This window comes from Salmo salar, chromosome ssa12 (genome assembly GCF_905237065.1).
Source record: "Salmo salar chromosome ssa12, Ssal_v3.1, whole genome shotgun sequence".
NCBI lineage: Eukaryota > Metazoa > Chordata > Actinopteri > Salmoniformes > Salmonidae > Salmo > Salmo salar.
The window spans coordinates 25,006,839-25,078,927 of NC_059453.1; the positions used below are offsets into that span (position 1 = coordinate 25,006,839).

Genomic DNA, 72,089 nt, shown 5'->3' on the forward strand with positions numbered 1-72,089 from the left:
AAGAGGGGGTGCAGGAAGAGGAGGAGGAGGAAGAAGAGAATGAGGATTATGAGGAAGAGGAGGAAGCATATGGGGACACTGAGGAGAAGGAGGAGGAGGATGAGGATGATTATGAGGAAGAGGGGGTGCAGGATGAGGAGGAGGAGGAAGAGAATGAGGATTATGAGGAAGGAGACGAAGCGGATGGGGACACTGAGGAGGACGATGAGGAGGAGGAGGTTGTGGATGGGGACACGGATGAGGAAGAGGAGGAAACAGATGAGGACACGGAGGAGGAGGAGGAAGATGGGGACACTGAGGAGGAGGATGAGGAGGGAGAGGAAGAGGAGGAGTAGGGGGACACTGAGGAGGATTATGAAGAAGAGGAGATGGAGGGAGAGGAGGATTATGAGGAAGAGGAGGAGGAGGAGGACTCATGGTGAAGATAAGCAGACTACTCTACGTATGAACTCAGTGGTGTTTTTAATACATCTCCCTCTCTCAGACTGAGGGACAGAAGTCAACATCATTGTAAAGGTTAGCTAATTTGTTGTTTTGGGAAAGTCATTTCTGTAGATGTTTACTTACTTAATGTGATTCATTTACATTTGTCCCACAGGTGTGAGACATGATCATGGTCATGATTAGGGACATGAGTTTTTCCCGAACACAATGGCCTGACCAGGAAAAACTCCCAGCTCTGGTTATGATACACAGATTTTGGGGCCCTACGTTGTTCCTGGTCAGGTACATCATACTTGATATAAGTTGAAAGAAGACTGCAAGTGCTTTACATGTACTGTATAGCCAGAGGATAATAAACATGTTTTTGTACTTGCTGACCTTTGGTGGTAAAGGTATTACCATACTGACATCAGACATCACTATAACAACCATAGAAATATGGCTGAAAACACAGCTAAGCCTGTCGACTATCTATGTATTCAGACATTATACTGTGTGTTACAATCTAGACAGACAGGGTATTATTCATACAATCATAAGACAACAAATACAACACTAAACATTGTTCAACCCTTCTCCATCCTTGCACAGTGGGGGAGCTGTATAACACACACACAAACACACACACACACACACACACACACACACACACACACACACACACACACACACACACACACACACACACACACGTACATACAAGCCCACATAGACTGTCTTGGAAGGAGGCTATTTGAAGTAATGGAGCATGTCAATGGAGGAAAATGTAAGATAAAATATTTATTTAAAGTATTGCAGATCACATTCAAAGCAGAGGTACAAAGGAAGTGGATTTGCAACAGCTGACCGATTTGTCATGACTGTATTTTATTTAGCTTTGTGTTATTACATGAAAATATGTTTACATATTAAATCAACAATTACTACAGTTATTTCATACTTGTTTGTGAAAGCATCACAACCGTGAACAATAACAATCTGTCAATAATCTCTGGTGGACAGACCACGTAAACATACATGGTACCATAGATCTGTCTTTATACTATGGCCACCGATAGCTAACGAGTAGCAGTAGTTCTGTGTTTTTCATCACTGGTTATTTGGACAAATCACGATTTCACAGGTGTTAACTTCTATGGGCTACGTGGGACGCTAGCGTCCCACCTGCGGGACACAGCCAGTAAAATATCAGGGCGGCAAATTCAAAAACAACAAAATGTCATAATTGAACTTTCTCAAACATACAACTATTTTACACCATTTTAAAGATACCCTTCTCCTTGATGTAACCACATTGTCCGATTTCAAAAAGGCTTTACAGCGAAAGCAAAACATTAGATTATGTTAGGAGAGTACATAGACAAAAATAATCACACAGCCATTTTCCAAGCAAGGACATGTGTCAATAAAACCCAAAACACAGCTAAATGAAGCACTAACCTTTGACAATCTTCATCAGATGACACTCCTAGGACATTATGTAACACAATACATGTACGTTTTGTTCGATAAAGTTAATATTTATATCCAAAAACAGCATTTTACATTGGCGCATGATGTTCAGATAATGTATTCCCACCAAAACCGCCGGTGAATGTGCACATCAATTTACAAAAATACTCATCATAAACGTTGACAAAACACATAACAATTATTTAAAGAATTATAGATAGACTACTCCTGGATGCAACCGATTTTAAAATAGCTTTACGGAGAAAGCACATTTTTCAATATTCTGAGTACATAGCTCAGCCATCACAAAAAGCTATACAGACACCCTCCAAGTTCGGGGCAACCTAAACTCAGAATTAGTATTAGAAATATTGTCTTACCTTTGCTGATCTTTGTCAGAATGCACTCCCAGGACTGCTACTTCCACAAGAAATGTTGTTTTTGTTCGAAATACTCCATATTTATGTCCAAATACCTCCGTTTTGTTCATGCGTTCAGGTCACTATCCAAAGGCATACCGCGCTCGCCAGACGAAAAGTCAAAATGTTCCATTACTGTACTTAAAAGCATGTCAAACGCTGTTTAAAATCAATCTTTATGGTGTTTTTAATGTAAAATTGCGATAATATTCCAACCGGACAATAGCATATTCATTCAAGAAGAAAAAGAAGGAACGGCACGCTCGCGTGACTGCACATATCCAATCCCTTTGTCCACAGGCAGTCCACTCAGTAACTGAGCTCCTATTATCTGCCCAGTGACAGGAGAATGCTCAAACCACTTTCTGAAGGCTGTTGACAGCCAATGGAAGCCTTAGGAAGTGCAACGTCACCCCACAGACACTGTTTCGATAGAGAATCAAAAGAAGAACTACAATTCTCAGACTTTCCACTTCCTGCTTGGATTTTTCTCAGGTTTTCACCTGCCATATGAGTTCTGTTATACTCACAGATACCATTCAAACAGTTTTAGAAACTTCAGAGTGTTTTTTATCCAAATCTACAAATAATATGCATATTCTAGTTTCTGGGCCAGAGTAGTAACCTGTTTAAATTGGGTATGTTTTTCATCCGGCCGTGAAAATACTGCCCCCTACACCCCAACAGGTTTTAAGCACTTTTCGAATTTCAGAAGGGTAGGGGACTTGCCTGTAACTTTCAAAGAGAGAGGGTGAAGCTTTTTGTTCAGGTTCTGCTCCTCATTCTAGCATCTCTTAATCTCTTCTTTAACATTTCTGGACCCAGAACCTAATCGAGCAGCTGACCAATTACGCAAGACTTTAGTTTTGGGTGAACCGAGATTAATATTTCAATATCCTCATACAGTCCATCCATCAAGTAGAGTATTACCATTTTTTTTAAACTGGACTATTTTTAGCTATAGTGCCTGCATTGAAATGTACCTCTGTGTACTCACAAACCAATAAATGCAGGTATTGTAAACAGTAAAATGCCCAATCGAAGCAGCAAACAGCAGTTAAGGCAGAATTTCCTCCCTCACAAGGTAATAACAACCGCCTCTGGGTCGTTAAACAAATCAACCAATGAGAAATCAATACCAGACTGGCTTGCAGTCAGGCGAAGCTGAGAGAGCTGCATTCAAGAGAGGGCCGATAAGGGCTCTTCTTCTGAGGGTCAGACGTACACACTTTTACAACCTCTCCTTAATGCATTTCGAATTAGACAATGGTGTAGGAACGATGGGTTGGAGAGAGCTGCGTTCAAGAGAGGGCCGTTAAGTGCTCTTCTAGCAAGGGTCAGTCAATGTTATAAGATGTACAACTTCGTGTTAATGCTTTTGTAATTAGGAAATAGTGTAGGAACTATTATGGTTGGTTGTGCACCTTTCAGAGACACCACATAGACATGGCTCTTGACACGTGAGCCTTTTCTTCTAATGTAGTCTCGAGAATATTCAACAATAACATCCACCATAATGCCTTATTTGAAATACTCCAATATCTTATTTAGCAATATAATCAACTTAAATGTAATACGTTTATTGACGTTTATTTATTGTCTAGCAAGGCTACGGAATGGCAGGGTCTACAAAATGTACCACGGCGCCTTTGAGAAAACTATATGTAAAATCCTGACCAAAGGTTTTTATCCATCCAACCGTGGCATGTTGGGGCAGGGTGTGTATCTAAGCCGGGACCTGGAGAAGGCTAGTAGATACCCCCTGGACCTCACTGAACACCTGAAGGTTGTCAGAGTTAAAGTGAAAAGAATAGACTGCCAAGGCCACCCTTTGCAGAAGACATTTCATGACAATGGTTACGACTCAGCCTGGGTTCCTTCTAACAGTGGCATGGTGAAGAGTGGTTTAGAAGAGACCTGTGTCTGGGACCCAAACCGCATTACTGTTTTAGACATTATCTAATCAAAAATGGAACCCACCTTATAAAGTGAGGAAACTGATGAGGAAGAAAAGGAGGATGAGGATTATGAGGAAACAGGTGTGGAAGGAGAGGAGAAGGAGGAGGAGAAGGAGGGGGAGGAAGAGAATGGAAATGTATTAATTAGATTAGCTCTCATCCTGGGTCCTTTCTCCCACGTCCTCTCTCGCTTCCTTTTGAAAAAGTTCAAAGGTAATTAAGGAGAGGTGGCGAGTAGAGGGAAAGTGGACAAAAATGCACTTCTATGAAATGAGACTCTCCTGAATGGGCGTAACCAAAGAAGACCTTTCTAGCACGCAACAAAATCTTTCAAGGGTATTTTTTTCCTACTGAATCTGAACTTTTATAATCTGTAAAAACAAGCATTTCTGATTTTTCATAAATCCCAGTTGGGATGGGCCGTCACGTTAGCTTGATTATAATTGAAAAATGTCAAAGAATAAATATTTTTTATTTTTGCCATATATGATCCATTTTAATTAAATTGTACTTCCTTTAATTCAAATTCGGTGTGGCCAATTCAGGAGGCGGTGGAACAAAATGTGGATTATGAGAACGGGGGGGGTGAAGGGAGAGGAGGAGGAAGGAGAGCAGGAGGAGGGGGAAGAGGGGGAAGGAAGTGAATTTCAATTTTGAGGAAGACGGAGAGGAGTAGCAGGATTATGTGGAAGATGAGAAAGAAGAGGAATCGGATGGCGAAACTAAGGAGGAGGAGGATTACGAGGAAGAGGAGGATTTATAGTGAAGATAAGCAGACTATTATATGTGTTTAAAACGTCTACTCTCCCTCAGGCTGAGGGACAGAATTCACCATCATTGTAAACCATGGCTAATTTGTTGTTTTGGGAAAGTAACTTCTAAAGATGTATTTATTTATTTAACGGCATTAGCTATTAATTTATTTAAGGTTTAAGGTTTAAGGCAGAGGTGCGAGACATGATAGTAGACATGATTAGGGACATGAGTTTTTCGTGACCGCTTATGACCAGATTTGTTCCTGATCAGATCACATACATGATATAGGTTTAAAGAAGTCTGCATAACAGAATCGTGTAGGAGAATAAAGTTATATTTGCACTTGTTGACCTTTTGATGCTAAGCTTGTCTGGTAAGTGAAAGAGATTAACATCCTGACATCAGACATCAATATAACAGCCTTGGGGCGGGTTCTAGTAAACTATGGAATTGTTTTAAGAAGGTCACACCAAGGATAATTTTGCTATTTGATTTGGAATTTTAAGACCCATTGAAGTATCCCCCAAACAATATAAACCAATTTTTTGATGAAAAATGTTATTTGGCCTTACTGCTATTAGCCCATACAAACGCATTGAATAACAGATTCACTTCATGGAACAACAGATAGTCCCAAAAATACTATCTAAGAGGTATCTGAGAGGTATAAGAAATATATATATTTTCCTGAATATAAAAATATATATATATTTTTTTACCTGTATTTAATCCCTTCTTTTTTCACTGAACAATTTATTCAACTTGTACCGGGGGACTTTCAGACGAGTCTTGTGGGCATCCTAGAACAAAACAACCGACATGTACAGTACATGTTCGCGAGAGTCTCACCTTCGCACAGTGGGGTGTGTGTAGCCCAAACGATTCGGATGCTACAGGCAGAAGTTGTCAGATCGGCTGTACTGACTTCAGACGAGTCTCCTGAAACTTGTGGGGGTCGTAGAGCAAAATGAAGAACACCATCGTGTTCGTGAGAGCATCATCTTTCCATAGAAGGGTAGGCCAAACTGTTCCGAGGCTATAGATTATTTTGTGAGAAGACCGATTTTCGGGATGTCTCATGGTCTGACAAACACTGTTCTAGCTCTGCCACCTTTCACCGCTGATTTGGAAGTGCGACATAGAGACGCATCCAATGCAAAAAACGGATTTCTCTAGCTTAAAGTTGGTCCCTCCTTTGCTGCAATAACAGCCTCCACTCTTCTGGGAAGGCTTTCCACTAGATGTTGGAACATTGCTGCCAGGACTTGCTTCCATTCAGCCACAAAAGCATTAGTGAGGTTGGGCACTGATGTAAGGCAATAAGGCCTGGCTCGCACTCGCGTTCCAATTCATCCCAAAGGTGTTGGAAGGGGTCGAAGTCAGGCTTCTGTGAAGACCAGTCAAGTTCTTCCACACTGATCTCAACAAACCATTTCTGTATGGATCTCGCTTTGTGCACGAGAGCATTGTCATGCTGAAACAGGAAAGGACCTTCCCCAAATTGTTACCACAAAGTTGGAAGCACAGAATCATGTAGAATGTCATTGTATGATGCAGTGTTAAGACTTCCCTTCACTGGAAATAAGGGGCCTAGCCAGAACCATGAAAAACAGCCTCAGACCATTATTCCTTCTCCACCAAACTTTGCACTTGGCACTATGGTAGCATTTTCCTGACATTCGCCAAACACAGATTCGTCCGTTGGACTGCCAGATGGGGAAGGGTGATTCATCCCTCTTTTTACACTGCTCCAGAGTCCAATGGCAGTGAGCTTTACACCACTCCAGCCGACACTTGGCATTGCACATGGTGACCTTAGGCTTGGGTGCGGCTGCTCGGCCATGCAAACCCATTTCATGAAGCTCCTGACAAACAGTTCTTGTGCTGATGTTGCTTCCAGAGGCAGTTTGGAACTCGGTAGTGAGCGTTGCAACCGAGGACAGACGATTTTTATATGTTACGCGCATCAGCACTTGGCGGTCCTGTTCTGTGAGCTTGAGTGGCTGAGCTGTTGTTGCTCCTAGACATTTCCACTTCACAATAACAGCACTTACAGTTGACCGGGGCAGCTCAAGCAGGGCAGAAATTTGACGAACTGACTTCTGGGAAAGGTGGCATCCTATGACGGTCCTACATTGATAGTCACTGAGCTCTTCAGTAAAGCCATTCTACTGCCTATGTTTGTCTGTGGAGAATTGCATGGCTGTGTGCTCAATTGTATACACCTGTCAGCAACAGGTGTGGCTAAAATAACTGAATCCACTAATTTGAAGGGGTGTCCAGATACACTATATATACAAAAGTATGTTCTACTGTAATAAACTGTCCTTTACTGTACGGTGACGTTCAAATACACTCAACTTAAATGTAATACGCTTATTGACGTTTATTTATAGTCTCTCAAGACTACGGAATATTTTGGACATCCGGAAAATATATATTTTTAATGTCTGGACAAGACGTCTTTTCACCTTTCATTCAGCACCTAAAATGCACCTGACGTCAACGTCTGGAAAAGACGTCTAAAAGATGTATTTTCAACGTAGTTTTGCTTACTGGGTTAGAGCTGGTAAATTGACAGTGTCTAGGTGTTGTTCTCCAAATAAAACACCCCTGTCATAACATCCTTCATTACTAAGACGTGACATCCTGTATGATTGGAAACAAAACTTAAGTCTACATATATTCATATTAACAGCACAAAATGCCCATCGTTACATTCTTACCTGTACCTGCATCCTGTTAGACATCAGTTAGACAACTCCATATCTGTAAGTATTTTAACCAAAGAATCTCAATCAAACTTGATCAAGTTTAATGTTTTGGAATTCCAATATTATGATGTTGATAAAAATCTATTGACACCAGTGGCGGTCTGTGCCATGAAGATGAGGGAGGACAATTATTATTTTTTTCATGAGCATGGCCTTATTTCTATTACAGCATATTGGATGACTGTCATTCATATTCCATTCACCCAGTTCAATGTAACATCGAGATGGTTCAGGATACTACATGATACTCAAATTTTCCCTATTTCCACCATGAGGTTGCTACAACCTAGCCTATGAATGAACATTTTCATAGTAGGTGTACACAGGTTGACATACATTTTTTAGGTGACACACATTGACAAATGGACAGAAAGTGACACATTCAATACCGCCTTGCTCACTACTCTTGCTTGCATCTAGCTGATCTAGTGTCACGTTGTATAAATGATTGGAGACAGGCACAGGAATATGTAATAGGGGGTTTTAATACTCCACCCAAAAATACAATAATACATGGGACGAGACCCGTAATAACGAGTACACAATACGCGCAGCACGAAAGCTGAAACAACAAAGCACAGGTACTCACAAGATCAACGGACATGGGAACAATAACTGACCAAGACAATGGTGAACAGAAGGCACATATATACAATTACTAGTCAGGGGAATTGGAATCATGTGTGCGTAATGAGACAGTTCAGTGACGCATAGAGGCCGGTGACGTAGACCTCCAGAACTGGTGCATGGAATGAGCAGCAGTACCAGGGGAATCCGTGACATTTAGGATGTAATGATTAGTCCAACAGTTGCAAACGAGAGTTTCTATTTGACAAATTCAGGTATGATGTCCCCGTTTCATTCTGTTTGCTTCTGTTTAAGAAATGTTTTTCAACAGAATTGGCGTAATGAATTCACATCTGATAACACGTAAACACATTTCAGTTTCATAGCAGCCACATTGTATTCCTTCTCGTATCTACATGCTCTCCTCCTCTCACCTTTTCCCTCCGCATGTGGACTTCAATGCACAACACATCAGCTGTATGTGACCAGATGAAACCATACAGAACCATAACATAATCATATCATAACGCTACCTACATCGTTGTCACCATATTAGCTAAAGTAAACCCGCTACAATCATGCAGTACTGTGTGTACAGACAGTAAGCAATTTAGCAGTTACACCGGCAGGCCCCAGTGGCAAGAAATTAGTTAAACCAAAAATGTACCTTGTCTTGGACGAGTTCCAGTATTGTGTTGGATAGCCATAGCCAGCTAGCTAACATAGCATCCCACTGTTTGAGACAGGTGTTTATTAAGTAGGCTAAACTAGCTAACTGCATTTGCTAGCTAAGTACACTACCGGTCAAAAGTTTTAGAACACCTATTCATTACATTTTTTATTTTTATATATCTTTATTTTTACTATTTTCTACATCATAGAATAATAGTGAAGACATCAAAACAATGAAATGACACATATGGAATCATGTAGTAACCAAAAAAGTGTTAAACAAATCAAAATATATTTTATATTTGAGACTCTTCAAATAGCCACCCTTTGTGTTGATGACAGCTTTGAGCACTCTGGGCATTCTCTCAATCAGCGTCACCTGGAATGCTTTTTCAACGGTCTTGAAGGAGTTCCCACATATACTGAGCACTTGTTGACTACTTTTCCTTCACTCTGCGGTCCGACTCATCCCAAACCATCTCAATTTGGTTGAGGTCGGGGGATTGTGGAGACCAGGTCATATGATGCAGCACTCCATCACTCTAATTCTTGGCCAAATAGCCCTTAAACAGCCTGGAGGTGTGTTGGGGCATTGTCCTGTTGAAAACAAATGATAGTCCCACTAAGCCCAAACCAGAAGGGATGGCGTATTGCTGCAGAATTCTGTGGTAGCCATGCTGGTTAAGTGTGCCTTGAATTACAAAATAAATCACAGACAGTGTCACCAGCAAAGCACCCTCACATCATAAAACCTCATTCTCCATGCTTTATGGTGGGAAATACACATACAGAGATCATCCGTTCACCCACACCACATCTCACAAAGAATCTCCAATTTGGACTCCAAACCAAAGGACAGATTTCCACCGGTCTAATGTCCATTGTTCGTGTTTCTTGGCCCAAGCAAGTCTCTTATTCTTGTTGGTGTCCTTTAGTAGTGGTTTCTTTGCAACAATTTGACCATGAAGGCCTGATGCACACAGTCTCCTCTGAACAGTTGATGTTGAGATGTGTCGGTTACTTGAACTCCGTGAAGCATTTATTTGGGCAACAATTTCTGAGGCTGGTAATTCTTATAAACTTATCCTCTGCAGCAGAGGTAACTCTGTGTATTCCGTTCCAGTGCCGGTCCTCATGAGAGCCAGTTTCATCATAGCGTTAGTTAGTTTTTGCGACTGCACTTGAAGAAACGTTCAAAGTTCTTGAAATGTTCTGTATTGGCTGACCTTCATGTCTTAAAGTAATGATGGACTGTTATTTCTCTTAGCACATTTGAGCTGTTCTTGCCATAATATGGACTTGGTCTTTTACCAAATAGGGCTATCTTCTGTATACCCCCCTACCTTGTCACGACACAACTGATTGGATCAAACACATTAAGAAGGAAAGAAATTCCACAAATGAACTTTTAAGAAGGCACACCTGTTAATTGAAATGCATTCCAGGTGACTCCCTCATGAAGCTGGTTGAGAGAAGGCCAAGAGTGTGCAAAGCTGTCATCAAGGCAAAATGTGGCTATTTGAAGAATCTCAAATATAAAATATAGTTTTATTTGTTTAACACTTTTCTGGTTACTACATGATTCCATGTGTTATATGTCTTCACTATTATTCTACAATGTAGAAAATAGTAAAAATATAGACAAACTCTTGAATGACTAGATGTTCTAAAACTTTTGACCAGTAGTGTAAGTAATAGTGAAAGTGAAGAAAAAAATATATCTCTCTCTCTCTCTCTCTCTTCTCTTTAATTTTTTATGGTACACCATTGTGCCAGCCAACAGAGTGCTGTTGAGTCTACTGTGGACCTCCATTGCAAAACAGTGTGTTTTAATAAATTATTTGGTGACATGTTAATATATTTAGTATAGTTTTATCTAAAATATATAACTTTTTAAATGTTTCACAATTTTCTGAAATTCACTGAGGAGGATGGTCCTCCCCTACCTGCTCTCCACTGATTGTATTATAAAGAGTATCATTTTAAATGACCATTAGAAACCCATTCCTGGCTGGCTGTAGTGTATGAGAAGGTTTTTAGATGAAAACCTTACCTCCAGTTTGAATAATCCTGTAAAAAAAATATATTGCAAAAACTTCTGGATACAAGACAAATTCATTTGATAAGTTTATTGGTTAGCAAAATCCACTCAAAGCAAGTTCATAAAGCCAGCCTTTCCAGTAAGCAGATACAGCCAGTGAAGGGTTAGCCGGGTGCTGAGTGCAAATACAAGGCAACCGTTTGAGAGCGAGGGAGAAGGGGGGAGGTGTAAAAATAACTAAGCCTGCCCCTTCTTAATTTAGGAGACCTGCTCTGATCAACGAAAGGAAGACAGCTTCTATTTATATTCCTTTTACCGGTAACAACTTTCTTTGATGTAAAGTAATCTGTCTGGTGAATCACTTTTACCTGTACCTCCCTTTAGAGATCAACACCGATCAGTCAGGTGAACTAACTAATATATAACCATATAACTTGGACGTTTTTTGGTGAGTATTTTATCCAACTTAAACTTTTCAAATTGCAGCTGTTTTATACTCTGTTTTGATATTCTGTAGGTAAAACGTAGTTTATTTCCTTTCATATATATATATATATATATATATATATTTACCTAGTCGGACTAATTTCCCCCTTTCTTACTCGTCCAGTTCTGCAGTATTGTGCATTGACACACTTATTTGTGGTCAGGGAGGGAATACCTTAAAATTGGGGAGGATATGTCCATGTGGGGAGGAGATTGCTTCACTACTTCTGCTGGGGCACGAAGAATGGGTCTGTCAGGCCCCCGGAATGGCAGAACCTACATCATGTACCACGGCACATCTTGGTGGGCTGCACAGAAAATCATGGCTAAAGGTTTTTGTCCGTCCAACCGTGGCATGTTGGGGCAGGGTGTGTATCTAAGCCGGGACCTGGAGAAGGCTAGTAGATACCCCCCTGGACCTCACTGAACACCTGAAGGTTGTCATCAAAGTTAAAGTCAATGTGGGCAAGGTGAAAAAAATTGACCGCCAAGGCCACCCTTTGCAGAAGACGTGGCATGACGAAGGTTACGACTCAGCCTGGGTTCCTCCTGACTGTGGCATGGTGAAGAGTGGTTTAGAAGAGAACTGTGTCTGGGACCCAAACCGCATTACTGTTTTAGACATTATCAAATCAAAAACAGAACCAACCTTACAAAGTGAGGACACTGATGAGGAAGAAGAGGAGGAAGAGGATGAAGAGGACACTGAGGACGAGGAAGAAGTGGAAAAGGGGGTGGAGGGAGAGGAGGAGGAGGATTATGAGGAAGAAGAGGTGCAGGAAGAGGAGGAGGAGGAAGATAATGAGGATTATGAGGAAGAGGAGGAAGCGGATGGGGACACTGAGGAGGACGATGAGGAGGAGGAGGTTGTGGATGGGGACACGGATGAGGAAGAGGAGGAAACAGATGAGGACACTGAGGAGGAGGAGGAATGGGGACACAGGAGGAGGATGAGGAGGATGAGGAGGGGGACACTGAGGAGGATTATGAGGAAGAGGAGGAGGACTCATAGTGAAGATAAGCAGGACTCCACGTATGAACTCAGTGGTGTTTTTAATACATCTCCCTCTCTCAGGCTGAGGGACAGAAGTCAACATCATTGTAAAGGTTAGCTAATTTGTTGCTTTGGGAAAATCAATTCTAAAGATGTACCACAAGTTTAGGTCAGAAGTGGGAAAATAAACATGCTTTAGTACTTGCTGACATCAGACATCATTGTAACAGCCAACAGCTAAGCCTGTTGTCAATCTACGTATTCAGACATAATACTGTATGTTACTATCTAGATGGACAGGGCAGGGTAATATGCAGACAATCATAACAAAAAACAAATAAACTGTCACACCCTGATCTGTTTCACCTGTCTTTGTGCTTGTCTCCAACCCCCTCATGGTGTCTGCTTATCTTCCCCATTATCCCCAGTGTATTTATACCTGTATTCTCTGTTTGCCTGCATTTCTGTACCTTGTCACACCACACTGGATTATTGACCTCTGCCTGCCCTGACCCTGAGACTGCCTGCTGTTCTGTACCTTTTGGACTCTGATCTGGATTACTGACCTCTGCTTGCCCCTGACCTGTCATTTTGCCTGCCCCCTGTTCTAGTAATAAACTTTTGTTACTTCGACACTCTCTGCATCTGGGTCTTCCATGATATAAACATTATTCAACCCTTCTCCATCCTTGCACAGTGGGTGACATGTATAACACACACACACACACACACACACACACACACACACACACACACACACACACACACACACACACACACACACACACACACACACACACACACACACACACACACACACACACACACACACACACACACACACACACACACACACACACACACACACACACACACACACACACACACACACACACACACACTGCAACAACATGTCCAGCCCTGGTCTGTTAATCTGTGTGGTCATCCTCTAAGGTCAGGGCTGACACACATCTCCAGCACTACTGACAGAGATTCCCTTGGTGTGCTGTTACCCAACGTCTGTGTGTGTGTGTTTGTGACGTTTCCCAACGTGTGTGTGTCTACTCGCTCACCTCCCCCACCACACACAGACGGCCTGTCACCACACGGCCACACCAAAGCCCCTTGTATACCTCCCGCTGCCTCCCTCCTCTCCCTCTGCCTGGCTGGCTAACTGTCTGTCTCCACCCCCAACTCACCCATCTCCACTGCCTGTCTCCTCACAGGAACGACCAGGGGACATGGGGTCCTTGATGAAAATACACACACACACACACACACACACACACACACACACACACACACACACACACACACACACACACACACACACACACACACACACGTCTTGGAAGGAGGCTATTTGAAGTAATGGAGCATGTCAATGGAGGAATATGTTGGATTAAATATTTATTTAAAGTATTGCAGATCAAATTCAAAGCAGAGGTAAAAAGGAAATGGATTTGCTACAGCTGACCGATTTGTCATGACTGTATTTTATTTAGCTTTGTGTTATTACATGAAAATATGTTTACATATTAAATCAACAATTACTACAGTTATTTCATACTTGTTTGTGAAAGCATCACAACCGTGAACAATAACAATCTGTCAATAATCTCTGGTGGACAGACCACGTAAACATACATGGTACCATAGATCTGTCTTTATACTATGGCCACCGATAGCTAACGAGTAGCAGTAGTTCTGTGTTTTTCATCACTGGTTATTTGGACAAATTACGATTTCGCAGGTGTTATGCACCTTTCGAATTTCAGAAGGGTAGGGGACTTGCCTGTAACTTTCAAAGAGAGAGGGTGAAGCTTCTTGTTCAGGTTCTGCTCCTCATTCTAGCATCTCTTAATCTCTTCTCTTAACATTTCTGGACCCAGTCGAGCAGCTGACCAATTACGCAAGACGTTAGTTTTGGGTGAACTGAGATAAATACTTCAATATCCTCATACAGTCACTTTGTTCAAAACTGGACTATTTTTAGCTACAGTGCCTGCATTGAAATGTACCTCTGTACTCACAAACCAATAAATGCAGGTTTTGTAAACAGTAAAATGCCCAATCAAAGCAGCAAGCAGCAGTTAAGGCAGAATTTACTCCCTCACAAGGCAATAACAACTGTCTCTGGGTGGTTAAACAAATCAACCAATAAGAAATCAATACCAGACTGGCTTGCAGTCAGGCGAAGCTGAGAGAGCTGCGTTCAAGAGAGGGCCGATAAGAGCTCGTCTTCTGAGGGTCAGACGTACACACTTTTACAACCTCTCCTTAATGCATTTCGAATTAGACAATGGTGTAGGAACGATGGGTTGGAGAGAGCTGCGTTCAAGAGAGGGCCGATAAGTGCTCTTCTAGCAAGGGTCAGACAATGTTACAAGACGTACAACTTCGTGTTAATGCTTTTGTAATTAGGAAATAGTGTAGGAACTATTATGGTTGGTTGTGCACCTTTCAGAGACACCACATAGACATGGCTCTTGACACGTGAGCCTTTTCTTCTAATGTAGGCTCGAGAATATTCAACAATAACATCCATCACAATGCCTTATTTGAAATACTCCAATATCTTATTTAGCAATATTCTCAACTTAAATGTAATACGTTTATTTGACTGTTATTGTCTTGGGAGAAGGGGTATATTTATCCTGTCTACTTCTGTCTAATAGAACAGATAGAATAACCCTCTGGAGTGAAATATAATATAATAACAGAATCTATGAGCTCTAGCTCTATGTGGCAGGCTTGTGGATTCATTCCTGTTCTACTGTTAGAACCTCTACAAATAGAAAAACCAATCCATGAGGTCGAAGGAATTATCCTTAGAACTCCGAAACGGCACAGATCTGGGGAAGGGTACCAAAACATTTCTGCAGCATTGAAGGTCCCCAAGAACACAGTGGCCTCCATCATTGTTAAATGAAAGAAGTTTGGAACCACAAAGACTCTTCCTAGAGCTGGCCGCTCGGCAAAACTGAGCAATCGTGGGAGAAGGGCCTTGGTCAGGGAGGTGACCAAGAACCCAATGGTCACTCTGACAGAGCTCTACAGTTCCTCTGTGGAGATGGGAAAACCTTCCAGAAGGACAACCATCTCTGAAGCACTCCACCAATCAGGCCTTTATGGTAGAGTGGCCAGACAGAAGCCACTCTTCAATAAAAGGCACATGACAGCCCTCTTGGAGTTTGCCAAAAGGCACCTAATGACTCTCAGACCATGAGAAACAAGATTCTCTGGTCTGATGAAACCAAGATTGAACTCCTTGGCCTGAATGCCAAGCGTCAAGTCTGCAGGAAACCTGGCACAATCCCTACGGTGAAGCATGGTGGTGGCAGCATCGTGCTGTGAGGATTTTTTTCAGCGGCAGGGACTGGGAAACTAGTCAGGATCGAGGCAAAGATGAACTGAGCAAAGTACAGAGAGATCCTTGATGAAACCTGCTCCAGAGCGCTCAGGTCCACAGACTTGGGTCAAGGTTCACCTTCCAACAGGACAACGACCCTAAGCACACAGCCAAAACAATGCAGGAGTGTATTTGGGACAAGTCTCTGAATGTCCTTGAGTGGCCCAGCCAGAGCCCGGACTTGAACCCGATCAAACATCTCTGGAGCGACTTGCAAATAGCTGTGCAGCAACGCTCCCCATCCAACTTGACAGAGCTTGAGAGGATCTGCAGAGAAAAATGGGAGAAACTCCCCAAATACAGGTGTGCCAAGCTTGTAGTGTCATACCCAAGAATAATCAATGCTGTAATCACTGACAAAGATGCTTCAACAAAATACTGAGTAAAGGATCTGAATACTTATGTAAATGAAATATTTAATTTTGTAAATCTTTTTAAATTAGGCAAAAATTCTAAAAACCTGTTTTTTCTTTGTCATTGTGGAGTATTGTGTGTAGATTGATGAGGGGGAAAAACAATTTAATCAATTTTAGAATAAGGATGAACGTAACAAAATATCAAGGGGTCTGAATACTTTCTGAAGGCACCGTACAATCTAGCTGCGTAGCAGATTCCCTTGTCTGCATTCTGTGTGGATCTGTGGCTCTACTGCTAGTTCAGGAGAATCTGTGTGGATCTGAGGCTCTACTGCTAGTTCAGGAGAATCTGTGTGGATCTGAGGCTCTACTGCTAGTTCAGGTTAATCTGTGTGGATCTGTGGCTCTACTGCTAGTTCAGGAGAATCTGTGTGGATCTGAGGCTCTACTGCTAGTTCAGGTTAATCTGTGTGGATCTGTGGCTCTACTGCTAGTTCAGGAGAATCTGTGTGGATCTGTGGCTCTACTGCTAGTTCAGGAGAATCTGTGTGGATCTGAGGCTCTACTGCTAGTTCAGGTTCAGGAGAATCTGTGTTGATCTGAGGCTCTACTGCTAGTTCAGGTTAATCTGTGTGGATCTGAGGCTCTACTGCTAGTTCAGGAGAATCTGTGAGGATCTGAGGCTCTACTGCTAGTTCAGGTTAATCTCGTTTGGCTGCTGCTCTGACATCATCAGTACGCCTCCGCCTCACCTGAGTGACCACTGATCCCTGCTCAGGTGTATGAGCAAATATTGTCAACAAGGGGACTTCTGTTTAATCAAATCAAATCAAATCTATTTATGTAGCCCTTCTTACATCAGCTGATATCTCAAAGTGCTGTACAGAAACCCAGCCTAAAACCCCAAACAGCAAGTAATGCAGGTGTAGAAGCACGGTGGCTAGGAAAAACTCCCTAGAAAGGCCAAAACCTAGGAAGAAACCTAGAGAGGAACCAGGCTATGAGGGGTGGCCAGTCCTCTTCTGGCTGTGCCGGGTGGAGATTATAACAGAACATGGCCAAGATGTTGAAATGTTCATAAATGTAGCACGACCGGTGAACAGGTCAGGGTAACATAGCTGCAGACAGAACAGTTGAAACTGGAGCAGCAGCACGTTTATTGTTGTGAGAAAAAAATGTGAGTCATCCTGGGTTATTACACACACACACACACACACACACACACACACACACACACACACACACACACACACACACACACACACACACACACACACACACACACACACACACACACACACACACACACACACACACACACACACACACACACACACACACCCTGACACACACACACCCTCCCCCTGACACACACACACACCCTCCCCCTGACACACACACACACCCTCCCCCTGACACACACAGTGAGACAGACAGACAGCATGGTAGGACAGCTCCTAGGTAATAATAATCACACACGTGCATGCTGTAACACCCCCCCCATCCCACACGCTGCATGTGAAATCTGTAATCCCACAGGCCCATAGAAGCCCCTGATGAAACACACACTACAATTGTCCACCGTCATCAAAAGCTGTGTGTTCATGTCCAAAACAACAAACCTTTATCCACTGTGACCCCGATCCTCTACTCCTATACTGCTATGTTTACAATCTGTAAGTGCTTCCGTTTGGGCCCATTCAATTTCATTCAATTCAGGTCAAGGTAAATTGAAAATCCAATTCAAGGATGGATAAGGCCATTTAACTGACATATTTCTTACTTTCGTAAAATGTACTGAATTGGAATGGGATTGACCCAAACCCTGTTCACTGAAGTAATTTACAGTGGATCTTGGGATCTTTAACATTGTGACAGCAGCATGTGACCATTCCTCTGTCTTGTGTCAGGCTTAAGCTAACAAGAAGTGTTAAACAACGTGACATTTGTACAGCCGAAGCCTCAGAAGGTTCCAATCCACATGACTTACATAACATCTCCCAACAGGCGCTGTCAATCAATCGGATTTTTAATCAATCAGTTGACTAACGCTCTAATGAGCTGGCCTGAATTGACTGGATTGAATACCATTACTTTAGTTACTAGCAAGATGTCCTTTCATGTCAGGGTATTCCCACAGCCATTTTAGAGGAAAGAGGAAGCAGCAGACTCTAGTAGCTCCGATGCAGTAATCTATTTACCAACGTTTCCACAGCAAGCCGTCTTCATCAGGGTTTCATCAAAATGTATTCCTACAGACATAACATGGAACCTTCCCGGGCAGATCATCTTGTGTAGTCGATACATTCATATCTAGTTAAAAAAAATATATATATATACTGCTCAAAAAAATAAAAGGAACACTTAAACAACACATCCTAGATCTGAATGAAAGAAATAATCTTAATAAATACTTTTTTCTTTACATAGTTGAATGTGCTGACAACAAAATCACACAAAAATAATCAATGGAAATCCAATTTATCAACCCATGGAGGTCTGGATTTGGAGTCACACTCAAAATTAAAGTGGAAAACCACACTACAGGCTGATCCAACTTTGATGTAATGTCCTTAAAACAAGTCAAAATGAGGCTCAGTAGTGTGTGTGGCCTCCACGTGCCTGTATGACCTCCCTACAACGCCTGGGCATGCTCCTGATGAGGTGGCGGATGGTCTCCTGAAGGATCTCCTCCAAGACCTGGACTAAAGCATCCGCCAACTCCTGGACAGTCTGTGGTGCAACGTGGCGTTGGTGGATGGAGCGAGACATGATGTCCCAGATGTGCTCAATTGGATTCAGGTCTGGGGAACGGGCAGGCCAGTCCATAGCATCAATGCCTTCCTCTTGCAGGAACTGCTGACACACTCCAGCCACATGAGGTCTAGCATTGTCTTGCATTAGGAGGAACCCAGGGCCAACCACACCAGCATATGGTCTCACAAGGGGTCTGAGGATCTCATCTCGGTACCTAATGGCAGTCAGGCTACCTCTGGCGAGCACATGGAGGGCTGTGCGGCCCCCCAAAGAAATGTCACCCCACACCATGACTGACCCACCGCCAAACCGGTCATGCTGGAGGATGTTGCAGGCAGCAGAACGTTCTCCACGGCGTCTCCAGACTCTGTCACGTCTGTCACGTGTTCAGTGTGAACCTGCTTTCATCTGTGAAGAGCACAGGGCGCCAGTGGTGAATTTGCCAATCTTGGTGTTCTCTGGCAAATGCCAAACGTCCTGCACGGTGTTGGGCTGTAAGCACGACCCCCACCTGTGGACGTCGGGCCCTCATACCACCCTCATGGAGTCTGTTTCTGACCGTTTGAGCAGACACATGCACATTTGTGGCTTGCTGGAGGTCATTTTGCAGGGCTCTGGCAGTGCTCCTCCTGCTGCTCCTTGCACAAAGGCGGAGGTAGCGGTCCTGCTGCTGGGTTGTTGCCCTCCTACGGCCTCCTCCACGTCCCCACCTGCAGAACCACTCCTTTATTGGGGGTGTCTTGCTAATTGCCTATAATTTCCACCTGTTGTCTATTCCCTTTGCACAACAGTATGTGAAATGTATTGTCAATCAGTGTTGCTTCCTAAGTGGACAGTTTGATTTCACAGAAGTGTGATTGACTTGGAGTTACATTGTGTTGTTTAAGTGTTCCCTTTATTTTTTTGAGCAGTGTATATATTTAACTAGGCAAGTCAGTGAAGAACAAATTCTTATTTGCAATGACGGCTTACCCCAGCCAAACCCAGACAATGCTGGGCCAATTGTGCGCCGCCCTATGGGACTCCCAATCACGGCCGGATGTGATACAGCCTGGATTCAAACCAGGGACTGTAGTGACGCCTCTTGCACTTAGATGCAGTGCCTTAGACTGCTGCGCCACTCAGGAGCTTAGGAGTTGTGTTGTGTCAATACTGTTGGTACATTTACATGACATATACATGTGACTTATTTAGCAGACATGCTCTTATCCAGAGAGACTTACAGGAGCAGTTAGTATCATTGATACAGTTGCTGTGTGGTGTGTGGATGTGTCATGCCTAGCAGAATGTATGCCTTAGTGCAGCGGTTCCCAAACGTTTTCACTCAGGCCCCTCCTTTCAGCACTGGGGAACAACCCCCCCCCCCCCCCCAATGCATGCGTGCACCCCATCTATTTCTATAGGCACAAGCATTGTTCATGACACAAACTGTTCACAACCCCTCTTGTTGGCGGAGAGAAGATTTTGCAGGTTTAAAGCTTATTTCCTGCAATTCTACACATTTTGCCATGTCTAATGTGTATTCGTATGAGTGACTCGAACATAAAAAACCTAGCTAAAACACGATCGCAGACATGGGCTAGTTGATCTGGACATTTCTGACAAGTTAGAAATAGCTCTCTAGGGCCTGCAATGACAAGATGAATACTGATGATGCGCTACCGGATTTTGAAACTTCACCTAGTGCATTCTACTATTACAACTTTCAAGAGTGAGTTGAAAGATGGACTGAGTTCCTTAAAAAAAATGCATTTATTTATTTTATGTTTTTTTTGTAGGGTGTAGTGTACCAGAGCAGAAGTAAAGCTTCCATAGTCAGTTATCTATCTTGCTGTGTTGAGGACAACCCCCCACACAACCCTTCCCTTCCAGATACATCTCCTCAGCCCCACCACACCACCACACACACATTCTAAGAAACGTACACATTTCTACCATACCCCCCTCCACTGCCCTCCTCCACTCCATCCGACACACACACACACACACACACACACACACACACACACACACACACACACACACACACACACACACACACACACACACACACACACACACACACACACACACACACACACACACACACACACACACACACACACACACACACACACACACACACACACACACACGTGTCCTCAGTAGCCTGACAGCAGTAGGGTATAGACCCACAGATCACATCTCACTGTCACCCAGAGAGCTCCAAATCAGTCCTCTCTCACACACACACACACACACAGACCACAATGAGTTACAGGGTATCCAGACATAGAGACATTTTAATGAGCTCAGCCTCCTGACACATCCATCAGAGGACGCCAGGGAGGTGTAGATTTGGCCACCTCTCTTTTGGAAGGTTCCCTTCTCACTTAGATTTACTGAAATGATATGCAGTTGTGTCGCCCGTCATGAATTTTGGAAAATGTATCTAGTCAACTCTCTTGGAAAACTTTGGGAATAGAGTTTATGCTGAGGACGATTCAGGTTAAAGTGCTCTTCAAGGAAGCTGAGGTTCATGTAAAACAATAGCATCAAATGAAATGTGGGGGTCCATTAGGCTAATAGGCCAACTGCTAACCCCTATACCAGTAAGTAATTGTCATCCCTGGAAAATTAAAGTCTCAATTATCGTATTCGAAGACAGTTAACATTGTATCATTTCAGAGATAATTATTTCATTAAATAATAATTAAATAATTCAACAACACAGTCAAATGAAATGTCCCACCCTCCTCTTCAAGACTAATCCTGACCTATTCCTCCCCCATTGGAGTAGGCATTTCCATATCCAGCTTTATGATGTCTGACCTCATCATGGCTGGGTTCATAGTACTGGAGCTGACGGCTCCTTCTGACATCTCTGTTATCACCATGGTAATTAGGAGGATGGTTGGATGTGTTGCAATGTGGAAGTGATGTAGCAAACAATGGTGCCGACAGATATGCAGTATTTTACAGTATATATTTTTTTTTGTGTGTGTTATTTCTTACATTATTAGCCCAGAAAATGTTTTGTGTATTACATACAGCCGGAAATAACTTTGGGATATCAGAGCGGTGGTAACTCACCAGCATTATGACCAGGAATACGACTTTCCCGAATTGGATCCTTTGTTCGTACCCCCCAGGGCAAGTGAACTTATCCCAGAGGCTGCTACAAAACGCTACCGAAGTTCTATCAACACATTGACTGTAGTACTCGCTTAGGGAAAACACTAAGCGAGTACTACAGTACTCTGCTACTCGCCTTTTCGAGATGCCTACGAGGCCCCGCCCTCCCTTCGGCAAATCAGATCACAACTCCATTTTGATCCTCCCTTCTCATAGGTAGAAACTAAAACAGGAAGTACCCATGCTTAGGTCTATTCAACCCTAACCCCTAAGAATTTGTTCTTAACTGGCTTGCCTAGTTAAATAAAGGTTAAATAAAAATGTAATAAAAAAAAACTTACAAGGCTGCCGGCCCAGACTTCATCCCTAGCCATGTCCTCAGAGCATGTGCAGACCAGCTGTCGGTCATATTCAATCTCTCCCTATCCCAGTCTGCTGTCCCCACTTGCTTCAAGATGTCCACCATTGTTCCTGTACCCAAGAAAGCAAAGGTAACTGAACTAAATGACAACGTCCCGTAGCACTCACTTCTGTCATCATGAAGTGCTTTGAGAGACTAGTTAAGGATTATATCAACTCTACCTTACCTGACACCCTAGACCCATTTGAATTTGCTTATCACCTCAATAGATTCACACACACGCCTCCAACTCAACCATCAAGTTTGCAGACGACACAACAGTAGTAGGCCTGATTACCAACAATGACGAGACAGCCTACAGGGAGGAGGTGAGGGCCCTGGCAGAGTGTGGTGCCAGGAAAATAACCTCTCTCTCAACATCAACAAAACAAAGGAACTGATCGTGGACTTCAGGGATCAGCAGAGGGTGCGCGCCCCATCCACATCGACGGGACCGCAGTGGAGAAGTTGGAAAGCTTCAAGTTCCTCGGCGTACACATTGCTGACAATCTGAAATAGTCCACCCACACAGACAGACACACGAGGCTGAAGAAATTCGGCTTGGCCCCTAAAACCCTCAGAAACTTTTACAGATGCACAATTGAGAGCATCCTGACGGGCTGTATCACCGCCTGGTACGGCAAATGCACCACCCACAACCGCAAGGCTCTCCAGAGGGTGGTACGGTCTGCCCAAAGCATCACCGGGGGCACACTGCCTGCGCTCCAGGACACCTACAGCACCCGATGTCACAGGAAGGCCAAAAAGATCATCAAGGACATCAACCACCCGAGCCACGGTGTGTTCACCCCGCTATCATCCAGAAAGCGAGGTCAGTGCAGGTGCATCAAAGCTAGGACAGAGAGACTGAAAAACAGCTTTTATCTCAAGTCTATCAGACTGTTAAATAGCCATCATTAGCTGGCTACCACCCGGCTACTCAACGTTGCACCTTAGAGGCTGCTGCCCTATATACATAAACATGGAATCACTGGTCACTTTAATAATGTAACACTAGTCACTTTAATAATATTTACATACTGCTTTACTCATCTCATATGTAGAAACTGTATTCTATTCTACTGTATTTAGTCAATGCCACTCCGACATTGCTCGTCTTAATATTTATATATTTCTATTTATATATTTATATATATTCCATTATTTTACTTTTAGATGTGTGTGTATGGTTGTGAATTGTTAGATACTACTGCACTGTTGGAGCTAGAAACACAAGCATTTCGCTACACCCGCAATAACATCTGCTAAATCAATTACATGTGATTTCACTTGATTTGAATGGACGTATGTTGAAAAAGTGTGTGTGTGTGTGTGGGGGGGGGGGTTAGTGTGTGTGTGGGTGTGGGGGGGGGGGTCATGATGCCGATGCATGTCTAGCGTTTGTCTTTGTGACTCTACGCATCCATATTTCCTACTGGGCAGATAAACTGTCATGAGAGAGTGGGGCCTGTCTGATAAAAGGCATAGTGACTAATGCACACCATTTTGCAGCAGCCCACCACCAATGTAATGTTATCCATTACATTGTACAGCCCAATAACAAATGCCCCATTCCAACCTATTATTTTTGCCAGCATAACAATAACCTGCCATAAACAGGTGAACAGCCTACCAAACGACCCCGACACCAAATATTACAGCACTCCCAATCCCTCACAACACCCCTCTCCTTTATCACAGCCCAACTGCGGTGGTGTTAATAACAGCGTCCTTTTGTATTCTGCTCACCAGACCACCATCACAGTAGACAGTGGCCTACAGGGGATCTAAGGACTCTTGACTGCTCAACTGACCTCAACCTTTTCCACACTTCTCTTCTCTTCTGCCTTTCTTGCACATTTCAATACTTCTGGGAACTACTGTTGTTGTGCTTAGGAAACAAAATGGCCACCGTAGCTGGCCCAGAGGGTAATGTGATGCGGGTGGATTGGTTCGCAGCAGGTGCTGCAGTCAGTCAGAGGGAGAGAGGGAGGAAGTCAAGGTTGCCTGAGTCAAATGTCAGTGGCCCTTGATGGCAGGAGACAGGGGCACCCTATCCCTAGATAGTGCACTACTTTTGACTAGAGCCCTATGGGCACTGATCAAAGGTAGTGAACTATATACTGTAGGGAATAGGGTGCCATTAGGGACACAGGCAGGTCATTGGACGTGGCCTCAACCTAACCTGATCCCTGACTGTCTGCCTGGCTGTCTGCATGACTGGTGGCCGAGGTGTGGGTGTTTGTGTGTGGGTGTGTGTGTGTGTGTGTGTGTGGCCCCTGGCAGAGCCTCCTCTACTGTCTCTGGGAGGACAACAACATTCCCACTATACTGTAGTAGACAGAGACAATGCCCCAGAGAGAAGAAGGGATGGAGAAGGGGAAGGGAGAGACAGGAAGAGAGGAATGGAGAACAATAGAAAGGGGATGATGCAGAGACAGGAAGACATGAAGATAAAGAAACAAGGGGAATAGAGAAAGAAAAAATTAGTGAGATCGGGACAGAAAGGAAAGGGAGTAAGAGAGATAGAGAGAGAGGTCAAGAGGTGAATAAACATGACTTTTTCCACATAACTGAAGTGTTAACACAATAGTTTGCTGCAACTATCTTGTTCTAGTTGGTGTGTTGCATCTGGCTGGGGCTTGACAACCTCCCCCCCACCACCACTACAGCCTTACATGCCAGTTTTGTCTCCTCTGACTCAGGTTACTGCCCTTCATTCCTGACACACAGATCATCTCTTTCATCCCCTCAACCTCCAGCCATACCTCACCGCTCATATTGACACACACTGGGCTAACATGGAGGAGTTCCATTTAATTAATTTATTTTTATTTTACTAGGCAAGTCAGTTAAGAACAAATTCTTATTTTCAATGACAGCCTAGGATCAGTGGGTTAACTGCCTTGTTCAGGGGCAGAATGACAGATTTGTACCTTGTCAGCTCAGGGATTTGATCTTGCAACCTTTTGGTTACTAGTCCAATGCTCTAAACACTAGGCTACGCTGCCGCCCCTAATGAGAAGAGAAGCATAGATACGCATTTATAGAGGCTTTAAAATAGAGTTATGAAGCCTTCATGAGTTGTGATTAGTTTAAAGTGGGGTTATCGCATTAATAACACTGTAGCGCATATCTCATATTCACACACCGGGGTAGCATGGAAGAATCACATGCAGTTTAATGAGAAGTGTAGCCTTTAACACAATATCCTGGTCCCAGATCTGTTTGTGCTATCTTGGCAACTCCTATGGTTATGGGTCCTCAAGATAGCATAAACAGATCTGGGACCAGGCTGTATAACAAGGCATTGGTTGGCAGTTACTAAACAGCGCTGGGAGCAGGGATTATCATGACTTTCCCATTGGAACATTAAGTGAAACATTTGGTCTTCTATCTTTGTATTTACTGGAAATACAACATGACAATAATTGGTCGTTGTAATGATAATAATATATGCCAATTATGCAGATGCTTTAATCCAAAGCGAGTTACAGTGTTACAGTACGCGTGCATATTTTTTTTACCACACATTGTAGCTCCCACACTGGGGAGAATATTAGTCCACTCTGTCCAATCTGTTTGTGTTGACATGTTTCTCTCCCAGGTAGAATGATTAGAAAGTGTTTGTGACTCTATCAGTGTTGTTTTCAATTAGACAGACTAGAGACAAGGGGTGTTTCTCAAAATGCATACTACCGTGCTTCGAGCATGCAAATTGGAGCACAGGAGTATGAGTCCAAATCAAAAGTACGTGACACAGAGCACAGAGGCCACTTCTCGAATGCGTACTCCATTTGTACATATTTTCAACCATGCATCGATACAAGATTCAACTGAGCGTGTGCAGCGGAATATGACGCAACCACATAAAAAATAACGCAAATGTTCTTGAAATCAATGGCGGCCATTATTTGAGGTGAAGCAAGAGAAAATACATTCCGACTTCGGAATGAAATATTGCCCTTTCACATCTCATATATTGGCTGACTACAATATTTTAAATTGATACAAGAATAAATACATGCTGTGTACATTTTGTCATGGTTACCTGCCTACAATACCCACTGTAGTGTGCGTAGGTTGCAAGCCCATAGTAAGTCAATAGAGCTAACTAGCTAGCTACTGCTGTTAGCTAGCCAGATAGCCATGAAGAATTGTTAGCTAGCTACCCCACGAAGAATTGACATCTGCCCTGGATAACATTGGTTTTAGGTCATTTTTACCTGTTATAATATCTGGTTAGCTACATTATTACGATTCACATATACACTACCGGTCAAAAGTTTTAGAACACCTACTCATTCAAGGGTTTTTCTTAATTTTTTTACTATTTTCTACATTGTAGAATAATAGTGAAGACATTAAACCTATGAAATAACACATGGAATCATGTAGTGGCTATTTGAAGAATCTCAAATGTAAACTATATTTGTATTTGTTTAACACTTTTTTGGTTACTACATGTGTTATTTCATAGTTTTGATGTCTTCACTATTATTCTACAATGTAGAAAATAGTAAAAATAAAGAAAAATCCTTGAATGAGTAGGTTTACTAAAACTTTTGACCGCTATTGTAGTTAGCTAATAGTTATGAAGTCAATTCTTGTTTTGTCTCTATTGCCATTGCCCTGGCTAGAAGAAGGAAGGTTCAGTGAAGAAGGAAGGTTCAGTCCATAGTAAGTCCATAGTAAGTCAATAGGGCTAACTGGCTAGCTAGCTACCCACAAATAATTGACATCTACTGTACCTTGCAAAACACTAGTTTTAGGTCATTTTTGCCTGGTTAACGATTCACATATATATCTAAATGATAATTATGAAGTAAAATGTTTGCTTTGTGTATATCTTGTTTCGTCTATATTGTTGCCATTGTCCTAGCTGGAGGTAGGTTAAGTAAATGGGAGTGCAAGTGCCTCTCAAATGTCTTATGCATTCTCCACCCTCTTGTCCTAACAACAACGTACTCAAGAGAACGTCCTCATAGCAATGCACTTGGAGCATGAGAGTGTGGAGCACGGTAGTATGCATATTGAGATACACCTGAGGTCGAGAGATTGAGACACTGTTTTTCAGAACTCATAATACTGGGGCTATGGACTGTTACTGTCTTATCAGACAATAATGATGGTGGATGTTGAAATGAAGTGTTTGTGAGAGAAGTGTGTGTGTGTGTGTGTGTGTGTGTGGCTGGTTTGCAGCATTTATCTGTCATGCTTAGAAACCCATGTGAGGGACATGTGTCTAATGAGGATCCAATGGAGAACAGATTGTCGTTATGTATAACTGTAAGCTGGAGATGCTTCCTGGAGGCATTGGACAAAACTGCCACTTAGTTTATGCTTCAAATGCTGATTTTAACAGTTTAACACTCCATTGATGTATTTCCATGTGTGAGGACGTTGGGAGAGGATCTGCCTCTGGTGCAAAAAGTTGCATGTTCAAACTCAACGATAGGAAGTTGTTTTTGAGATTTTTGTTTTAAGCCTATCCCAAACCTTAACTGTTACCTTAAAAACACTTTGAAATGTGAAGTTTCGAACAACTTCGAAATTTGATGTTTAAGAAACATGGATGAACGTCTAATTCTGACGTGAGACTGTGAGAGCTAGTTGGAAATTGATTGGAGGAAAATTAAATTAATACACACTTTAAAGGTCCAATGCAGATGTTTTCTTACATTTTGTTTTTATCTCAATATCAAATTATTTCTAGGTACCTTACTGTGATTTAAAAAAATAAAAAATGGTCAAAAATAACCATTCTTAGTTAACTAAATGCAATTTCTCAAGCAAGAATTTTAGGAGTGGTTTGAGAGAGGGTTCTAGTTAGAGGAGCCTAATGGGAGGGATGTGTAACCTGGAAACGAGCTGTTATTGGCAAAGAGGAGGGCAAACTCTTTGTTATGGATCTATTCACTTATAACCTCTTGGTGATGTCACCAGGAGGTCCAAAAACCCCACCCAGCCAAACAAGATGACATTTCTGGCAGTCGCACAACTATTACACGAAAAGTGCATTAACATTATCCCATTTCACAGTATTATTCCAACATCATAATGTGGGAATATATATATATATACTGCTCAAAAAAATAAAGGGAACACTTAAACAACACAATGTAACTCCAAGTCAATCACACTTCTGTGAAATCAAACTGTCCACTTAGGAAGCAACACTGATTGACAATAAATTTCACATGCTGTTGTGCAAATGGAATAGACAACAGGTGGAAATGATAGGCAATAAGCAAGACACCCCCAATAAAGGAGTGGTTGTGCAGGTGGAGACCACAGACCACTTCTCAGTTCCTATGCTTCCTGGCTGATGTTTTGGTCACTTTTGAATGCTGGCGGTGCTTTCACTCTAGTGGTAGCATGAGACGGAGTCTACAACCCACACAAGTGGCTCAGGTAGTGCAGCTCATCCAGGATGACACATCAATGCGAGCTGTGGCAAGAAGGTTTGCTGTGTCTGTCAGCGTAGTGTCCAGAGCATGGCCAGTATATCAGGAGATGTGGAGGAGGCCGTAGGAGGGCAACAACCCAGCAGCAGGACCGCTACCTCCGCCTTTGTGCAAGGAGGAGCAGGAGGAGCCCTGCAAAATGACCTCCAGCAGGCCACAAATGTGCATGTGTCTGCTCAAATGGTCAGAAACAGACTCCATGAGGGTGGTATGAGGGCCCGACGTCCACAGGTGGGGGTTGTGCTTACAGCCCAACACCGTGCAGGACATTTGGCATTTGCCAGAGAACACCAAGATTGGCAAATTCGCCACTGGCACCCTGTGCTCTTCACAGATGAAAGCAGGTTCACACTGAGCACGTGACAGAGTCTGGAGATGCCGTGGAGAACGTTCTGCTGCCTGCAACATCCTCCAGCATGACCGGTTTGGCGGTGGGTCAGTCATGGTGTGGGTGGCATTTCTTTGGGGGGCCGCACAGCCCTCCATGTGCTCGCCAGAGGTAGCCTGACTGCCATTAGGTACCGAGATGAGATCCTCAGACCCCTTGTGAGACCATATGCTGGTGCGGTTGGCCCTGGGTTCCTCCTAATGCAAGACAATGCTAGACCTCATGTGGCTGGAGTGTGTCAGCAGTTCCTACAAGAGGAAGGCATTGATGCTATGGACTGGCCCGCCCGTTCCCCAGACCTGAATCCAATTGAGCACATCTGGGACATCATGTCTCGCTCCATCCACCAACACCACGTTGCACCACAGAATGTCCAGGAGTTGGCGGATGCTTTAGTCCAGGTCTGGGAGGAGATCCCTCAGGAGATCATCCGCCACCTCATCAGGAGCATGCCCAGGCGTTGTAGGGAGGTCATACAGGCATGTGGAGGCCACACACACTACTGAGCCTTATTTTGACTTGTTTTAAGGACATTACATCAAAGTTGGATCAGCCTGTAGTGTGGTTTTCCACTTTAATTTTGAGTGTGACTCCAAATCCAGACCTCCATGGGTTGATAAATTGGATTTCCATTGATTATTTTTGTGTGATTTTGTTGTCAGCACATTCAACTATGTAAAGAAAAAAGTATTTAATACGATTATTTCTTTCATTCAGATCTAGGATGTGTTGTTTAAGTGTTCCCTTTACTTTTTTGAGCAGTGTATATATATATATATATACACGGTGCATTTGGAAAATATTCATACCTCTTGACTTTTTCCACATTTTGTTATGTTACAGCCTAATTCTAAAATCGATTAAATCCGTTTTTTCGTCATCAATCTAGTTTGACACACCTGTATTTGGGGAGTTTCTCCCGTTCTTCTCTGCAGATCCTCTCAAGCACTGTCAGGTTGGATAGGGAGCGTCGCTGCACATCTATTATCAGGTGTTCGATCAGAGATGTTCGATCAGGTTGAAGTCTGGGCTCTTGCTGGGCCACTCAAGGACATTCAGAGACTTGTCCCGAAGCCACTCTGTTGGAAGGTGAACCTTCACCCCAGTCAGGTCCTGAGTGCTCTGGAGCAGGTTGTCATCAAGGCTCTCTCTGTACTTTGCTCCGTTCATCTTGCTCTCGATCCTGACTAGTCTCCCAGTCCCTGCCACTGAAAAACATCCCCACAGCATGATGCTGCCACCACCATGCTTCACCGTAGGTATAGTGCCAGGTTTTCTCCAGAGGTGATGCTTGCGTTTCAGGCCAAAGAGTTCAATCTTGGTTCCATCAGACCAGAGAATCTTGTTTCTTACGGTCTAAGAATCCTTTAGGTGCCTTTTGGCAAACTCCAAGTGGGCTGTCATGTGACTTTTTCTGAGGAGAGGCTTCTGCCTGGACACTCTATTGTAAAGGCCTGATTGGTGGAGTGCTGCAGAGACGGTTGTCCTTCTGGAAGATTCTCCCATCTCCACAGAGGAACTCCATCGGGTTCTTGGTCACCTCCCTGACCAAGGACCTTCTTCCCCAATTGCTCAGTTTGGATTAACGGCCAGCACTAGGAAGAGTCTTGGTGGTTCCAAACTTCTTCCATTTAAGAATGATAGAGGCCACTGTGTTCTTGGGAAACTTCAATGCTGCAGACATTTTTTGGTACCCTTCCGCAGATCTGTGACTCGACACAATCCTATCTCGGAGCTTTATGGACAATTCCTTCAACCTCATAGCTTGGTTTTTGCTCTGGCATGCATTGTCAACTGTGGAACCTTATATAGACAGGTGTGTGCCTTTCCAAATCATGTCCAATCAATTGAATTTAACACAGGTGGACTCCAATCAAGTTGTAGAAACATCTCAAGGATGATCAATGGAAACAGGATGCACCTGAGCTAAACTTCGAGTCTCATAGCAAAGGGTCTGAATACTTATGTGAATAAGTGTCACGGGTGTTGTATGGATTTGACCAAAATGCAGCGGGAATGTGTATACTCATCTTCTTTTTATCTGGCAGAAAGAAGGAAAAACAAAACAAACGTATACAAAAACAACGACGATGATAAACAGTCCTGTAAGGCTTACAGCTATACAAGGAACAACAATCCACAAAATCCCATAGAAAAACATCCCTCTTTAATAGGACCTTCAATTAGAAGCAACGAGGAGCAGCTGCTTCCAATTGAAGGTCAACCCAAAAAACACCACATGGAAATAGACATACTAGAACTAACATAGAAATAGACTAACAAAGAACATAGCCCAACAAACCCCGAAACACTCTAAACAAACACCCCTCTTAAAATATGAACATAGCCTAAGAAACCCCGAAACACTCTCAACAAACACCCCCTGCCACGTCCTGACCAAACTACAATAACAAATAACCCCTTATACTGGTCAGGACGTGACAATAAGATATTTCTGTTTTTGTTTTTAATGAATTTGCACAAATTTATAAAAACCTGTTTTCGCTTTGCCATTATGGGTTATTGTTTGTAGATTGATGAGGAATTTGTTTTATTTAATCCATTTTAGAATACAGCTGTAATTTAATAAAATGTGGAAAAGGGGAGGGGGTCTGAATTCTTTCGGAATGCACTATATATTTATAAAACACAGGTAAATCTATTTTTTGACTACACAACTCCGTTTAAAAAATATATGAAAAAAATTGACATTTTTAAATTCATAAAAATTCACATTACTTCACATACATTTACATTTTCTCAAATTGACTGAATTGAAACAGAACTGACCCCAATCCTGACTCTCCCACTCTGGTCAGTAGAAAGAGAAATGGGTCAGAAACAGCCTCCAGTGTCCAGTCTGTTCATCCAACCCACAGAACAGAGAGGTCTACTGAGTCTACTGAGGCCATATTGATTTTCTCCCCTGTGGGCACGAGAGAGAGAGAGAGAGAGAGAGAGAGAGAGAGAGTGGACTGACTCGTACAAAATGGATGACCACAAAACAAATGGTGTTTTGAAGTAGCAGGGTCGTATAGCGGAGGCAGAAATACTGGCCTGGGCTCTGGTAGCCAGGCAGGAGTGGACAACGCCGGCCAATGAAAGAAACGGAGTCGTGGTCAATTAGAAATGAATCCAACAAAACCCCAACAACTGCTTTCCCTTCCATGTTTCTTCTGACAGAGAAAGGCGCAGTCAGCACCTCCCTCAACGATTTAGCAATATTTTTCCTAATTTTGACAAACTAGGTGAGCGTAACTGGTAGCATCGACTGAAATGGCAGCTATTTACTGCTGTTGAAATGAACGTTTCAGTTGCAGCTAGTATGGATCCCTGCAGTTGGTTATTGTACCATAGAGTAACATACAATATCAAGCCAGAAAATATATCGGATTCAAATTCCTGCATTGGAACCCATGTTCAAAGCACAAAGCTCCGATAAGAATATTCCCTCACACATTTCTCATATATTTCTGATCATACGCTCATACATTTCCAATGGCATGGATGAGCAGCCCATATATTTTATATGTCGACCAGTGGACATGAGACACACACATAAACCAGCATGACCGCTACATTTACAAACTGTCCTGAGTTTGATGAAAATGTAAATGTCAGCTACTGAGAACATGTGAGTAACACGTCTATAGGATGAAGGTCAAATGTACCCACAACCTCTCTCTCTCCTTCCCTCTCCCTTTCTCCCTCTCACCCTCTCTCTCGCTCCCTCCCCTCCCCTCCTTAAACAAGGGGAAACGTTGTGCATTTGTCAAGTGGCAGGGTCCACCAATGAGTCCTGACACATCTCCCTTCCTCTGAGAAGTGTAGATGTATCCTGCACTTTACCCACCACTTCCTTCTGCCCAGATGGAAATAAAAATGTCAGCTTCCTTTTCCGTCAAAGCCCCAGTGTCAGGGTCAGTGAATGGATGGGGATCTTAGGGATCAAGTGATTGGTTTTGGCAGATCTTGTGTTTACTTCACACACACAGACACACACACACATGGACACACACACACACACACACACATGCCAAAAGCTCAAACACACACGCGAGCAAACATACACACACACATACACACACAAATGCACACACGCTCATGTGGATACATACATACACACGCACGCACGCACATACACACACACGCAAACACACACACCCTTATATGGATAGATACAGTACACATGTACGAAGGTACGCACACACATACAAACACACATGCGTGCACACACACGTGCACACACAATCAATAACTCACTCACTGAAGTTATGAAGCTAAGTCTTAACGTTATTTTAGGACTCACGGTGAGACCGAATCATGATGAGTTGTGATATAGTAAAAACACCATCATCATGCTTAACATGGTCATGTTCAACTACTAGTGACGGATTGCTTTGTGGAATGAAAAGTGCCACTCCACTGAAATAAGTAGGAACAATGGATACCCACAAAGCCTCCCCAACCCACACACACTGTCACACTCATGGCTTCATCAATTTATGTCCCCCGGACCGGCGCTGCAGGTAACAGCCAATGAGATTTGGAGCGTCTCGTAATCGCATTATCGCTGCACCTCCCCCCGGTCTGGATCAAGGCCAAGACACATATTATAGAAATAAAACAAGAGACAGACAGAGTGGGGATAGCACAGTGACTGGTACACAACCTTCTGTCCTCTCCTCATCACATGTACTGGAACTAAGCCTAGCTAGCTTACAATGCTACCTGAATAGGGAGTAAACAACACGTACACGACCTTCTGCACTACGCTGTTCTTTACTGTATAATCGTAGAGGCCGAGTGTTTCCCCCTTCACAAATAAGAACAAAATGTATTGTGTTGTCTTTTACAACCTCCTGTCCTCTGGATAGGGGATCTGGTTAGTGGATATATAGGAAGGTTAGCATTAGCAGTGGGTGGCTAATTATAGCCAACCTTTTGCAGGTACAAACACTGTGGCGCTGTGCTGTATGAGTGATGACGATGGAGAGGAGAAGAGGAGAGGACACCTGGCTCAGGCTATCAGTCGAATGTCACATTTTAACGGCAGGAAGAGAAGAAGGAGGAGGATGAGCAGGAGGAGGGGAATTAGATAGAGTGATGAAGACCTTCGGTTTTAGTGCCACAGAGAGAGAGAGAGAGAGAGAGAGAGAGAGAGAGAGAGAGAGAGAGAATGACAGGTCGATAGAAAGAAAGAGAGAGAGAGAGAGAGAGAGAGAGATTGAGTTATCGAGGGACACACTCAGAGAATAGGTGGTAACTTCCTGCTTCTAAATCCAAAATGTACGACTATGGCTGTCGTCTTGTCTGTCCAGGTTGGTGTCGTTAGGCAGCTGGAGACAGTCTATAGGCAGGGTGATCACAGCTCAATCAGCCAGCCAGGCAGAGCAGAGCAGACTAGCAGACTGGTGTCTTATAGCCAGGGACCATCCATTCCTTATGACCCTCTAATGTACATCTGGGGCATAGTCTCCATAAATTATCTCCGTCTCTTTCTCGCTCTGTTTCTCTCCCTCATTCTTTTTCTCTCTTCCTCGCTCATTGGTTTTCTTTCTCTTTCTCTGTTAATCAATCAGTCTCTAATTCTCTCCTGTGTGTATCTCTCTCTCTCTCATCAGTTTTTCTCTCTCTGTCAATCAGTTTCTGTCTCTCATCCCTCTCTATTTCTATCCTCGGATCCTCCCCTCTATCTGTCTATCATTCTCTCTCCCCCCCTGCCTACCACCGACACACCTTCTCTCTCTCTCTCTCTCTCTCTCTCTCTCTCTCGGTCCCTTCCTCCCACTGCCCCACCTTCTCTCTCTCGCTCTCCCTCTCTCTCCCCTTCTCTCTCTCTCCCTGCTTTCGACTGCCCCAAACTTTCTCTCTCTCTCTCTTCTCCTTCTCACCTACACTCTCCCTCCCTCTCGCCCACTCTCCTCTCCCAGACAGCAGAAGATCAGAATTAGATTCATGGATCAGAATTTTTTTTTAAATCAAAGCACTCAAATAGGGCCCTCACCGTCTCTCCCTGTGTCTCCAGAGATCTCCTCTGTCTGTCTAAGCAGTTCATCCATTACAATAGTCCAGACTACGTCCGGAAAGGCACCCTATCCCCCATGCAGTGCACTACTTTTGACCAGAACCCTATGGGCCCCGGTCAAAATTAGTGCACTAAATAAGGAATAGGGTGCCATTTGGGACAGCCTTAAAATGGGCTGGGAATCTCAGCGGATGAGGGCTCTTCTTAGAGCTTGTCTGATAGTAGAGAGATATGAACAGGTTAATCACATGTTATCTCACCAATGGGTTCATAACGTAAGAATAAAGAATAAAGCACTGTCTTTAATGTGATTCACTATAGGGATTTAGGTCTGTGCGTGAGGTAAAGGATGTGTATTGTGTGTCTTTGAGAGAGACAGAGGAGAGAAGAGAGCGATATATATATATGTATATGTACAGAACCACTGTATATACATAGATAGAGAGATTGAGAGAGAGAGAGAGAGAGAGAGAGAAAGAGAGAGAGAGAGAGAGAGAGAGAGAGAGAGAGAGAGAGTTTGAGTGTAAATGTGTGGCTGACATACAGTAGGAGAGTCACCCACATGTAAACACACATTCACATGGAATTCATACGAGTGGCACGCATGCATACTCAAACAGAGACACACCCATTGTACAGTACTCTGAGGGTTTGAGGACACATCACGTCCTGGTAGCAGCCTTGTTCTGATCTGTTGTGTGTAGATCCTTTAACCCAGTAGAGTGTGAATCAGCGTCAAAGAGTCAGCTCAGATAGCCCTCCAGTAACACAATCAGTCAGTGAAGCACTGAAACATGCTGTACTGTATCGTCTACTGTACTGTGTACTGCAATGGAGTGTTGACCACATTGTGCACAGTGTTAAAGGGGCAATATGCAGTTAAACAACAACTTTTTCAAGAATCAATAGTATATAATTAATGAATTTAAAAGTAAAAAAATTGATGCACCAATACCATTTTCCCCTTCAAAATAATGTGGAAAAGCTATTTTAAGATTGATTTGATGAAGGTCATAAAATCCTATCTGAGCTCGTTATATATCTGTAAAAATGGGGCTACAGAAAAGACATAGTCTATAGCAAAAGGAATAGAGAGCTACTGTATATAAATGCAGACAGGGTAGCCTTCATACTCATAGTTGAGTCACGACTTCACATGGCCCTGGAAGTGCTGTTGTTGGCTCTCTTTTCGCTCACTCTCACTCTTACTCATCCCCTCTCCCTCTCCCTCTCTGTCTCTCTCTTTCTCTTTCTCTCTATTTCTCTCATTCTCACCCTCTCTCTCTCACCCTCTCTCTCTCACCCTCTCTCACCCTCTCTCTCTCACCCTCTCTCCCTTTCTTTCTCTCTCTCTCACTCTTTCTCTCACCCTCTTTCTTTCTCTCTCCCTTTCTTTCTCTCTCTTACCCTCTTTCCCTCTCTCACCCTCTCTTTCTCTCTCTCTCTCACCCTCTTTCTCTCTCTCTCTCACCCTCTCTCTCTCTCTCTCTCTCTCTCTCTCTCTATTCAGAAACATCTCCTCGGGCATTTGACATCACCCTCCGCCAGAGGCTCTAACCTTTACATCACTACCCCTGTTAACGCATCACATCCCGTGGAAGCCGTAGCAACACAAAGTGAATACATAACACAACCAGGAAGTTACAACACACATGATCGACAGACCTGTAATGCATGCCTAATCGTTCTTGATTGAATGAGCACAAAATTCACCTCATGTCTAGCTGACAGCATCACAATTACACAGGCCTATGTGTGTGGAATAGATTAACATAAACAACAATGGCTGCTCACTCCCATCAGCTTCAGTTTAAGACACTGTAGCTGTTAAGCTATCTAGCGTAGCCATGCTAATGTAAAGCTCACTAGTATATATGCTAGCTAACGCAGCCATGCCAATGAGGCATTAGCGTATCCGCTAGCTGTCTCACAATTTTAGCTGAAACGACCTTCAATGGACAGAGAAACGTGAAAGAAGCCCAAAGACATAAATGATGTGAATCAGGAAATATTCATGACTATATAGGGGATCGGAATCTCTAATCGCAGCCGACTGGCGGGTCATGAACCACCCCCAACCGCGCCGCCACATATCACCATGGGGACGGGGCTGCTGGGAGCTGGGGTTGACGTGGCAGAAGAAGTAGACGGAGGGGCGTGGGCAGGTCCCGAGTGGGCCATGATTGATCGCCACTTGGCGGAGCTCTACTACATGGCCTGTAAAAGCTTCCCCCCACTGCTGGATGAACGTATTCACGGTTCCTCTCCGTCTTGACTCCACGGTGTGGTCATTTGGCTACAAGGCTTGGTGGAAAATGCTGAGTGTTGGAACTGTTTGAAGAGGCTGGACTGCACCTCAATGTGGCGGATGGAGGTTTCTACACGGCAGCAAGCCCAGAAAAGATCAAATTACCGGGTTTGAGTAGTCTAGAGCGGATATGAGTTGTAATAGCACAACCACTAGTGTCTAGGCTGGACAGTTTATAGATTAATAGTGTTTAGGTGTACTTTTATAGGCTGGTGTTTCACATAGTGATCGTTTTTCACAGTTGGAGTTTGGGTCTTTTATTGTATCCTTGACAAGTGTATCGACTTTTCTAGGTCATTTTTTGTCTTTGTCTTGAAGAGGAGGAGCATGAATGTGTCACTCACCTTTAGCAACCATATGTTCATCCAACCAACACTTAAAAACATGAGTACGTATGCATTGAGTACGTCATCAACACATTACTTACACTGCGTACATAAAAGTCCATGAATAAAACAGCTCACATATAGAAATCCCTATAGGCTCTTTCCCCACATAGACCCAAGTAATAATAGTTATGTCATTAAGGCCAAATTGAAACTGAAATTGAAGTTAAATTGCCGTTCTTTTGCGTAACTTAAGGACAGGCTAAACACTGCGAAGATCATTCATTCCAAAGAAGAAAATGAACGATGAACGTTCCCTACTTTTCATAATTCCTCAATTTGTTGAAATCTACGTCACATTAAGTCCCATTAGGGATATGACTCTGTATGGTAAATATGGTATCGTCTGTCTGAAAGCGTAGCTATAGAGATGAGTAATGGATTAATGTGAGGCTCTCATTTTGCTCACTCAGACATAATGCTGACTAAATAATGTGATTTAGAAGAGAAAAAGAGGATGGAGGGGGAGAGAGAGAGAGGGGAGAGAGCTGGTAGAGGGAGGGAGGGGGAGAGAAAGACAGTATAAAAGGGAGAGGAAGAGAGAGAGGGGAATATAGTGAGGGGAAGAGAGAGAGAGGGGGGGAAGAGAGAGAGAGAGGGGGAGAGAGAGGAGAGAGATAAAGAGAAAGAGAGAGCGAGTGAGCGAAAGAGGGAGAGAGAAAGAGAGAGAGATGAGACGTCATTCCCTGCGGCCGGTACTGACAGCTGCGACCCCTACAGTTTTACATGTTAAACCATCTCTCTCTCTCTCTCTCTCTCTCTCTCTGTTCTTTCTCTATTCTCTCTCTTTCTCTCTCCATCCCTTTTCCCCTTTCTCTATAGCCTTTTGTATCTGTCTCTGAACAACCAGAAAGTCCAATGTCTTTTGAAAACAGATGATTCTTTGAATCTGTTCAGTTTGTCTGGATCCACCATTCTCACAATAAACACGTGTTTTAACACAACAGTGTAATCACTCATCATCATGCATGTCACAGCTAACAACATCTTGGCCTTATTACCTAATCACGCATCTATCTTGACATGATCACATGTTCTACAATATACTGTCACCTAAACCCCAACCTACAATCATATCAAGGACTGCCTGTCACAGGTCAGAGGTCACCGTTGAGTGTACTACCTGAGGGTGCCACTGGAGGGCACCCTTATGTCCAGGTGAGCCTGATTGGGCTTATTGGGTTCACCTGGTGTATGACTATTTAGGTCCTCTGTGGACTGGGCTGGTTGCTGAGGTTTCTTGTTTTGTTTAGTGATTAGTGTGTGGTGTTGTTTAAGCCTCAGTAAATGGTCTGGATTTATCCTCACTGCTGCCTACTGTGTTTCTCTGCGCCTTGGTCCAAGTTTGTACAGGACTTACTGTCACAATGGCATCAAGGACTGCCATTAAGGACTGCACCAGTGCGACTTAAAAACAGCAGTCTATTTCTATACCATATTAGCTGCAACATGGCAGGCTGACCTTTGTGCCTGGGGGGCAGTGAGAGAGAGCAGCAGTCAGTCATGTTGCTGAAAAATGCCCTCCTCTGCCCCTCAGTGCCCCAGGCTGATGTATGGGCATCAGGGAGGATAACAGGTTGCTGTGGATGAGCATTAGGCAATGAGGGAATGTTAATGACTATTGGTTTACTTCATAGCATGATTACAAAATGTGTTTTAACCCGTAGGATGTTTTCATAGAGTAGGCCTAGACAGAATTGTGGTAATTTATGGACTTGGAGGTGACACAATTAACATTTTAAGGTTTCAGAATCAATCAGAATGCGTTTTTTTTCTTTTCAACTTTTTATAAAAGGTAGGATAAAATGACATGTTAGGCCTACAAGGCTGGTTGTATTACACATACCTTACTATTTTATCATGTTTGAGTGTAGCTAGAATCCAATCAAAGTGAGTAAATGCTGATTTCTTTATTTTCTGTGTGTTTTCTAAATTCAAACATGTAACCACCAGCATCCTCTCCTCTCTCTACCAGTGTTGCACAACTAGCCGCTGCTGTAGCCTACAAGTGTAAAGACAAGCGGCTCTATTTTTAGCTCAGCTGACACTGAGAAAGTCAATTACAATTTTCTCATCTGCGGCTTTAAATAGCATCCCAGCAGTTCATTTAATCCCCCATCCTCAGGTCTGTTCCTCCGTATGGCTACTTGTTATTATAATTGGAGTAGGCTAAACTAACAACCTGTGCTACTGCTAGGTTAGATTACCACCTGTTTAAGTGGACTAAATTAGGCTAAACTACCCTACTCTGTTAACTGCTACCGCTAGGTTAGATTAGCACCTGTTTAAGTGGACTAAATTAGGCTAGGCTACCCCCCTCCGCTAACCGCTACCGCTAGTTTCTGATTAGCAATCACACTGTACACATCCATTACTCTGCTTGCTTGCTAACCTGTCTCCCAAGTGCCCAGGGATTATGTTATAGTTGTTTATTACCCAGACACCCCAGTCAAAATTTTACAGTCAACACACTAGCACAAACCAATTGTCCTAGTCAAATATGGCATTTCAGGAAATGGAATCCCCCGACCAATGTTGCCAATGGCTATTTTGGAGAGGATGTTTTCTTTCTGTGTGTGTGGGTATGCATGTGTGTATATATGATTGTTTGTGTGTGTGTGGCCTGTTTGTGCATGTTGGAATGGGTGGGTGTTGGGTGGGAAGACTGTAGAATGTGATAGCAAACCAGGGTGGACAGCTATGACCTCTGGCTACAGATCTCTTTCCTCCTGCATTGACTTTCATTTCCATGGATGCCTAGCTGGGTTATTTGGGTTCCTCTCTGCCCCTGGGTTGCAAGACTACTCTGCTCTGACTGTCAAAGTCGAGGGGATGGATCTTTGTTTGTCTTGATCAATTCTGGTTCAGAGTGAAAGAGAGTATCAATGAATTGGCGAGTGCACTACAAAAGTCCGCAGCACCCGGCCTCACCCTACTAGAATCTGAAGTCAAATGTTTACTGTTTGCTGATGATCGGGTGCAAAAATAAGGGTGTTCCAAAAAAGGTGCAGTTGCCAGGACCACGAATACAAATTCCATCTGAACACTGTTGCCCTAGAGCACACAAAAAAACGATACATACCTCGGTCTAAATATCAGCGCCACAGGTAATTTCCACAGAGCTGTGAATGATCTGAGAGACAAGGCAAGAAGGGCCTTCTACACCATCAAAAGGAACATAAAATTCGACATACCAATTAGGGTCTGGCTAAAAAATACTTGAATCAGTTATAGAACCCATTGCCCTTTATGGTTGTGAGTTCTGGGGTCCGCTCACCAACCAAGAATTCACAAAATGGGACAAACACCAAATTGAGACTCTGCATGCAAAATTCTGCAAAATTATCCTCAGTGTAAAACACCAATTAATGCATGCAGAGCAGAATTAGACCGAATCCCGCTAAATATAACAATCCAGAAAGAGCCTTTAAATTCTACAACCACCTAAAAGGAAGCTATTCCCAAACCTTCCACAACAAAGCTATCACCTACAGAGAGATGAACCTGGAGAAGAGTCCCCTAAGCAAGCTGGTCCTGGGGCTCTAATCACAAACACAAACAGACCCCACAGAGCCCCAGGATAGCAACACAATTATACCCAACCAAATCATGAGAAAACAAAAAGATAATTACTTGACACATTGGAAAGAATTAACCAAAAAACAGTGCAAACTAGAATGCTATTTGGCCCTAAACAGAGAGTACACAGAGGCAGAATATCTGACCACTGTGACTGACCCAAAATTAAGGAAAGCTTTGACTATGTACAGACTCAGTGAGCATAGCCTTGCTATTGAGAAAGTCTGCCGTAGGCAGACCTGGCTCTCAGGAGAAGACAGGCTATGTGCACACTGCCCAGAAAATGAGGTGGAATCTGAGCTGCACTATCTTTATGAGGTTTTAATATTGTTAATATTGTTTTTCGCATTAATTCTGCATGGTTACAGGGTTAAATCCATGTGGTTACAGGGTTAATTCCGTGTGGTTACAAGGTTAATTCTGCATGGTTACAAGGTCAATTCCGCGTGGTTGCAGGGTTAAAACAGAAACAACTCAAAGGTTAACAGTTTTGGAGTTCGTTCCGAGTGGTTAAGGTTAGGGCTGTGATTTGGGCCTTAAAACAAAATAATAAAAAACAATGTGGTCAGATATCATCAGTATTCACAGTATTCTCACGGCTTGCTAGAACATTGTGAACTGCCGCAGCACAGTGCTTTAAGCAGTGCGCTGCGACTCCAAGCATCATGAGTACACGCCCAGTGCTGGGCAATCATTTTTCATCTTTAATATGAATGCCGAGGAAGGCATATATATCGACATTCTCAGCAACTTTTCAAAAGTCTGAAAAGGATTTCTAGTGATCAGGCTGATGTGTGTGTGTGTGTGTGTGTGTGTGTGTGTGTGTGTGTGTGTGTGTGTGTGTGTGTGTGTGTGTGTGTGTGTGTGTGTGGACAATATGATGCTCACAGCTTTAGTTCCTATTGAGTACAGAAAACATTACAGCTAACATGAGAGTGGAGAGGAGGACAGAGAGAATGGATTTGATATGGACGACACACATAAGGTGCATAAAGGCCCTTTGTATGCAAGTGTGTGTGTGTGCGTGTGTGTGTGATGACTTGGTACATACAACACCAGTCAAACGTTTGAACACACCTACTCATTCAAGGGTTTTTCTTTATTTTTACTATTGTCTACATTGTATAATAATAGTGAAGACATCAAAACTATGAAATAACACATATGGAATCAGGTAGTAACCAAAAAAGTGTTAAACAAACAGATTCTTCAAAGTAGCCACCCTTTGCGTTGATGACAGCTTTGCACACTCTTGGCTTTCTCTCAACCAGCTTCATGAGGTAGTCCCCTGGAATGCATTTCAATTAACAGGGGTGCCTTGTTTAAAGTTAATTTGTGGAATTTCTTTCCTTCTTAATCCGTTTGAGCCAATCAGTTGTGTTTTGACAAGGTAGGGATGGTATACAGAGGATAGCCCTATTTGGCAAAAGACCAAGTTCATATTATGGCAAGAACAGCTCAAATATGCAAAGAGAAACAACAGTCCATCATTACTTTAGGACATAAAGGTCAGTCAATATGGAAAAATGCAAGAACTTTGAAAGCTTCTTCAAGTGCAGTCACAAAAACCATTAAGCACTGTGATGAAACTGTCTATCATGAGGACCGCCACTGGAAAGGTTGACCCATAGTTACCTCTGCTGCGGAGGATAGGTTAATTAGAGTTACCAGCCTCAGATTGCTGCCCAAATAAATGCTTCACAAAGTTCAAGTAACAGACAGAGACACACCTGTGAATCAGGCCTTCATGGTCGAATTGTTGCAAAGAAACCACTACTAAAGGATGCCAAAAAGAAGAAGAGACTTGCTTGGGCCAAGAAACACGAGCAATGGACATTAGACCAGTGGAAATCTGTCCTTTGGTGTGATTTTTGGTTCCAACCGCCGTGTCGAGTAGGTTAACCGATGATCTCCGGATGTGTGGTTCCCACCGTGAAGCATGGAGGAGGAGGTGTGATGTGTGGGGGTGCTTTGCTGGTGACATTGTCTGGGATTTATTTAGAATTCAAGGCACACTTAACTGGCATGGCTACCACAGCATTCTGCTGCGATACACCATCCCATCTGGTTTAGGCGTAGTGGGACTATCATTTGTTTTTCAACAGGACAATGACCCAACACACCTCTAGGCTGTGTAAGGACTATTTTACCAAGAATTAGAGTGATGGAGTGCTGCATCAGATGACCTGGCCCCCACAATCACCCAACCTCAACCCAATTGAGATGGTTTGGGATGAGTTGGACCGCAGAGTGAAGGAAAAGCAGCCAACAAGTGCTAAGCATATGTGGGAACTCCTTCAAGACTGTTGGAAAAGCCTTCCAGGTAACGCTTGTTGAGAGAATGCCAAAAGTGTGTAAAGCTGTCATCAAGTCAAAGGGTGGCTCGTTTGAAGAATCTAAAATCTGAAATAGATTTTGATTTGTTTAACACTTGTTTTGGTTGCTACATGATACATGTGTTATTTCAGTGTTGATGTCTTCACTATTATTCTACAATGTATAAAATAGTAAAAATAAAGAGAAGCCCTTGAATGAGTAGGTGTGTCTAAACTTTTGACTGGTACTGTACGTGTATATACAACTCCAGTTCAACGACTAAAGAGTGATTGACAGTGAAACAGAGAAAAGCAAAACAGAGATATTGTACATTCCACAATGAAGGGTTGATAACACAATCATGTCTGAAATAGTACGCTTTTTCTAATGCCATTTCCAGCTACAGGCTACAATATAGATGATATTTCAATCCATTTGTTTACCTCTGATGCTTTTCAGAAAAAGGCTGTGTGGGCGATTTGCGCAAACAATACACACGTGAATAGATGTATTTCCTGAGCTGGTTAGAAACAAGACTGGTGGATATTGAGAATGTAAACAACTGTATTTGATTTCCAAGGCTTAGACAAATTTATGCTTTCTCTCGGTGGATTTGGCCAAAGTTATCCCTGTTTTCTTGATTATTGCGTTGGCGAGAGACCAAGAGAGAGAGAGAAAAAAGAGAGAGGGGAAAGAGAGAGAAGGGAGAGCGAGAGAGGGAGAGAGCGAGAGAGGTGAATTACAGCTTGTACAGAAATAGTAGACATTATAAAGCAGTAGAGAGTGCAGACAGTAAGGTTACTGCTTGGTATTGTGATCTCTATACAGTACTTCAGCCTTCTTCAGAGAACAAAGAAATGAACGGGGTATGGTAGAAGGTGCCAGGCGCACCGGTTTGAGTGTGTCAAGAACTGCAACGCTGCTGGGTTTTTCACACTCAACAGTTTCCCGTGTGTATCAAGAATGGTTCACCACCCAAAGGACATCTAGCCAACTTGACACAACTGTGGGAAGCATTGGAGTCAACAGCGCCAGCATCCCTGTGGAACGCTTTCGACAGCTTGTGGAGTCCATGTGACGATGTATTGAGGCTGTTCTGAGGGAAAAAGGGACTGCAACTCAATATTGGGAAGGTGTTCTTAATGTTTTGTAGACTCAATGAATATATATATATATATATATATATATATATATATATATATATATATATACTGCTCAAAAAAATAAAAGGAACACTTAAACAACACAATGTAACTCCAAGTCAATCACACTTCTGTGAAATCAAACTGTCCACTTAGGAAGCAACACTGATTGACAATAAATTTCACATGCTGTTGTGCAAATGGAATAGACAACAGGTGGAAATTATAGGCAATTAGCAAGACACCCCCAATAAAGGAGTGGTTCTGCAGGTGGGGACCACAGACCACTTCTCAGTTCCTATGCTTCCTGGCTGATGTTTTGGTCACTTTTGAATGCTGGCGGTGCTTTCACTCTAGTGGTAGCATGAGACGGAGTCTACAACCCACACAAGTGGCTCAGGTAGTGCAGCTCATCCAGGATGGCACATCAATGCGAGCTGTGGCAAGAAGGCAAAGTCTGTCAGCGTAGTGTCCAGAGCATGGAGGCGCTACCAGGAGACAGGCCAGTACATCAGGAGACGTGGAGGAGGCCGTAGGAGGGCAACAACCCAGCAGCAGGACCGCTACCTCCGCCTTTGTGCAAGGAGGAGCAGGAGGAGCACTGCCAGAGCCCTGCAAAATGACCTCCAGCAGGCCACAAATGTGCATGTGTCTGCTCAAACAGTCAGAAACAGACTCCATGAGGGTGGTATGAGGGCCCGACGTCCACAGGTGGGGGTTGTGCTTACAGCCCAACACCGTGCAGGACGTTTGGCATTTGCCAGAGAACACCAAGATTGCCAAATTCGCCACTGGCGGCCTGTGCTCTTCAAAGATGAAAGCAGGTTCACACTGACCACATGTGACAGACGTGACAGAGTCTGGAGACACCGTGGAGAACGTTCTGCTGCCTGCAACATCCTCCAGCATGACCGGTTTGGAGGTGGGTTAGTCATGGTGTGGGGTGGCATTTCTTTGGGGGGCCGCACAGCCCTCCATGTGCTCGCCAGAGATAGCCTGACTGCCATTAGGTACCGAGATGAGATCCTCAGACCCCTTGTGAGAACATATGCTGGTGCGGTTGGCCCTGGGTTCCTCCTAATGCAAGACAATGCTAGACCTCATGTGGCTGGAGTGTGTCAGCAGTTCCTGCAAGAGGAAGGCATTGATGCTATGGACTGGCCCACAACGTTGCCCAGACCTGAATCCAATTGAGCACATCTGTGACATCATGTCTCGCTCCATCCAACAACGCCACGTTGCACCACAGACTGTTCAGGAGTTGGCGGATGCTTTAGTCCAGGTCTGGGAGGAGATCCCTCAGGAGACCATCCGCCAACTCATCAGGAGCATGCCCAGGCGTTGTAGGGAGGTCATACAGGCACGTGGAGGCCACACACACTACTGAGCCTCATTTTTACTTGTTTTAAGGACATTACATCAAAGTTGGATCAGCCTGTAGTGTGGTTTTCCACTTTAATTTTGAGTGTGACTCCAAATCCAGACCTCCATGGGTTGATAAATTGGATTTCCATTGATTATTTTTGTGTGATTTTGTTGTCAGCACATTCAACTATGTAAAGAAAAAAGTATTTAATAAGATTATTTATTTCATTCAGATCTAGGATGTGTTGTTTAAGTGTTCCCTTTATTTTTTTGACAGTATATATACACACACACACACACACACACAAATGTGCACACACACACACCAGCCTGATCACTAGATCAAGGTCCCCAGAACATCAGTATATGTCTTCCTTGGTGCTTGGAGCCAGAGCACGCTGCTTAGACCACTGCACCACCGCAATTCACATTGCTCTAGCAAACCGTGAGAATACTTGAGGATACTTGGTAATAGTGTGTTGTTTGTAATTTAAGCCTTCCCCAAATCATGCCCTGATCTTAACCACTCGGAATTAACGCCTAAACTGTTAACCTTTGAGTTTTTTCAGTTTTAACCCTGTAACAGCACACAATTAACCTTGTAACCATGCAGAATTAATGCATAAAAAATAGACATTCATCCATAATACGTCAAATTTTAAATACAGCACACACACCACCCAAGGGCCAAATAAATTCAGTTAAAGCCTTGTGATTTATAACAAGCAACAACAAGCCAGCAACACGGGAATTAGCCCCCATTGAGTGTGTGTGTGTGTGTGTGTCTGCAATGCATATGGGAAAAGTGGAGGATGAAGAAGAATTGAAGACTATGTGTGTGTCCTAAATGCTCCCTACATAGTGCACTACTGTAGACTAGAGCCCTACGGGGCCTTGGTCTAAAGTACTACACTATACAGGGAATACAGTGAGCTCCAAAAGTGTTAGGACAGTGACACGTTTTTGTTATTTTGTCGCTGTAATCCAGCACTTCGAAACGATACAATGACTATGAGGTTCAAGTGCAGACTGTCAGCTTCAATTTGAGGGTATTTTCATCCATATCGGGTGAACCTTTTAGAAATTACAGCACTTTTTGTACACATGGGACCAAAAGTATTGGGACAAATTCACTTGTGTATTAAAGTAGTCAACAGTTTAGTATTTCATCCCATATTCCTAGCACCCACTGATTACATCAAGCGTGTCACTTCAAAGTTGTTGGATGCATTTGCTCTTTGTTTTGGTTGCGTTTCAGATGATTTTGTGCCCAATAGAAATTAATGGTAAATATTGTATTGTGTCATTTTGGAGAAATTTGTATTGTAAATAAGAATAGAATATTCACCAGATAGGGATGGAAATTCCTAAAATGTAAAGCTGACAGTCTGCACTTAACCTCATGGTCATTGTATCATTTCAAATCCAAAGTGCTGGAGTTGAGAGCCAAAATAACTCAAATGTGTCACTGTCCCAATACTTATTGAGCTCACTACATGCTGCCATTTGAGACGTGGACAACATCCCAGATCACCAGAGAGAGAGAGAGAGAGTGGGTTAGATCAAGGTTAGACAAACTTTATCCTGGCTGCACGTTTAGTTCTTGCCCAAGCACTACACAGCTGATTCAAATAATCAAAGCTTGATTAAAACCAGAAACCAAAATGTGCACCCAGTGGGTCTCCAGGACCGAGTTTGGGAAACCCTGGGTTAGATAATTATTTGTTTACGGATGTATGTGGCGAATGGCAATGACTCTGATTGTATCCAATCAACATAGAAACAGTTGATGAACTCAGCTCGCCCCCTCAGTCCTTCTCCAGTCAGACTATAAGTCATACAGTATGATACTCCAGTCCTCCTCCAGTCAGACTATAACTCATACAGTATGATACTCCAGTCCTCCTCCAGTCAGACTATAACTCATACAGTATGATACTCCAGTCCTCCTCCAGTCAGACTATAAGTCATACAGTATGATATTCCAGTCCTCCTCCAGTCAGACTATAACTCATACAGCATGATATTCCAGCATCATAACTCAGGCTAGATGGAATTGTCTCGTCTCAGGAATACTGACCTACCTTTGACCTAGATCTCACAAGAATCAACAACAACAACAACGATCGGAACGCATGTAGGACGGATCTAAACACTAGACTACCTGGCGCCCACTATTGCAAACAGGATGCATGTTTTGGGATATGTTTATTCTGTACAGGCTTCCTTGTTTTCACTCTGTCAATTAGGTTAGTATTGTTGAGTAACTTCAATGTTGTTGATCCATCCTCAGTTTTCTCTGATCACAGCCATTGGCCTCATGGAGACTGAGGTAGGAAGAATGCCTGTATCTTTGTAGCAACTGTGTGTATTGATACACCGTCCAAAGTGTAATTAATACATTTAACACATCTATCCAATAGGTGTCCTTGTTTGCAAGGCTTTGGAAAACCTCCCAGGTATTTGTGGTTGAATCTGTGTTTGAAATTCACTGATCGACTAAGGGTCGATAATTGTATGTTTGGGATACAGAGATGAGGTAGTCAGTATTACTGCACACAGAGTGAGTGCACATGACTTTTTAATAATCTCAATGTATTCTATCTAGAGTGGAAAACCTCCCTCAGCTCAACATTATGTAGTTATCTCAATGTATTCTATCTAGAGTGGAAACCTCCCTCAGCTCAACATTATGCAGTTATCTCAATGTATTCTATCTAGAGTGGAAACCTCCCTCAGCTCAACATTATGCAGTTATCTCAATGTATTCTATCTAGAGTGGAAACCTCCCTCAGCTCAACATTATGTAGTTATCTCAATGTATTCTATCTAGAGTGGAAACCTCCCTCAGCTCAACATTATGCAGTTATCTCAATGTATTCTATCTAGAGTGGAAACCTCCCTCAGCTCAACATTATGTAGTTATCTCAATGTATTCTATCTAGAGTGGAGACCTCCCTCAGCTCAACATTATGTAGTTATCTCAATGTATTCTATCTAGAGTGGAAACCTCCCTCAGCTCAACATTATGCAGTTATCTCAATGAATTCTATCTAGAGTGGAAACCTCCCTCAGCTCAACATTATGTAGTTATCTCAATGTATTCTATCTAGAGTGGAAACCTCCCTCAGCTCAACATTATGTAGTTATCTCAATGTATTCTATCTAGAGTGGAAACCTCCCTCAGCTCAACATTATGTAGTTATCTCAATGTATTCTATCTAGAGTGGAAACCTCCCTCAGCTCAACATTATGTAGTTATCTCAATGTATTCTATCTAGAGTGGAAACCTCCCTCAGCTCAACATTATGTAGTTATCTCAATGTATTCTATCTAGAGTGGAAACCTCCCTCAGCTCAACATTATGTAGTTATCTCAATGTATTCTATCTAGAGTGGAAACCTCCCTCAGCTCAACATTATGTCGTTATCTCAATGTATTCTATCTAGAGTGGAAACCTCCCTCAGCTCAACATTATGTGCTTATCTGAGTGTATTCTGAGTGAACCAGGTAGTCTCTGGGGTACCTGGTAGTCATGATGCAGTATCTCACACTGCCACCTACTGGTTGACAATGTAAGTACCACTCTCTCTTGTACAAGCAGGATTACATCTGTGGAATGGTAGCATTAACATTGTAAAAATTACAATTTCACAGAAATAAAACAAGCATTAGATAATCAATGTTATATAGCTCATTGCCACTGATTTTCCTCCTACTTCATCTCTCTCCATCTATCTCTCCATCCCTCTCTGGCTCCATGTTCGATCCACACTGAGTCACGGGTCAGATAGAGCAGAGACTGCAAGACAGAAACTCTCCGGTAAATTGGCTCCAGTCCACAAACCCCAGATAGATCAATATGAGATACAGTAGGCCAATACCTAATGACCCAATATTTTATATCATATGCAACTATGGAAGTGATTGAATGTCATCACTGTTCAATGTCATAATATTATAGTTTGCATTGGCATGATGTTTTAAAGACTACAATATTAAAAATACATCTCTACAGTATGCTGTACAAATGTGTAGAATACATATCATTTCATACTCGCAACGGGATGATGAACTTCAAACAACTAGTTGTTATACCATACAAATATCTCTCTCTCTTATTTTATTTTACCTTTATTTAACTAGGCAAGTCAGTTAAGAACAAATTGTTATTTTCAATGACAGCCTAGGAACAGTGGGTTAACTGCCTTGTTTAGGGGCAGAAAGTCAGATTTGTACCTTGTCAGCTCAGTGACTTGAACTTTCAACCTTTGGGTCACTAGTCCAACACTCTAACCACTAGGCTACCCTGCCGCCTCATCGCTTCCAAATGTATCTTTAGGCTTGAGGGAGTTTTTCTCTACCCAATCAACACAACAGTCCTTTCCTCCTTGTTAGCTGTCAGCACCATGGTCCAGTTAAACCCACTAACAACCCCTCTCTGCCATCATATTGATTGAGACATAAGACCAGTCATTAAAGTCCCATTCCACTGCTGTTATTGTAAAACCATTTAGGAGAGAGAGGGCAACGCACGCTTCGGTGTTGACACCGTCTTCTAGTTTATGGAGAGAGGAGAGGGCCCACGGCCTGGAACCAAGCCAAGGTACTCTGTTATTCTGTGGACCCAGAACATCTGTGTGTCTGCTGGACCATTAGAGAGAGAGAGGGACGGAGTGTAAAGGATAATCCATTCACCCAGTACCCAGAGATACTAAAAGGGTACCATTGATTGTGCTGTGCAGACATGTCTACCAAGCTAAACTAGAATGGTAACCCCAAACGGGCACCCTGCCACCCCCTGGCCTTGTAGTATTGGTGATGGAGGATAGATGGACTGGGCTGAGGGATTGGACCAGGCAGCCTGCCATACCAGAGGGACGTAAGGCCTTGTTTCAGTCTCTATCCAGTGTCGATTTCTCAGCTGAACGATACAATCTCATTTTGTTCACTCCGTGTCTGGCTTATTTTTCATACCTCATTCCTGGCTCACCCTGTGACACGGCCTTAGACTGGAGAACAGTCAGGGACATAGACAGATATAGAGAGACAAGTGCACAGACTCAAACACACAAACAGATAGGCAGACCGATACACACATGCACATGCATGCACTAACATGTTTTGTTTCGGAGTTATGTTCCAAGTCGCGTGGTTTAATCCGTGTTTTAATCTGTGTTAATCTGTGTCGGGTGGCCTTCATATGCACTGAATTTGTGAGAAACACACTTCACCTTCTCTTCTTTCATCTTCTCTTCTTTTCACACCTCCTTTCACTCCAATCACGTTTGACTCCGCTCCATTGATTCCATTCCAGCAGTTACAATTTGCCTGTCCTCCTATAGCTCCTCCCACCAGCCTCCTTTGCGTTGGAGAGACGGCAAGAAAAGGTTGCGGGAACTCCTTGGAGCTGCTTACCAAAATAAAAGTTGTTAGGTTAGATTACTTGCTAAATATTACAGCATGGTCGGAACTAGAAGCACTTGCTACACTCGCATTAACATCTGCTAACCATGTGTGTGTGACAAATACAATTTGATTTGATTTGATTTGAAAAGTCCTGCACATGCGCCATATGTGGACAAACAACGAATAACATTTGGCGGACTCTTATTTTGACATGAGTTAAGCAGAGAAGAAGTGGGTCTACAACAGACCCACGTTTGGAAAGTCTGCTTAATAATGCAGTCCTTTAGATACACTACATGACCTAAAGTATGTGGACACCTGCTCGTCGAACATCTCATTCCAAAATCATGGGCATATGATTTGGTCCCCTCTTTGCTGCTATAACAGCCTCCACTCTTCTGGGAAGGCTTTCTAGATGTTGGAACATTGCTGCTGGGACTTGCTTCCAATCAGCCACAAGAGCATTAGTGAGGTTGGGCACTAATCTTGGGAAATTAGGCCTGGCTCGCAGTCTGCGTTCCAATTCATCCCAAAGGTGTCCAATGGGGTTGAGGTCAGGTCTCTGCCAGTCAAGTTCCTTCACACCGATCTCGACAAACCATTTCTGTATGGACCTCGCTTTGCTCATTGTCATGCTGAAACAGGAAAGGGCCTTCCCCAAACTGTTGCCACAAAGTTGGAAGCACAGAATCGTCTGGAATGTCATTGTATGCTGTAGCGTTAACATTTCCCTTCACTGGAACTAAGGGGCATTAGACTGAACCATGAAAAACAGCCACTGACAATTATTCCTCCTCCACCAAACTTTACAGTTGGCATTATGCATTGAGGCAGGTAGCGTTCTCCTTGCATCCGCCAAACCCATATTTGTTCATCAGACTGCCAGATGGTGAAGCGTAGTTAATCACTCCAGAGAGCTCTTCAGTAAGACCATTCTACTGTTTGGAGCGAGCAGTCGCACTACGCTTCGTTCCACAGGTAATATTACACTTCACTACATTACAACGGTTTGATTTGTTTGATCTGAGCAATTTTTCTTAGCTAGCTACATAGCCGTCTTTGTATCAAAGATAATTGTGTAGTTTAGAGTAATTAGAGTAATTATCGAGGTTAGCTATCTTCATCCTCCTAACGTAGTCTACACTGCTAGCTAGCTAGTCAACACTGCTAGCTAGCCAACCAGCCAACTTCTACCGACTAGCAGCACTGTAGAAACTATTACATTACAACGGAATGACTTGATTAGTGTAGTGTTAGTGTTAGTTAGCCAGCTACCTAGTTGTCTTTGCTGTCCTTGTATCTAAGATAATTGTGTACTTTAGAGTAATTATCGAGGTTAGCTAGCCAGCCGCGACGCCAGACTTAGTCAACACACCTAGTCATCATTAACCCACTGCTAGCTAGCCAACCGTTACCGACTAGCAGCGCTGTAGATACTAATACTTTACAACGGAACGATTTGACTAGTGCAGTGTTAGCTAGCTAGCTACATAGTTGTCTTTGTCATAGCTTGATAATTGTGTAGTTTAGTAATTATCGAGGTTAGCTAGCCAGCTATTTCCGTCCCCCGCGACGCCATTTTTATTTTTTTTCTCCAAACCCAGCCAACTATTACCGACGAGCAGCATTGTAGAAACTAAATACATTACAAAGGAACGTCTTGATTAGTGTTATGTTAGCTAGCTACAAAGTTGCTCATGACAAGGTGTAGTACTGAAACTATCGAGGTTACCTAGCCAGCTACACTTTCAAACAAAGTCAACAACGCAGCCACTGCTAGCTAGCCTACTCCACCAGCCAGCACTACTGTATCATTTTCGTAATTTTAGTCAATAAGATTTTTGCAACGTAAGCTTAACTTTCTGAACATTCGATACGTGTAGTCCACTTGTCATTCCAATCTCCTTTGCATTAGTGTAGCCTCTTCTGTAGCCTGTCAACTATGTGTCTGTCTATCCCTGTTCTCTCCCCTCTGCACAGACCATACAAACGCTCCACACCGCGTGGCCGCTGCCACTCTAACCTGGTGGTCCCAGCGCGCACGACCCACGTGGAGTTCCAGGTCTCCGGCAGCCTCTGGAACTGCCGGTCTACGGCCAACAAGGCTGAGTTCATCTCAGCCTATGCTACCCTCCAGTCCCTAGACTTCCTGGCGCTGACGGAAACATGGATTACCACAGATAACACTGCTACTCCTACTGCTCTCTCCTCGTCTGCCCACGTGTTCTCGCATACCCCTAGAGCATCGAGCCAGCGGGGTGGTGGCACTGGAATCCTCATCTCTCCCAAGTGGACATTCTCTCTTTCTCCCCTGACCCATCTGTCTATCTCCTCATTTGAATTCCATGCTGTCACAGTTACCAGCCCTTTCAAGCTTAATATCCTTATCATTTATCGCCCTCCAGGTTCCCTTGGAGAGTTCATCAATGAGCTTGACGCCTTGATAAGTTCCTTTCCTGAGGATGGCTCACCTCTCACAGTTCTGGGTGACTTTAACCTCCCCACGTCTACCTTTGACTCATTCCTCTCTGCCTCCTTCTTTCCACCCCTCTCCTCTTTTGACCTCACCCTCTCACCTTCCCCCCCTACTCACAAGGCAGGCAATACGCTTGACCTCATCTTTACTAGATGCTGTTCTTCCACTAATCTCATTGCAACTCCCCTACAAGTCTCCGACCACTACCTTGTATCCATTTCCCTCTCGCTCTCATCCAACACTTCTCACTCTGCCCCTACTCGGATGGTACTGCGCCGTCCCAACCTTCGCTCTCTCTCTCCCGCTACTCTCTCCTCTTCCATCCTATCATCTCTTCCCTCTGCTCAAACCTTCTCCAACCAATCTCCTGATTCTGCCTCCTCAACCCTCCTCTCCTCCCTCTCTGCATCCTTTGATTTTCTCTGTCCCCTATCCTCCAGGCCGGCTCGGTCCTCCCCTCCTGCTCCGTGGCTCGACGACTCACTGCGAGCTCACAGAACAGGGCTCCGGGCAGCCGAGCGGAAATGGAGGAAAACTCGCCTCCCTGCGGACCTGGCATCCTTTCACTCCCTCCTCTCTACATTTTCCTCTTCTGTCTCTGCTGCTAAAGCCACTTTCTACCACTCTAAATTCCAAGCATCTGCCTCTAACCCTAGGAAGCTCTTTGCTACCTTCTCCTCCCTCCTGAATCCTCCTCCCCCTCCCCCCCCTCCTCCCTCTCTGCGGATGACTTCGTCAACCATTTTGAAAAGAAGGTTGATGACATCCGATCCTCGTTTGCTAAGTCAAACGACACCGCTGGTCCTGCTCACACTGCCCTACCCTGTGCTTTGACCTCTTTCTCCCCTCTCTCTCCAGATGAAATCTCGCATCTTGTGACGGCCGGCCGCCCAACAACCTGCCCACTTGACCCTATCCCCTCCTCTCTTCTCCAGACCATTTCCGGAGACCTTTTCCCCTACCTCACCTCGCTCATCAACTCATCCTTGACCGCTGGCTACGTCCCTTCCGTCTTCAAGAGAGCGAGAATTTCACCCCTTCTGAAAAATCCTACACTCGATCCCTCCGATGTCAACAACTACAGACCAGTATCCCTTCTTTCTTTTCTCTCCAAAACTCTTGAACGTGCCGTCCTTGGCCAGCTCTCTTGCTATCTCTCTCAGAATGACCTTCTTGATCCTAATCAGTCAGGTTTCAAGACTGGGCATTCAACTGAGACTGCTCTTCTCTGTGTCACGGAGGCTCTCCGCACTGCTAAAGCTAACTCTCTCTCCTCTGCTCTCATCCTTCTAGACCTATCTGCTGCCTTTGATACTGTGAACCATCAGATCCTCCTCTCCACCCTCTCCGAGCTGGGCATCTCCGGCGCGGCCCACGCTTGGATTGCGTCCTACCTGACAGGTCGCTCCTACCAGGTGGCGTGGCGAGAATCTGTCTCCGCACCACGTGCTCTCACCACTGGTGTCCCCCAGGGCTCTGTTCTAGGCCCTCTCCTATTCACGCTATACACCAAGTCACTTGGCTCTGTCATATCCTCACATGGTCTCTCCTATCATTGCTATGCAGACGACACACAATTAATCTTCTCCTTTCCCCCTTCTGACAACCAGGTGGCGAATCGCATCTCTGCATGTCTGGCAGACATATCAGTGTGGATGACGGATCACCACCTCAAGCTGAACCTCAGCAAGACGGAGCTGCTCTTCCTCCCGGGGAAGGACTGCCCGTTCCATGATCTCGCCATCACGGTTGACAACTCCCTTGTGTCCTCCTCCCAGAGTACTAAGAGCCTCGGCGTGACCCTGGACAACACCCTGTCGTTCTCTACTAACATCAAGGCGGTGACCCGATCCTGTAGGTTCATGCTCTACAACATTCGCAGAGTACGACCCTGCCTCACACAGGTCCTAATCCAGGCACTTGTCATCTCCCGTCTGGATTACTGCAACTCGCTGTTGGTTGGGCTCCCTGCCTGTGACATTAAACCCCTACAACTCATCCAGAACGCCGCAGCCCGTCTGGTGTTCAACCTTCCCAAGTTCTCTCACGTCACCCCGCTCCTCCGCTCTCTCCGCTGGCTTCCAGTTGAAGCTCGCATCCGCTACAAGACCATGGTGCTTGCCTACGGAGCTGTGAGGGGAACGGCACCTCCGTACCTTCAGGCTCTGATCAGGCCCTACACCCAAACAAGGGCACTGCGTTCATCCACCTCTGGCCTGCTCGTCTCCCTACCTCTGAGGAAGCACAGTTCCCGCTCAGCCCAGTCAAAACTGTTCGCTGCTCTGGCACCCCAATGGTGGAACAAGCTCCCTCACGACGCCAGGACAGCGGAGTCAATCACCACCTTCCGGAGACACCTGAAACCCCACCTCTTTAAGGAATACCTGGGATAGGATAAAGTAATCCTTCTAACCCCCCCCCCCTTAAAAGATTTAGATGCACTATTGTAAAGTGGTTGTTCCACTGGATATTATAAGGTGAATGCACCAATTTGTAAGTCGCTTTGGATAAGAGCGTCTGCTAAATGACTTAAATGTAAAATGTAAAATGTTAATATCTGTCAATGAAGATTGCATGGCTGTGTGCTCGATTCTATTACAATGTCAGCAACAGGTGTGGCTGAAATACCGAATCCACTTGAAGGGGTGTCCACATACTTTGTATATATAGTGTATTTTGTCACAAATTCCCCAGTCATAATGACCAACCGTCCTGCCCACCGGCACAGTAAGATGAAATGGAATTCTACTTAACATCTGGCTTCCTGCGGACAGTTTTTGTGCAACCCAATACAATTGGGAGCGACGCTAGTGTATGTAAACACACTTGCATTGATCAAATTCTGTCAACTCAGGAGGTTAATTGAAATTCCGTTTCCAGAATTGAAAATTATAATTGAAAATCAATGTCCTTTTAAAATTCTTGAATCAGAGGTTCAGTTCTTCTGCTGAATGAATTGACTGAATTGACTTGAGGGAGGGAGATGTGTGTGTGTGTGTGTGTGTGTGTGTGTGTGTGTGTGTGTGTGTGTGTGTGTGTGTGTGTGTGTGTGTGTGTGTGCGTGCGCGCGCGCGCGTGCGTGCGTGTGTGTGTGCTGAGTTGTAGGTTCCTGTGTTAATGAAGACATCAGGGTGATCTCAGTTTTCAACGGACCAATGTTTTCTGTTCCAGAGAAGCAGAGAAACAAGATTCTCTGGTTTGATGAAACCAAGATGGACCTGTTTGGCGTGAATGCCAAGAGTCAAGTCTGGAGGAAACCTGGCACCATCCCTATGGTGAAGCATGGTGGTGGCAGCATCATGCTGTGGGGATGTTTTTCAGCGACAGGGACTGGGAAAATAGTCAGGATTGAGGGAAAGATGAACAGAGCAAAGTACAGAGAGATCCTTGATGAAAACCTGTTCCAGAGCTCTCAGGACCTCAGACTGGGGACAGGGTTCACCTTACAACAGGACAACAATCCTAAGCACACAGCCAAGACAGTGGCTTCAGTACAAGTCTCTGAATGTCCTTGAGTGGCCCAGCCAGAACCCATAATTGAGCCTATCAAACATCTCTGGAGAGACCTGAAAATAGCTGTGCAGCAACCCTCCCCATCCAACCGTGACAGAGCTTGAGAGGAGCTGCAGAGAAGAATGGTAGAAACTCTTCAAATACAGATGTGCCAAGCTTGTAGCGTTATACCCAAGAAGACTTGAAGCTGTAATCGCTGTCAAAGGTGCTTTAACAATGTACTGAGTAAAGGGTCTGAATATTTATGTACTAATGTGTTATTTCCCGGGTTTTTTTTTAACCTGTTTTCACTTTGTCATTATGGGGTATTGTGTGTACTGTAGATTGATGGGGGGAAAACTATTTAATCAATTTTAGAATATGGTTGTAACGTAACACAATGTGGAAAAAGTCAAGGGGTCTGAACACTTTCCGAATGCACTGTATTTGCAGAAGAAATCCATTCAGATATATTTTGTGGCTTTTGGCGAGTGTGTTGTATTTATCTAAGTTGTGTTGTTGCAACAGGCCTGTGTGGCATATGGCTTGTTTGTATAAAGGCCTACTGTAGCTCTGATTGGCTATATAGTAGCGCACCGCCTGGTCCCCAGATCCTCAAAAAGATCTACAGCTGCACCATCGAGAGCATCCTGACCGGCTGCACCACCGCCTGGTATGGCAACTGCTCGGCATCTGATGGTAAGGTGCTATAGAGGTTAGTGAATACAGCCCAGTATATCACTGGGCCCAAGCTTCTTGCCATCCTGGACCTATATAATAGTCGGTGTCAGAGCCCATAAAATTGTCAGAGACTCCAGTCACTCAAGTCATAGACTGTTTTATCTGCTACCGCGCAGCAAGTGGTACCAGAGCATCAAGTCTAGGACTAAAAAAGCTCCTTAACAGCTTCTACCCCTAAGCCATAAGACTGCTGAACAATTAATAAAATGGTCACCGGACTACTTACATTGACACCCCCCCCTCCATTTGTTTTGTACACTGCTGCTACTCTCTGTTTATTATCTGTACATAGTCACTTCACCCCTACCTCCATGTACAAATTACCTCAACTTACCTGTACCCCCGCACACTGATTCGGTACTGGAACCCCCTTTATATAGCCTCGTTAATGTTATTTTATTGTGTTACTTTTTAATATTTTTTACTTTCGTTTATTTGGTATATATTTTCTTAACTCTTCTTGAACTGCACTGTTGGTAAGTAAGCATTTCACGTTAAGGTCTACACTTGTTGTATTCAGCGCATGTGACGAATACATTTTTATTTGATTTGTAGACTCCGGTCTTGGACGAGACAGAGGTTTTTATTAAGTATATTTATTGCAGTGCCTGTTAATTGTCAAAACCCTCGGCCGCTTTCCCACTCTGTATTGCTATTGAATTTTCACAAATGCCTTAGTATATGTAATTCCCAAACATTCTCAGAATTTATGGAAACGTAATTTTTTTTTAAAAGGGTGATATTTTTCCTGGGGTTGTATATGAAAAGATTTTAACACGATTTCATGTTGCTAAAATGCTGTCAGTTCCACTTTAAATCCAAGAGTACAAGGACAGAGAGATGTTTGGCATCTGTGTTGGCTCTAAGACAATTTACCAATGTCTCTGTATTGTGGTGAGCACCAAAACCAGATTGGAAGTTTTTTTTAAATACAGTTGGAAATAAAAAATGTTTTAGCTGTTTGAAAACCAATTTCTCCAGAGTTTTACTTAACAATGGAAGGTTGGTAATTGGCTGAAAATTGCTAAGAGCTGAAGAATCTAGATTACTTTTCTTCAGAAGGGGTTTCATAATAGCTTTATTTAGTGCAGTGGGGAAAGTGCCTGTGAACAGGGAGTGATTTACAATAGCTTACACTTCTTCAGATATGAAATTAAAAACAGTTTTGAAGAAAGTGGTGGGGATAGCATCGAGAAGACAGGTAGAAGACATTAAGTTGTGATATCACTTTCCTGAGCATGTCTGTGTCAACCAGGGAAAATAAATCCATAGTGCCTTTGCGTGGTAGCCTAGGACACATATCATCAAACTTCTCATCTGGTCTTGCTTGACTGATACCCAGCCTACTGTTTGCCATCTTATCACTGAAATATGCCACAAACTCATCACATTTAGATGTGGAGGAAAGTTTGCATGCAGGCAGTGCGGCAGGGTAGCCTAGTGGTTAGAATGTTGGACTAGTAACCAAAAGGTTGCAAGGTCAAATCCCTGAGCTGCCAAGATAAAGATCTGTCCTTCTGCTCCTGAACAAGGCAGTTAACCTACTATTCCTAGGCCATCATTGAAAATAAGAATTTGTTCTTAACTGACTTGCCTAGTTAAATAAAGGTAAAAATATTAATTCTACATCTTGATATGACTGTGTTCATTCCGCCACCTATTTGCCCAACTCTAGCACCTCACGCGCGATTATTTATTAATTGTTTCACTGTTCGCACTGTAAACATTCGAATAAAAGTGATCAGCGTTCAATCAAGTTGCATCCTCGTTATTGCTCCCACCCCCCAGAAAGACCTTCATGTAAAAGCGCGGTGATCCTTCTGTGTAATCATCCTATCCTGCCCCACAGATTCTAGACCTGCTCTCTAATTTTTACATAGATTTTATGGGGAGGGCTGACACAGGTCTTGGTAGTGGTGGTCAACTAGTTAAGCGGTCCCTACGTAATCACTTCACGTAGCCTAGGCTAGTCGTCTCCCTACTGAATTTGAAATGTGGGAAAGCCAAATAAAAAATGGATAAGAAAAGGCAATCGAGTTTGACATTTTTTAAGTCCAAAAAATCCCGAGAAAGATGGTGAATCAAATGCAGAAGAAGCCAGAGAACTGTCAGTGCCAGAGGAGAGGAGTGAGTGCATCCACCGACAAAGTGTTCCGAGCAGGTGCAATTTCCAGTTCAAGAACAAGCAAACGTATAACCCCTGGCTTGTCATGTAGAATTCAAAGCTGGGCTGTACAACATGAAAAAAAGTTGGGATTAAACTTGCAAAAGAATGGGTGGAATGTACAGTAACATCCTCTGTCTCAGACGTAAAACAAAAACAAAAACAAAAACAAAGAGCCCTCAGATAAAAGCTTTTTGAACATTTCGGGAACCAAGGCGCATTTGGTGGCAGCAAGCATTGTAGACAAGGCTAAAGAGGACACACAGGTTATAGTTAACACTCAAAATGCTAAAAATAGACACTACAGCCAGCATCTTCCGAACAGCTTTAGAAGGAGGCTAAACGTCACAGCCACAACCCCGCCCACGGCTTTGAGCAAGAAATTGATTGTCAGGAGTTAAATAAAATTGATATGTGGAGAGTCATTGTGGGAGGTTCTTTTACAAACTTGTTCTGCACTGTGAAGTTAATCTGAATATGTGCTTCATATTATATCGTAGGCAGGAGGCCTATTCTTATATGTGTGTTCTTCTGTAGCCTACATTGATTTATTTTATTTGAAGTTATCTTCCGATATTGTGATATTTGTTCTACTGCTACGTTGATGTCTTGAAAATGATATGAAATGTGGATCTTGTAAGCCCCGCTGCTGTGTATGTGTGCATATGCAGACGGCGTGTGTTCTGCAGCGACGTCTAAAAATTGCTGTACATTGATGTCTAGAAATTCGGACTTGTGTAAGCCCCGCAGCTATACTCAAGTATGTGGGCATACTGCAGTGACATCTAAAATGCCTTGAATTAATAAGCACTTTGGAGAGTGCTGTCTGTTTCACCACCATAGACAGTAGGCTACTTGGCTCTTCACTCTGTTTGCTGCGCTGCTACGTTGTGTTTGACACTTTTTTTCTCAATGTGTTCTGGGACCTCAGAGCTCCCCGGATACCCCCCCCACCCCCGCGCTCACTATGTGTTCTGGGACCTATCGATTTACAAATAAAGCACTGCATGCGAAGGTAGGATTTATCAAGCCATCAATGGTCGAAAAGAAGACTGAAATTATTCTGATTATTAGTGATCAAGTTAGAAAAATTTGTCAGTATGGCATTTTTTATTGCCTAGTTATACAGTGCATTTGGAAAGTATTTAGGTCCGTTCACTGTTTCCACATTTCCGCATTTAATCCAGGCCCTGAAGCGCCTAGCTCCACTCCCATTCCCCAGGCGCTCTCATTTGTTGACTTCTGTAACCGTAAAAGCCTTGGTTTCATGCATGTTAATATTGGAAGCCTCTTCCCTAAGTTTGTTTTATTCACTGCTTTAGCACACTCTGCCAACCCAGATGTCCTAGCCGTGTCTGAATCCTGGTTTTGGAAGGCCACCAAAAATCCTGAAATTTCCATCCCTAACTATAACATTTTCCGACAAGATAGGGGGCTGAGTTGCAATCTACTGCAGAGATAGCCTGCAGAGTTCTGTCATACTATCCAGGTCTGTGCCCAAACAATTTGAGCTTCTACTTAAAAATCTACCTTTCCAGAAACAAGTCTCTCACCGTTGCCGCTTGCTATAGACCACCTTCTGCCCCAGCTGTGCCCTGGACACCATATGTGAATTGATTGCCCCCCATCTATCTTCAGAGCTCGTACTGTTAGGTGACCTAAACTGGGACATGCTTAATTAACACCCCGGCAGTCCTACAATCTAAGTTAGATGCCCTCAATCTCACACAAATTATCAATGAACCTACCAGGTACAACCCCAAATCCGTAAACACGGGCACGCTCATAGATATCATCCTGACCAACCTGCCCTCCAAATAAACCTCTGCTGTCTTCAACCAGGATCTCAGCGATCACTGCCTCATTGCCTGCGTCCGTAATGGGTCTGCGGTCAAACGACCACCCCTCATCACTGTCAAATGCTCCCTAAAACACTTCAGCGAGCAGACCTTTCTAATCGACCTGTCCCGGGTATTCTGGAAGGATACTGACCTCATTCCGTCAGTAGAAGATGCCTGGTTATTCTTTAAAAGTGCTTTCCTGACTATCTTAAATAAGCATGCCCCATTCCAAAAATTTAGAACCAGGAAAAGTTATAGCCCTTGGTTCACTCCAGACCTGACTGCCCTAGACCAGCACAAAAACATCCTGTGGCGTACTGCATTAGCATTGAATAGCCCCCGTGATATGCAACTTTTCAGGGAAGTTAGGAACCAATATACACAGGCAGTTAGGAAAGCAAAGGCTAGCTTTTTCAAACAGAAATTTGCATCCTGTAGCACAAACTCCAAAAAGTCCTGGGACACTGTAAAGTCCATGGAGAAAAAGAGCACCTCCTCCAGCTGCCCACTGCACTTAGGCTAGGAAATACTTTCAATAAGCATTTTTCTACGACTGGCTATGCTTTCCACCTGGCTACCCCAACCCTGGTCAACGGCCCTGCACCCCCCACAGCAACTTGCCAAAGCCTCCCCCATTTCTCCTTCACCCAAATCCAGATAGCTGATGTTCTGAAAGAGCTGCAAAATCTGGGCCCCTACAAATCAGCTGGACTAGACAATCTGGACCCTCTCTTTCTAAAATGATCCGCCGCAATTGTTGCAACCCCTATTACTAGCCTTTTCAATCTCTCTTTCGTATCGTCTGAGATCCCCAAAGATTGGAAAGCTGCCGCGGTCATCCCCGAGACACTCTAGATCCAAACTGTTACAGAACTAAATCTATCCTACCCTGCCTTTCTTAGGTCTTCGAAAGCCAAGTTAACAAACAGATCACCGACCATTTCGAATCCCACCGTACCTTCTCCGCTATGCAATCTGGTTTTCGAGCTGGTCATGGATGCACCTCAGCCACGCTCAAGGTCCTAAACGATATCATAACTGCCATCGATAAGAGACTACTGTGCAGCAGTACTCATCGACCTGGCCAAGGCTTTCGACTCTGTCAATCACCACATTCTTATCGGCAGACTCAACAGCCTTGGTTTCTGAAATGACTGCCTTGCCTGGTTCACCAACTACTTCTCAGACAGAGTTCAGTGTGTCAAATCGGAGGGCCTGTTGTCCGGACCTCTGGCAGTCTCTATGGGGGTGCCACAGGGTTCAATTCTCAGGCCGACTCTTTTCTCTAGATACATCAATGATGTCACTCTTGCTGATTCTCTGATCCACCGCTCCACAGACAACAACATTCTGTCTACTTCTGGCCCTTCTTTGGACACTGTGTTAACTAACCTCCAGACGAGCTTAAATGCCATACAACTCTCCTGCAAGTAAAACTAAATGCATGCTCTTCAACCGATCGCTGCCCGCACCTGCCCGCCCATCCAGCATCACTACTCTGGACGGTTCTGACTATGTGGACAACTACAAATACCTAGGTGTCAAGTTAAACTGTAAACTCTCCTTCCAGACTCACATTAAGTATCTCCAATCCAAAATTAAATCTAGAATCAGCTTCCTATTTTGCAACAAAGCATCCTTCATTCATGCTGCCAAACATACCCTCGTGAAGCTGACTATCCTACCAATCCTTGACTTTGGCGATGTAATTTACAAAATAGCCTCCAACACTCTACTCAACAAATTGGATGCAGTCTATCACAGGGCCATCCGTTTTGTCACCAAAGCCCCATATTCTACTCACCACTTGTATGCTCTCGTTGGCTGGCCCTCACTTCATATTCGTCGCCAAACCCACTGGCTCCAGGTCGTCTTTGCTAGCTAAAGCGTCGCTTTATCTTAGCTCACTGGTCACCATAGCAGCACCCACTCATTGCACGCGCTCCAGCAGGTATATTTCACTAGTCACCCCCAAAGCCTATTCCTCCTTTGGCTGCCTTTCCTTCCAGTTCTCTGCTGCCAATGACTGGAACGAATTGCAAAGATCTCTGAAGCTGGAGACTCATCTCCATCTCTATCTTTAAGCACCAGCTGTCAGAGCAGCTCACTGATCACTGCACTTGTACATAGACCATCTGTAAATAGCCCATCCAACTACCTCATCCCCATACTGTTACCCATACCCCAGTATCTCTACTTGCACATTCATCTTCTGCACATCTATCACTCCAGTGTTTAATTGCTAAATTGTAATTATTTCCCCACTATGGCCTATTTATTGCCTTACCTCCCTTATCTTACCTCAATTGCACACACTGTATATAGACTTTTCTATTGTGTTATTGACTGTATATTTGTTTGTTCCATGTGTAACACTGTGTTGTTGTTTGTGTCTCACTGCTTTGCTTTATCTTGGCCAGGTCGCAGTTGTAAATGAGCACTTGTCCTCAACTGGCCTACCTGGTTAAATAAAGGTGAAATTAAAAATTAAAACATTTGCATTTTGCTACATTACAGCCTTATTCTAACATGGATTAAATCGTTTTTTCCCTAATCAATCTACACACAATACCCCATAATGACAAAGCAAAAACAGGTTTTCAGAAATTTTTGCACATTTCTAAAAAATAAAACACTGAAATATCACATTTACATAAGTATTCAGACCCTTTACTCCGTACTTTGTTGAAGCAACTTTGGCAGCGATTAAAGTTTGGAGTCCTCTTGGGTATGACCCTACAAGCTTGGCACACCTGTATTTGGGAAAATGTGGGAAAAGTCAAGGGGTCTGAATACTTTCCGAATGCACTGTGTATGCCAAGTTGCTCTCTTAGAATATCACAATGGACCTGCAACTTTGACATTCTCCACTTCTGTTCAGTATTACCCTGTGCTATGAGCAACAAGGTAGTCAAAAATACACTGTGGGGATCAGATAAAGCAACATCAACAATAGAGGATATGTCAATAGAAATCCCCTTGGTAATAACCAGGTCCAGAGTATAGCCACGGATAGCCATGTTGGATAATGTTGGATAAAGTCCATAGAGCTCAAAAGATTCATAAATTCAATGGCCTTGGAGACAGTCTTTTTGTTAACATGAATATTAAAATCACCCTACACAATGATTTTATCATAGTTCATAATGAGGTCATTCACGAGAAAGGCTTTACTAAGGATTGCTCTAACATTTAAAAGCGCCATATTCAATGAGTGTGGGCCACTCTATCCCTGGGGCATCTGCCTCGACGTAATCATTATGATTGAACCCTCAAAATACCAATTGGGGCCCAAGCCGGTGTAGAGCGGGGCTCCCAGCTCCCTTTGGTAGCCTGAAAGGGGGTTGTAGGAGTCTTGGTCTTGGATGATGGTGTTGGTTGACCAGCAGACAGGGACTAAGACCAGGAGGGCAGTGATGAGGAAGACGACCCCACTAGCGTTGGATACCTTGGTCTTGGAGCTCTCGTCATCCACTAAGTTGATACACTTCCCCCCGGCGATGCCCAACAGGACGGCGAACACTCCGGCGATGATTGCGATGATGGTCAGAGCCCTGGCGGTCTGCAGGTCCTGGAGCAAGGCCAGGAGGGAGTCGTAGACCTTACACTGCCTCTGGCCTCTGGCCCATGCACCATAAACCATGTCAGATAACCTGAGCGGTGAGAGTTTGGTGTGAGATGGCTGTTGCCTTCCACATGGGCAGAGTACAGATGATGATACTTCCCAGCCAGCCGATGATCGCCAGGGCCACGCCCAGCATCTGTAGCCCAGCTGACATTCACCTGATGGAGCCCTGGCAGTCTGGACGGATTGAGCTGATGGAGGGAGTGATTGAGAGACAGAGGGGAGAGAGTATAGCCTGTACGGTGGAGAGGTTGTCAATGAAGAACAAACTTCCTCTACGGCTCTGAAAACAGGGTTACTGTGAAAAAGGGACAGAAAGGGCAGGAGTTTTGTCATCTTTCTGTCTCTCTGTATCTCTCTTTCTCTCAAGTGAAACTCGTTTCCAAAGGTATCTCATATGACCAGATTACTCTCCTAACTTAAACACATCCCACACACATGAACACGCACACACCCCATGCACACAGACAGACAGACAGACAGACAGACAGACAGACAGACAGACAGACAGACAGACAGACAGACAGACAGACAGACAGACAGACAGACAGACAGACAGACAGACAGACAGACAGACAGACAGACAGACAGACAGACAGACAGACAGATTTCAAAGCCTATACCTCCATTACATTATGAGGTGTGTTTTGGCAACAGGAAGTGACATGTATACTGAGCCCCGCACAAAGCTGAGCGTTCTATGGTGTCAATAATTCACTAAGGCCAGGACCTTCAGCCCTTCAGCCCTGCTGCTGCTGCTGTCCCCTTCAGAATTACTCTTAAATCTGTCACACACAGGCACACTCACGGATGCACACACATGCACACACAACCGTTCAATCCTTCTCCTAGCGGCACATTGTCGGTCGCACACATTCACCGTCTCTCTCTCTCTCTCTCTCTCTCTCGTTCTGTCTCTCGCTCTCTCTTTCTGTCTCTCTCTGTTTCTCTCTGTCTCTCTCTCTCTCTCTCTCTCACTCTCTGTCTCTCTCTGTCTCTGTCTCTCCCTCGACATTTGGGGAACCAATTAGAAAGCTGGTCCCTCGATCCCATATTTACCATAATGCTATAATATTGATGGATATCCTACATCAGTATTAGCTGTATAAACACTTCCATGTTTGATATTCAAAGTCTGATTCCATAGCTCACTTACAGTGTAAACTCTGGAGACCTCCCTCAGCTCAACATTATGCAGTTATCTCAATGTATTCTATCTAGAGTGGAGACCTCCCTCAGCTCAACATTATGTAGTTATCTCAATGTATTCTATCTAGAGTGGAAACCTCCCTCAGCTCAACATTATGTAGTTATCTCAATGTATTCTATCTAGAGTGGAAACCTCCCTCAGCTCAACATTATGCAGTTATCTCAATGTATTCTATCTAGAGTGGAAACCTCCCTCAGCTCAACATTATGTAGTTATCTCAATGTATTCTATCTAGAGTGGAAACCACCCTCAGCTCAACATTATGTAGTTATCTCAATGTATTCTATCTAGAGTGGAAACCTCCCTCAGCTCAACATTATGTAGTTATCTCAATGTATTCTATCTAGAGTGGAAACCTCCCTCAGCTCAACATTATGTAGTTATCTCAATGTATTCTATCTAGAGTGGAAACCTCCCTCAGCTCAACATTATGTGCTTATCTGAGTGCATTCTGAGTGAACCAGGTAGTCTCATGGGGTACCTGGTATTCATGATGCAGTATCTCACACTGCCACCTACTGGTTGACAATGTAAGTACCACTCTCTCTTGTACAAGCAGGATTACATCTGAGTAACATTGCAAGGTTGATCATTTCAGAAATGTAAAACAAGCATCAGATGATCAATGGAAATGTTGTAGAACTAATTTCCAATGCACTGATTTGTATGCTCTTCTTTAAAATGTCCTCTTTCTTTTCCTCCTACTTCATCTCTCTCCATCTATCTCTCCATCCCTCTCTGGCTCCATGTTCGATGCACACTGAGTCACGGGTCAGATAGAGCAGAGACTGCAAGACAGAAACTCTCCGGTAAATTGGCTCCGGTCCACAAACCCCAGATAGATCAATATGAGATACAGTAGGCCAATACCTAATGACCCAATATTGTATATCATATGCAACTATGGAACTGATAGAATGGAATTGCAATTTCATCTCACAATAGTATAGTTTGTATTTAAATAATGTCATAATTGACAGACTACTAGTTGTTATATTAGCATTACAACAATGTACCACTACTATACACCGCTATAATTCCACTATAATTATCTGTCTGACTATGTCACTCTATCCCCCAGTCTCTGAGGGTGTCTCAGGGGGAGTTTGGATATGTAAAAAACACATTTCCAATTGACACATGTATATAATACACTCTTGTACACGTGTAAAATACAACAAATGTATATAATACAATCTTGTACATGTGTAAAATACAACAAATGTATTCGCCCACCTAATTATTATTATTATTATTTCCTCCCTGCCAACTATGTTTTTACATCCTGTGGTCCCAGACCTGTTTGTGCTATCTTGCCAACTCCCATGGTCATTGAGGCAAGGCAGCGCAAACAGATCGCGGACCAGGCTATATTTTTAGGCTTGAAAGAGATTTTCTCAACCCGAAGGAGCATAGGACACTCCCCTTCTCCTCGTTAGCAGTCAGAACCACAGCCCAGTTCAGCACACTAATGACAAATCTCTCTGCCACCATATTAATCAGGGCATAAAACGAGTCGTTAAAGTCCCATTCCACTGCTGTTATTGTAAAACCATTTAGGGAAGAGAGAGAGAGCAATACTTCTGTGGTGGGTGGTAACACTCTATTCTAGTTTATGGGGAGAGGGTCCACTGCCCCAGACCCAAGCCAAGTTGGCTGTGTTTCATTCCAGCTAGATGTTCCTCCTTCTCTGACCTTGTTCACTCCTTTTTTATGGGTCTGCATGTTACTGTATAGGTAAAAGAAACAGCTCCACCTAGGTTCCGCCACATTGCTTTCCCCTATCCAGTTCCATCAGTCCTGACAGCGAGACAGGGAGAGAACGAGTGCAGGGGGGAGAGAACATCTGGCTGAATTGAAACCCAGCCATGGTCTTCTGCGAGTCTGTTAGAGGACCCAGAGGAAAGCTTTTTTTTAAAGACCTGAAGACTTGTGAATAGAGAAAGACTGGAAGTTCAATGAAGAATGTTATTATTGTATTAAACAAAACCCTTATTTTTTTCGAACACATATTTTACTTAGTGTGGTCCACCGACTACTTTTTCCATATCGGTTTTATTCCTCCTCCAACTGTCCTAAGAAGGAAACCCCCAGCTAGGTGACTCCTCTCCCCCATGTGAGCAGCATGCCACCCCCTGGGACAGGTGTTAGTGGTGATGGAGGGGGGCTGACGGATTGGACCTGGCAGCCTGCCATACCAGTGGGACGTAGGTCTTGTTTTAGTCTCTATTCACTATAGATTTTTCAGCTGTACAATGCAATCTTATCTTGTTCACTCCGTGTCTGGCTCAATTGTCATCCATCATTCCTGGCTCGCTGTGACACGGGCTTAGACTGAAGAACGGGCAGGCACACCGGCGGGGATAGACGAGAGAGGAGCAGACACTCAGACGGACAGACAGTCAGAGACAAAAATGCACGTACCAATGCTCATTGCCTTCAGAAAGCATTCATAACCCTTGAATTATTCCACATTTTGTTGTGTTACAGCCTGAATTCTAAATTGGCTAAATAGATGTATTTCTTTCTCACCCATCTACACACAAAAAACCTGGATTTGTACAATATTTGCACATTATTATTTTTTAAATTCTTCAAGCTCTGTCAAGTTGGTTGTTGATCAGTGATAGACAAGCATTTTCAAGTCTTGCCATAGATTTTCAAGTCGATTTAAGTCAAAACTGTACCTAGGCCACTCAAGAACATTCAATGTCAACTTGGTAAGCAACACCAGTGTATATTTCGCCTTGTGTTTTAGATTATTGTCCTGCTGAAAGGTGAATTTGTCTCCCAGTGTCTGTTGGAAAGCAGACTTTTTTGAATGACTACCTCATCTCTGTACCCCACACAGACAATTGCTTGTAAGGTCCCTCAGTCGAGCAGTGAATTGCAAACACAGATTCAATCACAAAGACCAGGGAGGTTTTCCAATGCTTCGCAAAGAAGGTCACCTATTGCTAGATGGATTAAAAAAAGAAGACATTGAATATCCCTTTGAGCATGGTGAAGTTATTAATTACACTTTGGATGGTGTGTCAATACCCCCAGTCACTACAAAGATACAGATGTCCTTCCTAACACAGTTGCCGGAGAGGAAGGAAACCTCTCAGGAATTTCACCATGAGGTCAATGGTGACTTTCAAACAGTTACAGAGTTTAATGGCTGTGATAAGAGAAAACTGAGGATGCAGGCAGGTCACTTGTGATACAAGTCAGAATTCGATGTCCATCCATGTCTGAGGACGTTGGGAGATGACTTGGAACCCAGCAACTAGGGGTAACAGTGAGTGCTGTTACCTTCAAGTAGGTTTTGGTTTTGTTGTGGTGTGTGGAAAAGAGATGGTGGATGGGTGCAAGCATCTGCCTTTGATTTGAAAGGTTGCATGATCAAGTCCAGTGATAGAATGATTTTATTGTATTATTTTTGTTTTAAGCCTATCCTAAACCTTAACCATTACCTTAACCATTCAGAGTTAGTGCCAAACTTTTCGAATTCGGAGTTAATGCCAAAATGTAACCCTAACCTTAAATATGCAGAGTTAATGCCTAAATGTAACCTTAACACATCAAAATGTGAAGTTTGGAACAAACATCGATGAACATCTAATTCTGAAAAGAAGGAAGCCTGTACAGAATAAAAAATATTCCAAAACGTGCATCCTATTTGCAATAATGTACTAAAGTAAAACTGCAAAACATTGGCTAAGAAATTAACTTCATGTCCTGAGTACCACTCTTCATATTTTCAAGCATGGTGATGGCTGCATCATGTTATGGGAATGCTTGTCATTGGCAAGGACTAGGGAGTTGTTTAGGATAAAAATAAATGGAATGTAACTAAGCACAGGCAAAGTGCTAGAGGAAAAGCTGATTCAGTCTGTTTCCAACAGACACTGGGAGACAAATTTACCTTTCATGAGGACAATAACCTTCAACACAAGGCATAAAAATAAATGGAATGTAACTAAGCACAGGCAAAGTGCTAGAGGAAAAGCTAGTTCAGTCTGTTTCCAACAGACACTGGGAGACAAATTTACCTTTCAGGAGGACAATAACCTTCAACACAAGGCCAAATATATTGCTTACCAAGACAACATTGAATGTTCCTGAGTGACCTAGCTACAGTTTTGACTTAAATCGGCTTGAAAATCTATGGCAAGATCAACGATCAACATCCAACTTGACAGAGCTTGACAAATTTTTTAAATAATTATGTGCAAATATTGTATAATCCAGGTGTGGAAAGCTTTAAGCGACTTACCCAGAATGACTCACAGCTGTAATCACTGCCAAAGGGAATTCTAACATGTATTGACTCAGCGGTGTGAATACTTGTGTTTTAATTTTTTTTTATTTCACCTTTATTTAACCAGGTAGGCTAGTTGAGAACAAGTTCTCATTTGCAACTGCGACCTGGCTAAGATAAAGCATAGCAGTTCGACACATACAACAACACTACAGTAGAAAAAATAAAAATAAAAGTCTATATACAGTGAGTGCAAATGAGGTAAGATAAGGGAGTTAAAGCAATAAATAGGCCATGGTGGCGA

General features: G+C 43.5%; 2 pseudogenes; one reads left to right on the forward strand and one right to left on the reverse strand.

Moving 5' to 3' along the window:
* The first annotated feature begins 3,595 nt into the window (after positions 1-3,595).
* Positions 3,596-37,760, forward strand: LOC106564586 (uncharacterized; annotated as a pseudogene).
* A 28,170-nt stretch (positions 37,761-65,930) lies between these two features.
* On the reverse strand, positions 65,931-66,483 carry LOC106564603 (claudin-4-like; annotated as a pseudogene).
* Positions 66,484-72,089: the final 5,606 nt, after the last annotated feature.